At 44.1% G+C, this 72,089-nt stretch overlaps 2 protein-coding genes and 3 long non-coding RNA genes across 5 annotated transcripts; 3 read left to right on the top strand and 2 right to left on the bottom strand.

The window, feature by feature from the left end:
* The first annotated feature begins 20,563 nt into the window (after positions 1–20,563).
* Positions 20,564–26,448, top strand: LOC135522858 (uncharacterized). Its single transcript, XR_010452730.1, has 3 exons — positions 20,564–20,649; positions 25,433–26,239; positions 26,326–26,448. It is a non-coding gene; the product is annotated as an uncharacterized LOC135522858 (long non-coding RNA).
* Positions 26,449–36,101: 9,653 nt separating this feature from the next.
* On the top strand, positions 36,102–39,965 carry LOC135522857 (uncharacterized). Its single transcript, XR_010452729.1, has 2 exons — positions 36,102–37,882; positions 38,474–39,965. It is a non-coding gene; the product is annotated as an uncharacterized LOC135522857 (long non-coding RNA).
* Positions 38,304–44,228, bottom strand: LOC135522856 (uncharacterized). Its single transcript, XR_010452728.1, has 3 exons — positions 44,152–44,228; positions 39,959–40,105; positions 38,304–39,014 (listed from the first exon to the last, which is right to left on the bottom strand). It is a non-coding gene; the product is annotated as an uncharacterized LOC135522856 (long non-coding RNA).
* Positions 43,503–66,543, top strand: oplah (5-oxoprolinase, ATP-hydrolysing). Its single transcript, XM_064949492.1, is given in 28 exon segments — positions 43,503–43,834; positions 45,973–46,144; positions 46,379–46,570; positions 47,724–47,838; positions 49,698–49,821; positions 51,872–52,067; positions 52,261–52,426; positions 53,870–54,008; positions 54,567–54,634; positions 55,181–55,497; positions 55,781–55,893; positions 57,408–57,578; positions 57,955–58,092; positions 58,212–58,350; positions 58,561–58,673; positions 59,111–59,262; positions 62,313–62,473; positions 62,647–62,748; positions 62,865–62,952; positions 62,955–63,038; positions 63,366–63,550; positions 63,682–63,828; positions 64,168–64,302; positions 64,609–64,758; positions 64,873–65,030; positions 65,169–65,329; positions 65,480–65,577; positions 65,763–66,543. Coding segments are annotated over 27 exon segments (3,945 nt in total). The 5' UTR covers positions 43,503–43,834; position 45,973; the 3' UTR covers positions 65,925–66,543.
* Positions 66,544–68,445: 1,902 nt separating this feature from the next.
* LOC135523205 (forkhead box protein H1-like) lies at positions 68,446–71,785 on the bottom strand. The gene is made up of 4 exons (XM_064949923.1): positions 71,357–71,785; positions 70,641–70,745; positions 69,214–69,498; positions 68,446–69,111 (listed from the first exon to the last, which is right to left on the bottom strand). Exons 1-4 carry the CDS (start codon positions 71,783–71,785, stop codon positions 68,446–68,448), a joined length of 1,485 nt encoding a protein of 494 aa, XP_064805995.1.
* Positions 71,786–72,089: the final 304 nt, after the last annotated feature.

Below are 72,089 nucleotides of genomic sequence, written 5' to 3'. Positions count from 1 at the left end.
TAAAACATGTGGAACTCTACGCATGCTGCGCCTTGGTACGACCATCATTATTATGAACGCCGTGTATTTATATTCCGGACTCTGACATGTATTTATATTCCAGACTCTGACATGTATTTACATTCCAGCCTCTGACATGTATTTATATTCCAGACTCTGACATGTATTTATATTCCGGACTCTGACATGTATTTATATTCCGGACTCTGACATGTATTTATATTCCAGACTCTGACATGTATTTACATTCCAGCCTCTGACATGTATTTACATTCCAGACTCTGACATGTATTTATATTCCAGACTCTGACATGTATTTATATTCAAGACTCTGACATGTATTTATATTCCGGACTCTGACATGTATTTATATTCCGGACTCTGACATGTATTTATATTCCAGACTCTGACATGTATTTATATTCCGGACTCTGACATGTATTTATATTCTGGACTCTGACATGTATTTATGTTCTGGACTCTGATTTTTTTATTTTATTCCTGACTCTGATATTGCTTGTTCTGATATGTCTTTATCTCTTGTTATTTCTTTCTTCTTCTGTCTATTGTATTGCTAGATATTGCTGCACTGTTGGAGCTAGAATCATAAGCATTTCACTGCACCTGCGATAACATCTGCAAAGCTGTGAACACGACCAATAAACTTTAATTTGATTTGATCCATGAATAGAAGTATTCTAATATCATCTCTCCAACCAGGAACTAGGTGACAATGTCATTTTTATGTTTCTTGTCAGATTGGTTTCTACTGGTTGAAGAGGTTTACAGTCCTTTGTTGACCCCAAATCACCACAATATCCTGTTGAAGACCCTGTCACATGGGCTGTGTTCATTGGGCACCAAACGTATGTAAACAGAGTGAAACAGGGAGGGACTACCTAGACTTGTCTCTCTTCACTCTTTTCTCTCTTCTTTTGGAGGACCTGAGCCCTAGAACCATGCCTCAGGACAACCTGTCCTGATGACTCCTTGCTGTCCCCATTCCACCTGCTGTCCCCATTCCACCTGCTGTCCCCAGTCCACCCCAGTCCACCTGCTGCTGCTCCAGTTTCAACTGTTCTGCCTGCGGCTATAGAATCCTGACCTGTTCACCGGACATGCTACCTTGTCCCGGGCCCTGTTGTTTTTGACGCTATCTCTCTACCGCACCTGTTTGACTCTAACTCTGAGGTGATTATTATTATTATTATCATTTGACCCTGCTGGTCATCTATGAATGTTTGAACATCTTGGCCATGTACTGTTATAATCTTCACCTGACACAGCCAGAAGAGTTTTTCCTAGCCACTACATCTGCTTTGCTTGCTGTTTGGGGTTCTAGGCTGGGTTTCTGTGTAGCAATTTGTGACATGGGCTGATGTAAAAAGGGCTTTATAAATTCATTCATCTGTTTTCAAATGTTTTCCGTTGCATATCCTAATGACCACAACTCTGGATAAATATGAAACCTGTGTTACCTGTGCTGACACTGTCCTGACATTAAGGGGAAAAACACTGACAAAGATGTTTCCAATTATGAACGGATAATTGCAGGGGTGCAACTTTGGTTTTAGAAGTGGGGGGGGGGGGGGGGGGGCATAATATATTTTTATATTTTTATCCAGTCGGATAAACACTCCAAACAGCCTACCCGACCACTCGGGGGCATCCACATGGTCCTGAAGCACACAGTTTCCTTGTTTCGTATCACATTCCAAAGATAAAACTGAGGGGGGGGACAAAAATGCAATTTCAGAATTTTGGGGGGACATGTCCCCCCCCCCCTTGCCTCCAGTGAGAGTTGCGCCTCGGGATAGTAGGATAAAAGAGTGAGGAGAGGGGAGGAAGAGAGAGAGAGAGGCAATGTAAGCATATGTTTCCCATGCCAATAAAGTCCCTTAAATTGAATTGAGAGAGAGAGAGAGAGTAGGTGGTAACATGAAGCCTCCTTCAACCCTGTCAAAGGATCCACATTGTTTGGAGTGCTCAAGTGCTTTGAGACCTGACCTGTACTGCAGTGTGGCTGTCTGTCCTACTAAAGGCTTTGCCCAGAGGCCATCACACAGTCTGTGATGAAACAACCTTGGGATTTGTCACAACAGTAGCAGTAGAACCGCAGTTAATCATTGACCTGTTGCTAGTCCCAGTGTTGGTGTGTCATTGTGTGAGGTTATTGCTGCATTTGTGTGGTTGGGTGGATCATGAGTCACTAAAATGGTGGGTAAATGAGGCTGGGCTGGGGCATAGAGATAGATAGAAAACTCTAGTGCCCAAAAGGGTAGTGCCATTGAGGACCAGGTGTTGGAACCGGTTCAGGGAACAGAACAGAAAAATAACCTACTTTTTAGAGGAATGGACACAGAAACGCAAACAAAAGTGATATCTAGTGTTCAAGGAACAGTTGTTTTAAAATCTTGAGAACCGGTTAATAACAATCTTTAAAGTTCAGAGCGATGTTTTCAGTCCCAGAAAAAAAATCACATCAAAGCGCCTAGGCAAAGCACTCACTCTGTCACTCAGAATTTTTTCATTCCATTGCCTGCCAGCTTTTTCTAGGCTAGTTAAGGATACTATTAGCAATCATGTTTCACATTGGATTTATTAACTACAAAAAGGTAAGACATGTTTTGAATTCTGGTGCCGCTGCACACACAAGCTTGTTATTAGCTCTGGTCCAAGATGTTGAGCCAAAGTTCAGACATTCAATGTTCCTCCATATTAGCCACTCCTCCGTAGATAACTAGACAATTATATACTATGTAATTCAGTGAAGTAGGAATGATAGGCCTGCTACTAATAACCTAAACACTTCAATCCAAGCCTCCTCCATATCTACCCCTGTCTCTCGCTCTCTCCCCACCTGCAAAATATGAGTCGCAACGCACACCCTACACTTGTCCATCCATCAAGCACGTAAACAGTTAGCTTGCCCGGTGTGGTGATACTGATGGTTTGTTGATGACTATCACCATTTTGAAGTAGTCAACTGGGTGGGACTTCCTATGGCTTAAGGAAGGATCACAAAATTCTATCCAGATTGTCAAGAGGGATCAACCAATGAATTATACTCATGAGCAAACCTTTCATATCTGCAGGTGGCAGTAAATCGCAGAGCTTGGCTTTATACCTGTTCAAACAAAACACGCCAGGGGGCAGTATGCATGTTTACCAACTCAAAGAAGTTGTAGAAAAAGAAAATGGACTACTTCAAAATGTAGATGGCTTCAGTGGAGCTCCACATGCTCTAACGCAGGGTTTCCCAAATAGATTGTGAAAACCTACTCTAACGGATGCCATAATGGGACAGATAGAATGTTGTGTCCTTTAACTGTCTGTATGGGCTGGGGTGAGACAATCCAACATTGTGCAGAGCTGTATGGAGGGTTGCTATGACTTCACACCTGTTATTGAGGATGCTTTCCAGTTGCCACCTTTCAGACAAACACGAGAGCCACACAAAGTTCCTCAGACGCGGACACCAGTGTATTCACATTTCATTTTCAATCAGAACAAGCAAATTCTTTCCAAACGGGTCACCTTATTCAGACTGAGGTGTTTATATGAGGTTATTTTATTCAGAATGAGCTCTTGTGACTTTTATTTTATGTTTTTTTAGTGACTCCTAGCACTGAAACACAGACTCCTTTCTCTGATAATGACCCAAGCCATCTTCTGCTTAGAAAGTCCACACAGTGAGTGAAGCATTTGACAAAGAGAAAAGGAGTCTACAAAGACAATAAAAAGTTGAATACATGGAAACAATAATATTGTATTGCCTATAACAATGTATCCAAATTCACATGTACAATCACCAAAAGCAACAATGTATCAACATCCAGCTAAAATAGCATCACTGTCCAATTCGACCACAGAGCACCTTTATTGATAAATAACACAGTGACATTGATGTAACAGGATACAGTAATGGGTTCACAAATTATGTCAACAATAAAACCAACAAGGGACTTCTCACGTTTGGCATGGAGAATTATCTATGTGTACTGTCTCACACTGAAAAGAGTGGGCCCTCTGGTGGACCAGACTGGAAACTGCTGATGTATGCCTACTCAGTCAAAGGACATGTTTGCCTTTGAAGTGTTTATTTTAAGTAAGAGTTTAATTTTGGAATCATCAGTAGTCAGAAGAACGTTAAGAAACCTAATTTGTTTGTTGAAATATGTAGCAAGGGAATCAGAGAACCTGCAGAGCAAATAAGAAATAACTAATTTACAAGAATGTATACTTGAACAACCTGTATTTAGACTGACATTATTCACTTTCACAAAACATGGGTTTCTAATTAATGCTATTTGAATTATAATGCAGGTCAGTTTTATTCAAATGGTTTCGTTTTGTACGTGGTTTCGTTTTGTACATGGTTTCGTTTTGTACATGGGCCGGTTTCCCAGACACAGATTAAGTGTAGTTTTAGACTAAGAAGAAGCATGTTTAAGAGAGATTCTTCATTCAAAGTAGTTTTAAATCTAATACTAGGCTTAATCTGTGTCCAAAAATTCTATATGTTTATAGAATGACAAATCTAAAGTATTGCAAACACAGCTAATATCTCAGTACATTGTTTGTTATTTCCGTAGCATTCACCACACTATCCTAAAACTATTGACCAAATATGGCCAAATTGATTTAATATTCTCCTCTCATCCCTTATGTAATCTAATTCATATTAAACCTTTGTCTCCCCTATCTTTTATGAAAGTGACATTGAAGCAGGCAATGTGGTAACCATATGGGTTCACCAAAACAACATGCACATCCTGTTGACCCTGGAGAGGAGAGCAGAGGAAGAATAAATGCATAATATCAAATTCACAAGAATGAGTCCAAATATACGCTTCACAATATCAGATGCAATCAATATCAAATAACAATTGCACACAAGTTTACCAGTGGTAAATTGTCCAGATTCTTCAACTTCACTGGTTTTTCATAATCAATTCTGCAAATAAACACACACTGAAATGTAAAGTTTAAGAAACACATCCAAGAGAACCAAAATTGTATATTAGTCATCAATCTATTCAATGTATCATTCATTTTTGTACACCATTGTGCTAGAGTGCACCCTGCTAATGCATCCCGTCTATCTATGCTGTCCATGTTTTCAACAGTATAACTTACATTTTAGCATAAGGCCTATATGCCCTCTGACAAATGTGTATATGGATCAACAAAACATAACCTACACATACAGTCCCTTCAGACAGTATTCACACCTCTTGACTTTTTCCACCTTTTGTTGTGTTACAAGTCCATATTGTGGAAAGAACAGGTCAAATAAGCGAAGGCAAACAACATGAAGGTCAGTCAATGAAGAAAAATTGCAGGAACTTTGAACGTTTCTTCAAGTGCAGTTGCAAAAACTATCAAGAGCAATGATGAAACTGGCTCTCATGAGGACAGTCACAGGAAAGGAAAACCCAAAGTTACCTCTGCTGCAGAAGATAATTCATTAGAGTTAACTGCACCTCAGATTGCAGCCTAAATAAGATGCTTCACTAGGTTCAAGTAACAGACACATCTTAACATCAACTGTTCTGAGGAGACTGTATGAATCAGGCTTTTGTGGTTGAATTGCTGCAAAGAAACCATTACTAAAGGATACCAATAAGAAGAAGAGACTTGCTTGGGTCAAGAAACACAAGCAATTGACATTAGACCGGTGGACATCTGTTCTTTGGTCTGATGTCCAAATTTTTCATTTTTTTTCCCAACCGCCGTGTCTTTATAAGACCGTAGGTGAACGGATAATCTCAGCATGTGTGATTCCCCCCGTGAAGCATGGAGGAGGAGGTGTGAAGGTGTTGGGATGCTTTGCTGGTGATACTGTTGGTGATTTATTTAGAATTCAAGGCACACTTAACCAGCATGGCTACCACAGCATCCCATCTGGTTTTGGATGAGTTGGACCGCAGAGTGAAGGAAAAGCAGCCAACAAGTGCTTAGTATATGTGGGAACCCCTTCAAGACTGTTGGAACAGCATTCCAGATGAAGCTAGTTGAGAGAATGCCAAGCGTGTGCAAAGCTGTCATCAAGGTAAAGGGTGGCTATTTTGAAGAATATAAAATCTAAAATCTATTTTGATTTGTTTAACACTTATTTGCTTACTACATGATTCCATATATGTTATTTCACAGTTGTGATGTCTTCACTATTATTCTACAATGTAGAAAATAGTAAAAATAAAGAAAAACCCTTGAATGAGTAGCTGTGTCCAAACTTTTGACTGGTACTGTATCTGTAATTCCTTTTTGATACGGTCGCAAAGCTAACTAAAAAGCAGCATTCCCCAAGAGAGGATGACTTTCACTTTAGCAGTGATAAATTCATGAACTTCTTTGAGGAAAAAATTATGATTATTAGAAAGCAAATTATAGACTCCTCTTTAAATCTGCGTATTCCTTCAAAGCTCAGTTGTCCTGAGTCTGCACAACTCTGCGTGGACCTAGGATCAAGAGAGACGCTCAAGTGTTTTAGTACTATATCTCTTGACACAATGATGAAAATAATCATGGCCTCTAAACCTTCAAGCTGCTTACTGGACCCTATTCCAACTAAACTACTGAAAGAGCTGCTTCCTGTGCTTGGCCCTCCTATGTTGAACATAATAAACGGCTCTCTATCCACCGGATGTGTACCAAACTCACTAAAAGTGGCAGTAATAAAGCCTCTCTTGAAAAAGCCAAACCTTGACCCAGAAAATATAAAAAACTATCGGCCTATATCGAATCTTCCATTCCTCTCAAAAATCTTAGAAAAGGCTGTTGCTCAGCAACTCACTGCCTTCCTGAAGACAAACAATGTATATGAAATGCTTCAGTCTGGTTTTAGACCCCATCATAGCACTGAGACGGCACTTGTGAAGGTGGTAAATGACATTTTAATGGCATCGGACCGAGGCTCTGCATCTGTCCTCGTGCTCCTAGACCTTAGTGCTGCTTTTGATACCATCAATCACCACATTCTTTTGGAGAGATTGGAAACCCAAATTGGTCTACACGGACAAGTTCTGGCCTGGTTTAGATCTTATCTGTCGGAAAGATATCAGTTTGTCTCTGTGGATGGTTTGTCCTCTGACAAATCAACTGTAAATTTCGGTGTTCCTCAAGGTTCCGTTTTAGGACCGCTGTTGTTTTCACTATATATTTTACCTCTTGGGGATGTTATTCGAAAACATAATGTTAACTTTCACTGCTATGCGGATGATACACAGCTGTACATTTCAATGAAACATGGTGAAGCCCCAAAATTGCCCTCGCTAGAAGCATGTGTTTCAGACATAAGGAAGTGGATGGCAGCAAACTTTCTACTTTTAAACTCGGATAAAACAGAGATGCTTGTTCTAGGTCCCAAGAAACAAAGAGATCTTCTGTTGAATCTGACAATTAATCTTAATGGTTGTACAGTCATCTCAAATAAAACTGTGAAGGACCTCAGCGTTACTCTGGACCCTGATCTCTCTTTTGAAGAACATATCAAGACCATTTCAAGGACAGCTTTTTTCCATCTACGTAACATTGCAAAAATCAGAAACTTTCTGTCCAAAAATGATGCAGAAAAATTAATCCATGCTTTTGTCACTTCTAGGTTAGACTACTGCAATGCTCTACTTTCCGGCTACCCGGATAAAGCACTAAATAAACTTCAGTTAGTGCTAAATACGGCTGCTAGAATCCTGACTAGAACCAAAAAATTTGATCATATTACTCCAGTGCTAGCCTCCCTACACTGGCTTCCTGTCAAAGCAAGGGCTGATTTCAAGGTTTTACTGCTAACCTACAAAGCATTGCATGGGCTTGCTCCTACCTATCTATCTCTCTGATTTGGTCCTGCCGTACATACCTACACGTACGCTACGGTCACAAGACGCAGGCCTCCTAATTGTTCCTAGAATTTCTAAGCAAACAGCTGGAGGCAGGGCTTTCTCCTATAGAGCTACATTTTTATGGAACGGTCTGCCTACCCATGTCAGAGACGCAAACTCGGTCTCAACCTTTAAGTCTTTACTGAAGACTCATCTCTTCAGTGGGTCATATGATTGAGTGTAGTCTGGCCCAGGAGTGGGAAGGTGAACGGAAAGGCTCTGGAGCAACGAACCACCCTTGCTGTCTCTGCCTGGCCGGTTCCCCTCTTTCCACTGGGATTCTCTGCCTCTAACCCTATTACAGGGGCTGAGTCACTGGCTTGCTGGGGCTCTCTCATGCCGTCCCTGGAGGGGGTGCGTCACCTGAGTGGGTTGATTCACTGATGTGGTCATCCTGTCTGGGTTGGCGCCCCCCCTTGGGTTGTGCCGTGGCGGAGATCTTTGCGGGCTATACTCAGCTTTGTCTCAGGATGGTAAGTTGGTGGTTGAAGATATCCCTCCAGTGGTGTGGGGGCTGTGCTTTGGCAAAGTGGGTGGGGTTATATCCTTCCTGTTTGGCCCTGTCCGGGGGTGTCCTCGGGTGGGGCCACAGTGTCTCCTGACCCCTCCTGTCTCAGCCTCCAGTATTTATGCTGCAGTAGTTTATGTGTCGGGGGGCTGGGGTCAGTTTGTTATATCTGGAGTACTTCTCCTGTCCAATTCGGTGTCCTGTGTGAATCTAAGTGTGCGTTCTCTAATTCTCTCCTTCTCTCTCTCGGAGGACCTGAGCCCTAGGACCATGCCCCAGGACTACCTGACATGATGACTCCTTGCTGTCCCCAGTCCACCTGGCCGTGCTGCTGCTCCAGTTTCAACTGACCTGAGCCCTAGGACCATGCCCCAGGACTACTTGACATGATGACTCCTTGCTGTCCCCAGTCCACCTGGCCGTGCTGCTGCTCCAGTTTCAACTGTTCTGCCTTATTATTATTCGACCATGCTGGTCATTTATGAACATTTGAACATCTTGGCCATGTTCTGTTATAATCTCTACCCGGCACAGCCAGAAGAGGACTGGCCACCCCACATAGCCTGGTTCCTCTCTAGGTTTCTTCCTAGGTTTTGGCTTTTCTAGGGAGTTTTTCCTAGCCACCGTGCTTCTACACCTGCATTGCTTGCTGTTTGGGGTTTTAGGCTGGGTTTCTGTACAGCACTTTGAGATATCAGCTGATGTACGAAGGGCTATATAAATAAATTTGATTTGATTTGATTTGTAAGGTCCCTCAGTCGAGCAATTAATTTAAAACACAGATTCAACCACAAAGACCAGAGATGCTTTCCAATGCCTCGCAAAGAAGGGCACCTATTGGTAGATGGATAAAAAGCAGATATTGAATATCCTGTTGAGCATGGTAAAGTTATTAATTACACTTTGGAGGGAGTATAAATATACCCAGCCACTACAAAAATACAGGCGTCCTTCCTAACTCAGTTGGTGGAGAGGAAGGAAACCGCTCAAGGATTTCACCATGAGGCCAATCAATGGTGACTTTTAAACAATAACAGAGTTTAATGGCTGTGATAGTAGAAAGCTGAGGATGGATCAACAATATCGTAGTAGACGGCCTACAGGGAGGAGGTGAGGACCCTCGGAGTGTGGTGTCAGGAAAATAACCTCTCACCCAACGTCAACAAAACAAAGGAGTTAATCGTGGACTTCAGAAAACAGCAGAGGGAGCACCGCCCTATCCATATCAACGGGACAGTAGTGGAGAGGGTAATAAGTTTTAAGTTCCTCGGTGTACACATCACGGACAAATTGAATTGGTCCACCCACACAGACCGCGTGGTGAAGAAGGCGCTGTAGCGCTTGTCACCAAAAGCACTCACAAACTTCTACAGATGCACAATTAAGAGCATCCTGTCGGGCTGTATCACCGCCTGGTACGGCAACTGCTCTGCCCATAACCGTAAGGCTCTCCAGAGGGTAGTGCGGCCTGCACAACGCATCACCGGGGGCAAACTACCTGCCCTCCAGGACACCTACACCACCTGATGTCACAGGAAGGCCATAAAGGTCATCAAGGACAACAACCACTCGAGCCACTGCTTGTTCACCCCGCTATCATCCAGAAGGCGAGGTCAGTACAGGTGCATCAAAGCAGGGACCGAGAGACTGAAAAACAGCTTCTATCTCAAGGCCATCTGACTGTTCAACAGCCATCACTAACATTGAGTGGCTGCTGACAATACTCAACTCCAGCCACTTTAACAATGGAAAAATTAATGGAAAAATGTATCTCTAGCCACTTTAAACAATGCCACTTAATATAATGTTTACATACACTACATTACTCATCTCATATGTATATACTGTACTCGATACCATCTACTGCATCTTGCCTATGCAGGTCTGTACCATTACTCATTCATATATTTGTTATGTACATATTCTGTTCCCCTTTACACTTGTGTGTATAAGGTAGTTGTTGTGAAATTGTTAGGTTAGATTACTCATTGGTTATTACTGCATTGTCGGAACTAGAAGCACAAGCATTTCGCTACACTCGCATTAACATCTGCTAACCATGTGTATGTGACAAATACAATTTGATTTGATTTGATACTAACCTAAATGACAGAGTGAAAAGAAGGAAGCCTGTACAGAATACAAATATTCCAAAACATGCGTCCTGTTTGCAACAAAGCACTAAAGCAATACTGCAACAAATGTGGCAAAGCAATTAATGCTTTGTCCTAATTAGAAAGTGTCATGTTTGGGGCAAATCCAACAACACAAGAAAATCTGGAATAAGTCAAGGGGTATGAATACTTTCTGAAGGCACTGTCCTGAAGGCACTGTCCTGAAGGCACTGTCCTCTACTCTGTAATACGGTGTGCATTTAATGCAAGAGAAAGACTTAAGATGTTATTATTAGGGTGAGTTTTTCTTGACATGGGGCTTAATTCAATCAAACACGCTTTTCTGTATTTACACCATAGTTTTTTCCCCCATTGTCAAATAAACTCACAGACTGGGCTATATAAAAACCTACAACTACAGTACTACCAGACAGTGAAGTTTGTAAACAAAGTGAGCATAGCTATGGTAGTTACTGGGTATGATTAAGTTCCAGCTCTGATCTGCTATTAGTACCACACATACCTTCTTTCTTCCAGGAGCAGAAGGAGAAGCGGGGGAATCGGGCAGGCACAGGGGCTCGTCATGGTATGATGGAGCCACCACTCCTGTGAGCACATTAGTAGACAGGTATATCTCCTCAATAGACTGCCCTGTGGGAGAGGGATACACAGAGAGGGCAAACACTCACTTCCTGCTGGGGAAAAATTGTGTGACTCAACTTAGTTTTAATTTAGGATCATTGTAGCTTTCACATAGCATCAATGTAGCAGGTGGGGTGAATTTGCCAAAAGTAAATAATTGACCTTGATTTCTGCCTTAAATCAACAATAGGATTTCAAGGCTTATTGGCTTATTCAGAGTGTTCATGCTGACAATGCAGTTACATACCATTTACCAACCTAAATTGAATGATGATGATCTGGTGTCTTTTCCCAATGGGTGGATGCAGTTGAATTGATTTATTTCCTACAGTATTCTTCAGGGCAATATGTTTGAAAACATACACTCATACTTGGGCGGTAAGCGCTGTTTGGTGATGATGTGGAGTGTTTCAACCTCATCTTTTACAGTGAGAGAGGAAATGATGATGTCAGTTCTATTCATTCAATCTCTACATTTCATATTGATGTGTACCATTAAGTCAGGGTCAATGTTATGGTCGGCGTAAGGGAGCTATAACACCAGTGGCTTTGTTAGGAAGGGAAGTGCAAACAATCAACAAGGGGAAGGCCAAAGAAATATTGAACTCACGAAGCAGAAGTGACACTCTCAAATTGCCCTTGTAGGATGGTGGCATGGGAAGGCATGTGTTAACAATGATGCCAATGTCCTGTAAAGGGTCTGGAAAAAAAACCCAGAAACATTAAAGCAACTTAAGACATTTTTAAAAACGTTCTTATGAGAAGAAGAAGAAATGAATGAAACCAGAAAATGAAACTGACGTGACTATCACAGTACAGCAATTTGGTAAAAAATACAGTGCCTTCAGAAAGTATTCCCACCCCTTGACTTAATGTTTTTTTTAAATGTGTTTCAAAGTGGGATTAAAACATTTTAATCATTTTTTGTCAACAATCTATACAAAATACTCTAACTTCAAAGTGGAAGAAAAGTTCTAACATTTGTAAGGCACTGCCTCTAGGTGCTAGAGGCGTCACTACAGAACCTGGTTCGACCCTGGTTCGATTCCAGGCTGTATCACAACATAAGGTGGTGCACAATTGGCCCAGCATTGTTAGGGTTTGGCAGGGGTAGGCCGTCATTGTAAATGAGAATTTGTTCTTAACTGACTTGCCTAGTTAGATAAAAGTTTATTTTTAAATGTTGTCAAAACTGTGACTTTTCCACTGTCTTCTTGGTAAGCAACTAAATTTGGTCTTGTGTTTTAGGTTATTGTCTTGCTGAAAGATGAATTAATCTTCCAGCGTCTGGTGGAAAGCAGACTGAATCAGGTATTCCTCTAGGACTTTGCCTGTGCTTAGCTCCATTCCAATTCTTTTTTGTCCTGAAAAAAAACACCAGTCCTTAATTATTACAACCATGCCCATAACATGAAGCAGCCTATGCTTGAAAATAATGAGAGTAGTTCTAAGTACTGTGTTGTATTGGATTTTCCCCAAACATAACACTTTGTATTCAGGAAAAAACAAAGTGTTTTTGCAGTATTACTTTAGTACCTTGTTGCAAACATGATGCATGTTTTGGAATATTTTTATTCTGTAAAGACTTCCTTCTTTTCACTCTGTCAATTAGTTTAGTATTGTGGAGTAACTACAATGTTGTTGATCCATCCTCAGTTTTCTCCCATCACATCCATTGAACTGTGCAACCATACAGAGTGAGTCTCTGCAACTTATTATGTGACTTGTTAAGCACATTTTCACTCCTGAACATATTTAGGCTTGTCATAACAAAGGGGTTGAATAATTATTGACTCAAGACATTTCAGCTTTTCATTTTTAATTAATTTGTTTTAAAAAAGAAGAATAATAATCTAAAAACATCATTCCACTTTAACATTATGGGGTATTGTGTGTAGGCCACAAAAGAAAATCCCTTACCATTTGAAATGCAGGATGTAACACAACAAAATGTGGAAAAAGTCAAGGGGTGTGAATACTTTCTGAAGGCATTGTAGACCCACTGTGGTAGTGCTATAGCTCTACTCAGCGTCAAGGAATCCAAACGTGTGCAGTTCAATAATACCTTCTTGGTAGGCGGTAGTCGCTAACATTAACTCACGTTTTGCCTCATCACTGTAACGTTTGCTTCCTTGCCACTGGGCACAAACTGGTTGACTCAGTGTTGTTTCCAACGTGGAGTAGATGTTGAATTGACATCTGTGCCCAGTGTTTTTGTTCTGTCGTATTAGTGAGTAGTGAGTTGCTTTGCAAATGAAAAGGAATATTTTCTTTAAAACTCAGCACAGCTGTGATAGAATATCTGCAGTTTGTCCATGTTGCAAATAATGTGGACAGGTCATTGGACCTCCTGAACTAACCCCCACTGGGGTCAGTAGGCCAGCAGGATAGCTAGAACCAAGAGCAGAGCTTGGTGAGACATAGTCCCTTCAATACACTCTTTGGATCTTGTCAGGACTTAAGACCAGGCTCTCACTGGGTGACTGATCTTTGCTCTCCGCACAGCAAAAGGAAGTAACCAGCATGACAGACTTCCCCAATTTCAGTGTGTGTGTGTGTGTGTGTGTGGGTGTGTGTGTATTTGTGTGTGTGTGTGTGTGTGTGTGTGTGTGTGTGAGAAAGATAATGAGTGTGAGACACAGACACACAGACAGAGACAGAGAGAGAGAGAGAGAGAAAGAAAGAGAAAGAAAGAGAAAGAGAGAGAGACACTCTCTTCAACATATATGCTGTATCGACAAATTGCTGAGGGCACTAGAACAGTCTGCAGCACCCGGCCTCACCCTACTAGAATCTGAAGTCAAATGTCTACTGTTTGCTGATGATCAGGTGTTTCTGTCCCCAACCAAGGGGGGCCTACAGCAGCACCTAGATCTTCTGCAAAGATTCTGTCAGACCTGGGCCCTGACAGTAAATCTCAGTAAGATAAAAATAATGGTGTTCAAAAAAAGGTCCAGTTCCCAGGACCACGAATACAAATGCATCTAGACACTGTTGCCTTAAAGCACACAAAAAACGGTTCATACCTCGGCCTAAACATCAGCGCCACAGGTAACTTCCACAAAGCTGTGAATGATCTGAGAGACAAGGCAAGAAGGGCCTTCTATGCAATCAATAGGAACGAAAAATTCAACATACCAATTAGGATCTGGCTAAAAATACTTAAATCAGTTACAGAACACATTGCCCTTTATGGTTGTGAGGTCTGAGGTCCGCTCACCAACCAAGAATTCACAAAATGGGACAAACACCAAATGGAGACTCTGCATGCAGAATTCTGCAAAAATACCCTCTGTGTACAACGTAAAACACAAAATAAAGCATTCAGATTAGAATTAGGCCGATACCCGCTAATTATCAAAATCCATAAAAGAGACGTTAAATTCTACAACCACCTAAAAGGAAAAAATTCCCAAACCTTCCATAACAAAGCCATCACCTATAGATAAATAAACCTAGAGAAGAGCCTCCCAAGCAAGCTGGTCCTGGGGCTCTGTTCACAAACACAAACAGACCTCACAGAGCCCCAGGACAGCAACACAATTAGACCCAACCAAATCATTAGAAAGCAAAAAGATAATTACTTGACACATTGGAAAGAATTTACAAAGACAACTGAGCAAACTAGAATGCTATTTGGCCCTAAACAGAGAGTACACAGTGGCAGAATACCTGACCACTGTGACTAACCCAAACTTAAGGAAAGCTTTGACTATGTACAGACTCAGTGAGCATAGCCTTGCTATTGAGAAAGGCCGCCCGAAGGCAGACCTGACTCTCAAGAGGAGACAGGCTATGTGCTCACTGCCCACAAAATGAGGTGGAACCTGAGCTGCACTTCCTAACCTCGAAGCCAAATGTATGACTGTATTAGAGACACATTTTTCCCTCAGATTACACAGACCCACAAAGAATTTGAAAACAAATCCAATTTTGTTAAACTATACATATCTATTGGGTGAAATACCACAGTGTGCAATCACAGCAGCAAGATTTGTGAACTGTTGCTACAAGAAAAGGGCAACCAGTGAAGAACAAACACTATTGTAAATACAACCTATATTTATGTTTATTTATTTTCCCTTTTGTACTTTAACTATTTGCACATCATTACAACACTGTATTTAGACATAATATGACATTTGAAATGTCTTTATTATTTTGGAACTTTTGTAAGTGTAATGTTTACTGTTAATTTTGTATTGTTTAATTCACTAAGTGTTTATTAACTATTTCACTTGCTTTGACAATGTAAACATATGTTTCCCATGCCAGAAAAGCCCTCAGATTGAAATGAAATTGAGAGAGAGAGAGAGAGAGAGAGAGAGTGACTAATTTAACTTCTCTGCTCTCCGATATAAATGGTTCTCTATTGGCATAGACAACTACCGTTATGAGCTTGTACAGAATACACATAATATAAATACTCCTTTGACTGATCTGATTGATTATTTAGCATCTTATAGCATATAGCATGAAAAATGTCTCACCTAACATGTAATGAGATGATTGTGGACTTCAGGAAACAGCAGAGGGAACACCCCCCTATCCACATCGATGGAACAGTAGTGGAGAGAGTAGCAAGTTTTAAGTTCCTCGGCATACACATCACAGACAAACTGAATTGGTCCACTCACACAGACAGCATCGTGAAGAAGGCGCAGCAGCGTCTCTTCAACCTCAGGAGGCTGAAGAAATTTGGCTTGTCACCAAAAGCACTCACAAACTTCTACAGATGCACAATCGAGAGCATCCTGGCGGGCTGTATCACCGCCTGGTACGGCAACTGCTCCGCCCTCAACCGTAAGGCTCTCCAGAGGGTAGTGAGGTCTGCACAACGCATCACCGGGGGCAAACTACCTGCCCTCCAGGACACCTACACCACCCGATGTTACAGGAAGGCCATAAAGATCATCAAGGACATCAACCACCCGAGCCACTGCCTGTTCACCCCGCTATCATCCAGAAGGCGAGGTCAGTACAGGTGCATCAAAGCTGGGACCGAGAGACTGAAAAACAGCTTCTATCAAGGCCATCAGACTGTTAAACAGCCACCACTAACATTGAGTGGCTGCTGCCAACACACTGACACTGACTCAACTCCAGCCACTTTAATAATGGGAATTGATGGGAAATTATGTAAATATATCTCTAGCCACTTTAAACAATGCTACCTTATATAATGTTACTTACCCTACATTATTCATCTCATATGCATACGTATATACTGTACTCTATATCATCGACTGCATCCTTATGTAATACATGTATCACTAGCGACTTTAACTATGCCACTTTGTTTACATACTCATCTCATATGTATATACTGTACTCGATACCATCTACTGTATCTTGCCTATGCTGCTCTGTACCATCACTCATTCATATATCCTTATGTACATATTCTTTATCCCCTTACACTGTGTATAAGACAGTAGTTTAGGAATTGTTAGTTAGATTACTTGTTGGTTATTACTGCATTGTCGGAACTGGAAGCACAAGCATTTCGCTACACTCGCATTAACATCTGCTAACCATGTGTATGTGACAAATAAAATTTGATTTTCTAATTATTGAACATATACTATACTGCATTTGCACACTCTCTGCTAAAGTCTTTCATTTGCACGCTCTCTGCTAGTCTTTCTAAAAGTTGGTCAACAATATAACATTGACTCTAAAACAATTTGCAGTTGCAAGTTTAACAAATATTTCTTAAGTTTAGAATGGGAGTACACCACATATAAATTCCTTAACCTGATTTTGAGAAATGGAGGAAATTGAAAATGTTTTCGAACAGCAGTCAAGATGCACAAATGTCTTGTTGTGTAGTACATGATTACAATTTAGTTGGGCGCAATGATTGGCAGCACGAGAGACGGCGAGAGACAGCCAAACCAAAGATTTGTATAACTAACCCAAGATAGACCAGAGCCTGTCGTTTCCAATGGAAGCAAATTAATCATGGTGTGCAAAACAAGCAAGGATGTGGGCAGAGCCAGTGAGCTAGTGAGATCCTATTGGCGCGTCCTAGCATTTTTTTTGTTGCATTTTTCCGTTAGGGAACGCCTACTCAATGTGCGTGTGTGATAACTCAATTCGCCCTTGCACTCCTTCGAAACAACGCTTTTTTAAAAACACGTTTGGCAAAGTCTACACAACACAGTCAACTATGTGTTTTACAGATTCTAGTTTTGGAAACAGAAAACTGTATGGAGATCAAATGTTTAATCGATGAGTAAATTTGCAGAATGTCAGCCAAAATCCATCTCGCTCCATCTTCTCCCACTTTTGGCCACTGCAATTCCTCTCATCACCATATTTGGTAGTGAGCGAAAACAACAACCGGATGCTTCACATTTAAACATCCGGTGAAATATCTGACTCATTGTTCTATCTGTGGCCAAGCGATACCGCAAGCGAGCGCACTTGGTTCCGGCCCGTTCTTCGCTTCTTGTTGTTGTGAGCTTGGTAAATTAAGACTACGATGAAACTGATATTTTTTTTTTGGAATACTAACAACAATCGCTGCTGGCAATACTGGGGTGGTGGTAAACACACCGGGAACAGTCTCCAAACTCTTGACGTCTCCAAACACCGCATGAGGCTTTCGGTGGAATACCGCTGAACTCAGACGGGTGGACTACTCACACCCCTCCGCCGGACCTGTCCTCATCTATCCCCAGCTATGGAACCTCGCAAACTGGCTGCCATACAGTATTGATTTCGGTACGGGTGTCAGTTTGCCATTCTGGTATTCGGTCGCTGTGTCTTCCTGAGGCAGGTGATGAGTCAGTCCGTCTCCAGCTCTGTATGGACACCTGGAAGACCGAGGAATTCCGTCTCATGCTACGGGACACTAGCGGAACAACGGGTCGGGGTGTGATAAGACAGCACGATGTTTACATTATTACCAGGCAGGCAGGCAGGCATGGATGTTCAGAAGTTTTGCCATGACACTATTACATTACCCATGGGCTCATTTAGCTCCTTTTGCACCACAGTATCTCTACTTGCACATCCATCTTTTGCACATCTACCATGCCAGTGTTTAATTGCCATATTGTAATTACTTCGCCACCATGGCCTGTTTATTGCCTAAACTCCCTTATTTGACCTTATTTGCACTCACTGTATATATATTTTTTTCCTACTGTATTATTGACTGTATATTTTGTTCATTCCATGTGTAACTCTGTGTTGTTGTATGTGTCGAACTGCTATGCTTTATCTTGGCCAGGTCGCAGTTGCAAATGAGAACTTGTTCTCAACTAGCTTACCTGGTTAAATAAAGGTGAAATAAAAAAAAAAAAAAATGCTTAATTTTGACAGGCATTCATTGAACTGTCAGTTATTTGAAACAGATCATTAATAGTAAAACAAATAGTTAAACTACGTTCTTGTCATCAAACATTCCCGCTAGGTTTATATAGGCTGTACATTACTGCTATGCTGTCCAATCTCTTCCAAAAACAGCTCCAACATGACATCAGTACAAGAACTACAGTCATTATACTACCAGGGAACAAAAACTGGTAGGTGGCCAATTTCAGTGTGATAAAATGAGCTTCACTTTTATTCTCTCATGTCTTCCAGTCCGTTGCAGAGTTTGACCTGAGGTGCTACACTATGAGGTGAAGTCGGCAAAATGCCACGAGGTGAGTTTGGCCATGCCCCCTCATGACCACATCAGCTTCAACTTCCACTGCCAGCAGGAGGCTCAGGAGTGGGCCACCGTGGTGATGTCATCACTCAGAGAGGCACATAGGGGTCAGTTACCACCTACAATGGCAAGAAAAAGTATGTGAACCCTTTGGAATTACCTGGATTTCTGCATAAATTGGTCGTCAAATTTGATCTGATCTTCATCTAAGTCATGACAATAGACAAACCGTGTGCTTAAACTAATAACACACACATTCTTGTATTTTTCTTGTCTATATTGAATACCTCATTTAAACATTCAGAGTGTAGGTTGGAAAAAGTATGTAAAGCCCTAAGATAATGGCTTCTCCAAAAACTAATTGGAGTCAGCTAACCTGGAGTCCAATCAATTAGATGAGATTGGAGATGTTGGTTAGAGCGGCCTTGCCCTATAAATAACACACAAAATGTGAGTTTACTATTCACAAGAAGCATTGCCTGATGTGATCCATGCCTCGAACAAAAGAGATCTCAGAAGACCTAAGATTAAGAATTGTTGACTTGCATAAAGCTGGCAAACTTTACAAAAGTATTTCTAAAAGCCTTGATGTTCATCAGTTCACGGTAAGACAAATTGTCTATAAATTGAGAAAGTTCAGCACTGTTGCTACTCTCCCTAGGAGTGGCCATCCTGCAAAGATGACTGCAAGAGCACAGCGCAGAATTCTCAATGAGGTTAAGAAGAATCCTAGAGTGTCAGCTAAAGACTTACAGAAATCTCTGGAACATGCTAACATCTCTGACGAGTCTACGATATATAAAACATTAAACAAGAATTGTGTTCAAGGGAGGACACCACGGAAGAAGCCACTGCTGTCCAAAAAAAACATTGCTGCACGTCTGAAGTTTGCAAAAGAGCCCCCGGATTTTCCACAGCTTTACCTGCAAAATATTCTGTGGACAGATGAAATTACAGTTGCGTTTTTTGGAAAGAACACACAACACTATGTGTGGAGAAAAAAAGGCACAGCACACCAACATCAATACCTCATCCCAACTGTAAAGTATGGTGGAGGGAGCATCACGGTTTGAGGCTGCTTTGCTGCCTCAGGGACTGGACAGCTAGCCAACATCGACAGAGAAATGAACTCCCAAGTTTGTCAACATTTTGCAGGAGAATGTTAGGCTATCTGTCCCCCAATTGAAGCTCAACAGAAGTTGGGTGATGCAACAGGACAATGGCCCAAAATACAGAAGTAAATCAACAACCGAATGGCTTCAACAGAAGAAAATACGCCTTCTGGAGTGTCCTAGTCCTGACCTCAACCCGATTTGATATGCTGTGGCATGACCTCGAGAGCAGTTCACACCGTTTCGTAAAGAGGAATGGTCCAAAATTCCTCCTGACCATTGATTGTGTAGGTCTGATCCGCAAACCTTGTTTGGTTGAGGTTATTGCTGCCAAAGGAGGGTCAACCATTTATTTAATTCTAGGGTTCACATACTTTTCCCACCCGCACTGTGAATATTTACAGTGTGTTCAAAAAAGACATGAAAATGTATAATTGTTTGTGTGTTATTAGTTTAAGCAGACTGTTTGTCTATTATGACCTAGATGAGGATCAGATCAAATTTTATGACCAATTTATGCAGAAATCCAGTTATTTCCAAAGGGTTCACATACAGTGGCAAAAAAAAGTATCTCTATTCTCTCTGACCTGTTTGTCCAGTTAATTCTATTCCGAGCCTTCCTGTGCTCTAATAACCCGAGTCCTCTCCTCGTCTCCTGACCCCTCAGTGGCAGCCAGCCCTCCCACCGATGACAGACAGCTGCCTCTGGAGGCCTTACCACGCACAGGTAGCCCTACACAATATGGTTGCATTATGGGCAATTCCACATGAACGGAATTAAGCTGAGAATCAGATATTTCACTTTAAAATGTATGCCAAATGAAAAGCCATGATTGCAAAGTTAAACTATACAACTTTATATGATGGAACAAAAAGCACTGCCCGTCATTCTGTTACCAAACTTTGCATCTGTACTGTTCTTCAAGTAAGGGAATTCACCCCCGTAGTGGACAAAAATGAATGGCAAATTATTGGCATAGGACAAACCATGTACACATTGGCCAATACCACCCAAAGCGGCGTTGATTCATGCAAAGTTTACTTCAATTGCCATATGGCTATTGCCAGTTGTAACACTTCAAAAATCCAACAGGTGGCGATTGCGCTCCACCATGGTTTTTCATATTGATATTGGACTCCAAGTCAACATCCAAAAGCCAAATTTTGAAAAAATGAATTTTTTCAAAAAAACTTATCACCCCTTAAAAAAGTGCTTTCTGGACCGTTTTTCGAAATTCTTTCGCTTTTTTTTGACAATTACACATGTATAAGAACTGTATGAAAATACTTTTGTCCAATTTCATTATTTTAATTTTTTAAAATTTTTTACTTACATTATTGCATATGTTTTGTCCATCTGCAATATGATTTCATAGGAAGTCAGAAGTCAAAAGTCAAAAATTATTAAATTTCATAAAAAACTTCACACACCCCTAAAAAAGTGCTTTCTGGACCGTTTTTCGAAATGTTTTCGAATTTTGTGTCAGTTACACACGTATAAGAACTGTATCAACATACTTTAGTCATATTTTATTATCATAATTTTTTTTTTTTTTTTTTACTTGCGCATTATTGCATGTGTTTTGTCCATCTGCAATATGATTTCATAGGAAGTCAAAAGTCAAAAATTATTAAATTTCATAAAAAACTTCACACACCCCTAAAAAAGTGCTTTCTGGACCGTTTTTCGAAAAAATTTCGAATTTTGTGTCAGTTACACACGTATAAGAACTGTATATACATACTTTAGTCATATTTTATTATCATAATGTTTTTTTTTTTTGCTTGTGCATAAGGCATATGTTTTGTGGGGGCCAAATGTCAAAAAATTTGACATTCTCAAAAATCCTTCAGAAATGCAAAATTGACTGGCCTGATGAACTCGGGATGGCCGGGCAGTGATTGTTGTTCCTTTCAATCACTCGTGGTGTTGATTTCATCATGTCCATTTGTTTATGTTTTCTCACTTTTGCAAAGTCACTGTGCATTTGCCATATGGTTAACTGGGCATTCACCATCACCAATTTGTCATGCTATAAAAATCATGCAGGAATGCCAAATTGACTGGCCCGATGAACTCGGGATGGCTTGGCAGTGATTCTGGTACCTCTCCATCGCTCGTTAGGGTTGATTCCAGAATGTCCATTTGGTGATTTTTCTCACTCTTTCAAAGTCACTGTGCATTTGCCATATGGTTAACTGGGCATTCACCATCACCAATTTGTCATGCCATAAAAATCATGCAGGAATGCCAAATTGACTGGCCCGATGAACTCGGGATGGTTGGGCAGTGATTCTGGTACCTCTCCATCGCTCGTTTGGGTTGATTTCAGAATGTCGCTTTTGGTGATGGTACCTCACTGTTAAAACATATTGCAAATGTTTTCTCACTTTTGCAAAGTCACTGAAAATTTGTGCAGGAATGACAAATTGACTGGCCCGATGAACTCGGGATGGCTTGGCAGTGATTCTGGTACCTCTCCATCGCTCATTAGGGTTGATTTCAGAATGTCCATTTGGTAATGTTTTCTCACTCTTTCAAAGTCACTGTGCATTTGCCATATGGTTAACTGGGCATTCACCATCACCAATTTGTCATGCCATAAAAATCATGCAGGAATGCCAAATTGACTGGCCCGATGCCATAGGGATGGCTGGGCAGTGATACTGGTACCTCTCCATCGCTCGTTTGGGTTGATTTCAGAATGTCGCTTTTGGTGATGGTACCTCACCGCTAAACATATTGCTAATGGACAAGAGTCACCTGCAAGTCACCGTCCATCAGTCAATTTGATATCATTCTGACACCAAACTGATACAAACTGACACCAAACCCACTTTTCCCAACTCATTTAGGAGCCAAGTATAACATACTTCAGAGCTGGCCCAAAATTCACAAGGCCTTCGGTACAAAACATTAAAAAACCATAAAACACATAGTTACTTTCTAGCTGCGGGGCCAGTTTGGACATTATGTGTAGTCCTATGTGAGGCGACCCCGAATCCCGAGTTTCGGCTCGATAGGTCATTGTCCGAGTAAAAGCCTAATTGGTGCTGAAAATCCACTTTTTTCCATGCCTTGCTACGGGGTCCTTGAATGAGCTATCGGACCGAGATGTTGGGTTCTGTCTCTATGGGCCGAGACGGTCACAATGCACCTAGTCTTGTGTCTCTGGGACATTTCTAAATGTCGCCATTTTCGTAATGGTCAAAATGAATTGAAGTCATTGCAAATGTTCGACGCTGTTTCTCGGTCCGAGAACCTCCTAGAGCGCCGTAACTCACCACGCACTATCTACCTGAGGTCTAGAACAGGATTCTAAAGTTTCGGAACTCTAGGTCTGACGGTTCTTTTTTAGCTCGAACAAAGCTAACTATTGGAGGCACTGTCAGTCTCTACACACCCCAATACGTCCCTCCATCCAAGTTGTGTATCTGTGTGATTTATTTTTCCTTTGAATTTTTATGGGAAAAATGACTGATTTACAGTTCATGGGGGTTGTCTAATCACACATATGAAGTTTTGGACAGATCTGATTTTTTTAACCCTTCCAAACAGCCCCTGAGACACCAATTATGGCACTTCCGGTTGGCACAGGAAGCTATAAATACACACATGTCTTGACTGACATAGAAACCTAGGGAATCCTGAGTTTTAAGTCTTTAAGTTGAGAATTGACTGATCTACACAGGGTTGAATAATGCAGAGGCCTTTTCACCTTTCGATGTGATGTACATCCAAATACCTTTTGGGTCAATTTAACCACTTCCGGTTGCTCCAGGAAGCTTAGAATCGACACAGGTAGACCTCATAGTGGTCTGATGGAATGTCATAGAAGACAGGTTCATACAGCATTCATAACCCATAAAGACCCCAGGTTGTATTTAGGGGAGCAGGCAATGTATTCCTATGGGGAGAGAAGTCAATGCACACTGTTTTTATGTAAACACCTTCTTTTAACTGTGAAAGGTTAATGCCACACAGTCAAGGTTAGGCTTGCACAGATCGGGAGGACCTTAGGAACAGTCCTGTGTTTGAATTGTCCTTCTAAACCTAACGGTTCCGCCGCTGTCACCCAAAATCAAATGACATTGTGGTGCAGGCTTCATTGTGGGCCTATTTTTCTCATGGTCGCTGCGCTCAGACCGAGTGAGCTACGGTCAAGCGGGGCACCTCGTTGGACTCGGCCCTGCCTTGGGATTATGTTTATGCCATTGCCTGCTCTCTGTGTCTTTAAACACCACGCTTTGTCACTCCATCCTTGCTGTGTGTGTGTGTGAGAGCTTTTCTTTGACATCTGTTGGGAAAAATGACTGATTTACAGTTCATGGGGGTTGTCTAATCACACATATGAAGTTTTGGACAGATCTGATTTTTTTTAACCCTTCCAAACAGCCCCTGAGACACCAATTATGGCACTTCCGGTTGGCACAGGAAGCTATAAATAAACTCATATCCTCATTGGGGTATGCCTTTACAGAATCCTGAGTTTTAAGTCTTTACATTAAGAACTGAGTTATTTACGGAGGGTTTAGTGAGTGTGTGTTATTTCAGAAAATCATAGAAAATCACAGAAATGTCGCAGAGCTCCGCAGCACATTTTAAAAATATTCGTATGAACACCCTGCAACTGGATCTGTAACCGTTGAAAAAAAAAAACACCTATATCTGAACATCACGATCTGGTCATCGTACGATTTCTCTTAAATGACGATAGATAAATGGCCGATTTTTTTTTTTATTGACACCGGAGGCTCCTTGACTTTGACGTGAAGTGAAAAAATCTTTTCTCTATTTTCATTTTGGACCTTTAATCCCAGAAATATGGCCATAACTCAAAAACCGTTGAGGCCTAGACGCCATCTTGTTCGGGGCCATCTTCCCATAATGCCAAACCTACACTCACCAAGTTTCGGCTTCGAAATATTTTCAGTTTTCGAGATATGGCACGTCGTGATTCGGGATGTTTTGTCCAATAGCAATATGATTGCTTATGCCCTCTTGTGGGATATTCCGGCATAGCGCAAAAAATGGGCCAAAATTTGTTTATTTTATTAAACGAAAACCGAATGTCCGACAAAGTTCATTTGATGACTTCCCGGTAGGTCTGGCCCTGCCGCTCGCCCGACGCCGTCCCCGAATTTTTAAAATGTTTTCGGACGTCTAGTAAGGGACCGTACAGTTCCAATAGGGACTTTCTCACTAACCATACGGTGATTGTCAAAATGTTCCCTTAGGGTATGTAAATGCGTCTTTGTAACATTTTCTGTGGAAATTGTTAAAAGTAGTCCTTGTGCATATTGTATAGTTTGTTTGACTTTTCAATCATTGGTTTTTGTTTGGCATACATTTTAAAGTGACATCGGAGTGTAGGCATCATTTTGAATTGTCCTTGTGCTTCATGTGAATACTTAATAGCGGTTGTGTGTACATAGGCCTAGTTTCTACCCTTTTCAATGGCTCACTGTCCCTGCCTCTTGGTTTCTTCCTTGTCTCCACTGGTCTGTAGAGGAGATGTGTGCTGACCTGACCAGGGTCATCGAGGCTGGTGACATCCAGGCGGCCTCCATCTAGGCTGCTGCCCTAGCTCATCAGCAGGCAGGGCTGAAGATCCAGCCCTCTGAGAGGAGCTACAGAGACACAGAGCTTATGGAGAGGGTTAAGAGCTCTAGAGCTCCTGGGTAGAAGAGAAAGTTATTGAAGAATTCAGAATATAACTTTGTAGGACAGGAAATGCATATTTTAGGAGTTGATGACGATTGTATATTTTTGTGAAAGTTTGGCTGTAGTGGTTGAGGATTCTTCATCATCCTGTTGTGTCACGGTGAAAGTGTTCCCCCACACAACCATTGACCTGCTGCTTGAGTATTGCAGTCTGAACAGCTGAAACAATGTATATAAAAAAGTTTAAATTTAAATTGAGTTCTCTATAAAATTTATTTAGCTATAAAATAGTTTTAACATGAAAACCTTTCTGTCAACGTTTATTTGTCTTTCTGTCTGTCCCTCTGTCTCCTAGGTATTCCTGGAGTATGGCTTCCATCCGCGGGTGCAGTGCTGGGTCATCGGCCAGTGTCTGTGTGCCGAGCAGCGCTCTCTGGCATCATATTGGGTGCGCAGGGATGGAGACACGGCCTTCCTGTACCTCCTCTCCGCCTGCCAGGCCTGCCTCACATGGCAGCTGCTCCAGCAGGACCAGGAGAGTACCCTCCTCACCCGCGCTACCCCACCTCACGGGCCCCCAGCAATTTCCCCACATCCCAGGACTGGAGGGGTTACAGTACCCTGCCACTAAGACTGAGCCACAGCAGCAAGGGTGAGACTGCTAAACACGCACACACCATTGACATAAGGACCCATTGTTGGCACCCTCCTGACCAAGCGTTGTTCCTGTCCCTGTAGGTTCAAATGGAACAGGGCCAAATGGAGCAGGGGCAGAGAGGCTGAACATCAGTGAAATCAAAGACCTCATCAACCTGGAGATGCCACAACTCAATGATGCACTTAGTCCCAAGAAATCAGGCCCGCAGGTACACACAAGCTCTGTACAATACCCCTTGGTAATAATTGAATAACTATTTGACTCGGCTTAATGGATTTTACCCTCAGCATAACTGATACATACCTAGATGCTGTAAGTTGACATACAGTAGATATCCATCTACACACCTGCAAAGACGCTCTTGCTGTGTCTCAGTGTTGGGCCTGCCCCTTTTGTACGTACATAAACAAGCCAATGTGGCCTGGCTGTGAGATCTGCAGTACAGACCGTCCAGAGTTCTACTGTTTCTGGAAGCCACAAACCAGACCCTCTGGAGTCCACCGCATACAGCAGGAAGAAGAAACTGTCCAACAGTACCAGCAGGTAGGATGGTTTTAAGCTCAGACAGATCCACACCCACATACTCCCTCACTCATACATGTAAACACATTCAAATAGTGCTGATGCAAGCTGTCAGACCGTGCCGACAGGACAGGTAGGACTCTCTGATGTAGACACACACATGCACACTCTTGCACGTACACAGTTGAAAGTGAATGACTGTAGTTTAAAGGTTTGTTAAGGGAAAGGCTTAGTAGGATAATGTAAGGGTTGAGATGACATGGGAAGGTAGGATGGGCTCTCAAAGGCTGACTCTTCTTTTCTGTCTCTGTATTTTTAAAGGATAAAGGGAGAAGAGAGCTGGGGGGGCGCGGGTGCTCAAAATGAGTCCCTACTGGAAAACTTGGACCAGGACTACTGACTCGCACGCTCCACGTATCATCACAGAAAGAGACCTGCACGCTCCACGTATCATCACAGAAAGAGACTCGCACGCTCCACGTATCATCACAGAAAGAGACTCGCACGCTCCACGCATCATCACAGAAAGAGACTCGCACGCTCCACGCATCATCACAGAAAGAGACTCGCACGCTCCACGCATCATCACAGAAAGAGACCTGCACGCTCCACGCATCATCACAGAAAGAGACTCGCACGCTCCACGTATCATCACAGAAAGAGACTCGCACGCTCCACGTATCATCACAGAAAGAGACTCGCACGCTCCACGTATCATCACAGAAAGAGACTCGCACGCTCCACGTATCATCACAGAAAGAGACTCGCACGCTCCACGTATCATCACAGAAAGAGACTCGCACGCTCCACGTATCATCACAGAAAGAGACTTGCACGCTCCACGTATCATCACAGAAAGAGACTTGCACGCTCCACGTATCATCACAGAAAGAGACCTGCACGCTCCACGTATCATCACAGAAAGAGACTCGCACGCTCCACGCATCATCACAGAAAGAGACTCGCACGCTCCACGCATCATCACAGAAAGAGACTCGCACGCTCCACGCATCATCACAGAAAGAGACCTGCACGCTCCACGCATCATCACAGAAAGAGACCTGCACGCTCCACGCATCATCACAGAAAGAGACTCGCACGCTCCACGCATCATCACAGAAAGAGACTCGCACGCTCCACGCATCATCACAGAAAGAGACGCTCCACGTATCATCACAGAAAGAGACTCCACGCTCCACGTCATCACAGAAAGAGACTCGCACGCTCCACGTATCATCACAGAAAGAGACTCGCACGCTCCACGTATCATCACAGAAAGAGACCTGCACGCTCCACGTATCATCACAGAAAGAGACTCGCACGCTCCACGCATCATCACAGAAAGAGACTCGCACGCTCCACGCATCATCACAGAAAGAGACTCGCACGCTCCACGCATCATCACAGAAAGAGACTCGCACGCTCCACGCATCATCACAGAAAGAGACTCGCACGCTCCACGTATCATCACAGAAAGAGACTTGCACGCTCCACGTATCATCACAGAAAGAGACTCGCACGCTCCACGCATCATCACAGAAAGAGACTCGCACGCTCCACGTATCATCACAGAAAGAGACTCGCACGCTCCACGTATCATCACAGAAAGAGACTCGCACGCTCCACGTATCATCACAGAAAGAGACTCGCACGCTCCACGTATCATCACAGAAAGAGACCTGCACGCTCCACGTATCATCACAGAAAGAGACTCGCACGCATCATCACACGCATCATCACAGAAAGAGACTCGCACGCTCCACGTATCATCACAGAAAGAGACTCGCACGCTCCACGCATCATCACAGAAAGAGACTCGCACGCTCCACGCATCATCACAGAAAGAGACTTGCACGCTCCACGCATCATCACAGAAAGAGACTTGCACGCTCCACGTATCATCACAGAAAGAGACTCTGCACGCTCCACGTATCATCACAGAAAGAGACTCGCACGCTCCACGTATCATCACAGAAAGAGACTCGCACGCTCCACGTATCATCACAGAAAGAGACTCGCACGCTCCACGTATCATCACAGAAAGAGACTCGCACACTCCACGTATCATCACAGAAAGAGACTCGCACGCTCCACGTATCATCACAGAAAGAGACTCGCACGCTCCACGTATCATCACAGAAAGAGACTCGCACGCTCCACGCATCATCACAGAAAGAGACTCGCACGCTCCACGTATTATCACAGAAAGAGACTCGCACGCTCCACGCATCATCACAGAAAGAGACCTGCACGCTCCACGTATCATCACAGAAAGAGACTTGCACGCTCCACGCATCATCACAGAAAGAGACTTGCACGCTCCACGTATCATCACAGAAAGAGACTTGCACGCTCCACGTATCATCACAGAAAGAGACCTGCACGCTCCACGTATCATCACAGAAAGAGACTCGCACGCTCCACGTATCATCACAGAAAGAGACTCGCACGCTCCACGTATCATCACAGAAAGAGACTCGCACGCTCCACGTATCATCACAGAAAGAGACTCGCACGCTCCACGTATCATCACAGAAAGAGACTCGCACGCTCCACGTATCATCACAGAAAGAGACCTGCACGCTCCACGTATCATCACAGAAAGAGACCCGCACGCTCCACGTATCATCACAGAAAGAGACTCGCACGCTCCACGTATCATCACAGAAAGAGACTCGCACGCTCCACGTATCATCACAGAAAGAGACTCGCACGCTCCACGTATCATCACAGAAAGAGACTCGCACGCTCCACGCATCATCACAGAAAGAGACTCGCACGCTCCACGCATCATCACAGAAAGAGACTCGCACGCTCCACGCATCATCACAGAAAGAGACCTGCACGCTCCACGCAGCATCACAGAAAGAGACCTGCACGCTCCACGCATCATCACAGAAAGAGACTCGCACGCTCCACGCATCATCACAGAAAGAGACTCGCACGCTCCACGCATCATCACAGAAAGAGACCTGCACGCTCCATGCATCATCACAGAAAGAGACTTGCACGCTCCACGTATCATCACAGAAAGAGACTCGCACGCTCCACGCATCATCACAGAAAGAGACTCGCACGCTCCACGCATCATCACAGAAAGAGACTCGCACGCTCCACGTATCATCACAGAAAGAGACTCGCACGCTCCACGTATCATCACAGAAAGAGACTCGCACGCTCCACGCATCATCACAGAAAGAGACTCGCACGCTCCACGCATCATCACAGAAAGAGACTCGCACGCTCCACGCATCATCACAGAAAGAGACTCGCACGCTCCACGTATCATCACAGAAAGAGACTCGCACGCTCCACGCATCATCACAGAAAGAGACTCGCACGCTCCACGTATCATCACAGAAAGAGACTCGCACGCTCCACCACAGAAAGAGACTCGCATCATCATCACAAAGAGACTCCACGCATCATCACAGAAAGAGACTCGCACGCTCCACGCATCATCACAGAAAGAGACTCGCACGCTCCACGCATCATCACAGAAAGAGACTCGCACGCTCCACGTATCATCACAGAAAGAGACTTGCACGCTCCACGTATCATCACAGAAAGAGACTCGCACGCTCCACGCATCATCACAGAAAGAGACTCGCACGCTCCACAGAAAGAGACTCACATCATCACAGAAAGAGACTCGCACGCTCCACGTATCATCACAGAAAGAGACTCGCACGCTCCACGCATCATCACAGAAAGAGACTCGCACGCTCCACGTATCATCACAGAAAGAGACTCGCACGCTCCACGTATCATCACAGAAAGAGACCTGCACGCTCCACGCATCATCACAGAAAGAGACTCACACGCTCCACGTATCATCACAGAAAGAGACTCGCACGTTCCACGTATCATCACAGAGACTGAAACACACTTTCTATTTTTCAGCTCAAATCAATCAAATCAAATTTTATTTGTCACATACACATGGTTAGCAGATGTTAATGCGAGTGTAGCGAAATGCTTGTGCTTCCAGTTCCGACAATGCAGTAATAACCAACAAGTAATCTAACTAACAATTCCCAAACTAATATCTTATACACAGTGTAAGGGGATAAAGAATATGTACATAAAGATATATGAATGAGTGATGGTGCAGAGCAGCATAGGCAAGATACAGAGTAGATGGTATCGAGTACAGTATATACATATGAGATGAGTATGTAAACAAAGTGGCATAGTTAAAGTCGCTAGTGATACATGTATTACATAAGGATGCAGTAGATGATATAGAGTACAGTATATACGTATACATATGAGATGAATAATGTAGGGTATGTAAACATTATATTAGGTAGCATTGTTTAAAGTGGCTAGTGATATATTTTACATCCTTTCCCATCAATTCCCATTATTGAAGTTGCTGGAGTTGAGTCAGTGTGTTGGCAGCAGCCACTCAATGTTAGTGGTTGCTGTTTAACAGTCTGATGGCCTTGAGATAGAAGCTGTTTTTCAGTCTCTCGGTCCCAGCTTTGATGCACCTGTACTGACCTCGCCTTCTGGATGATAGCGGGGTGAACAGGCAGTGGCTCGGGTGGGTGTTGTCCTTAATGATCTTTATGGGCTTCCTGTAACATTGGGTGGTGTAGGTGTCCTGGAGGGCAGGTAGTTTGCCCCCGGTGATACGTTGTGCAGACCTCACTACCCTCTGGAGAGCCTTACGGTTGTGGGTGGAGCAGTTGCCGTACCAGGCGGTGATACAGCACGCCAGGATGCTCTCGATTGTGCATCTGTAGAAGTTTGTGAGTGTTTTTGGTGACAAACCGAATTACTTCAGCCTCCTGAGGTTGAAGAGGCGCTGCTGCGTCTTCTTCACGATGCTGTCTGTGTGAGTGGACCATTTAGTTTGTCTGTGATGTGTATGCCAAAGAACTTAACTTACTACCCTCTCCACTACTGTTCCATCTGTTGATAGGGGTGTTCCCTCTGCTGTTTCCTGAAGTCCACAATCAACTCCTTAGTTTTGTTGACGTTGAGTGTGAGGTTATTGTCCTGACACCACACTCCGAGGGCCCTCACCTCCTCCCTGTAGGCCGCCTCGTCGTTGTTGGTAATCAAGCCTACCACTGTTGTGTCGTCCGCAAACTTGATGATTGAGTTGGAGGCGTGCGTTGCCACGCAGTCGTGGGTGAACAGGGAGTACAGGAGAGGGCTCAGAACGCACCCTTGTGGGGCCCCAGTGTTGAGGATCAGCGGGGTGGAGATGTTGTTGCCTACCCTCACCACCTGGGGGCGGCCCGTCAGGAAGTCCAGTACCCAGTTGCACAGGGCGGGTCGAGACCCAGGGTCTCGAGCTTGATGACGAGCTTGGAGGGTACTATGGTGTTAAATGCCGAGCTGTAGTCGATGAACAGCATTCTCACATAGGTATTCCTCTTGTCCAGATGGGTTAGGGCAGTGTGCAGTGTGGTTGAGATTGCGTCGTCTATGGACCTATTTGGGCGGTAAGCAAATTGGAGTGGGTCAAGGGTGTCAGGTAGGGTGGAGGTGATGTGGTCCTTGACTAGTCTATCAAAGCACTTCATGATGACGGAAGTGAGTGCCACGGGGCGGTAGTCGTTTAGCTCAGTTACCTTAGCTTTCTTGGGAACAGGAACAATGGTGGCCCTCTTGAAGCATGTGGGAACATCAGACTGGTATAGGGATTGATTGAATATGTCCGTAAACACACCCGCCAGCTGGTCTGCGCATGCTCTGAGGGCGCGGCTGGGGATGCCGTCTGGGCCTGCAGCCTTGCGAGGGTTAACACGTTTAAATGATTTACTCACCTCGGCTGCAGTGAAGGAGAGACCGCATGTTTCCGTTGCAGGCCGTGTCAGTGGCAAAAAAGTTATTTAGTCTGCCTGGGAGCAAGACATCCTGGTCCGTGACTGAGCTGGATTTCATCTTGTAGTCCGTGATTGACTGTAGACCCTGCCACATACCTCTTGTGTCTGAGCCGTTGAATTGAGATTCTACTTTGTCTCTATTACTGACGCTTAGCTTGTTTGATAGCCTTACGGAGGGAATGGCTGCACTGTTTGTATTCGGTCATGTTACCAGTCACCTTGCTCTGATTAAAAGCAGTGGTTCGCGCTTTCAGTTTCACGCGAATGCTGCCATCAATCCACGGTTTCTGGTTAGGGAATGTTTTAATCGTTGCTATGGGAACGACATCTTCAACGCACGTTCTAATGAACTCGCACACCGAATCAGCGTATTCGTCAATGTTGTTGCCTGACGCAATACGAAACTTGTCCCAGTCCACGTGATGGAAGCAGTCTTGGAGTGTGGAATCAGCTTGGTCGGACCAGCGTTGGACAGACCTCAGCGTGGGAGCTTCTTGTTTTAATTTCTGTCTGTAGGCAGGGATCAGCAAAATGGAGTCGTGGTCAGCTTTTCCGAAAGGTAAGCGGGGCAGGGCCTTATATGCGTCGCGGAAGTTAGAATAACAGTGATCCAAGGTTTTGCCAGCCCTGGTGGCGCAATCGATATGCTGATACATTTTAGGGAGTCTTGTTTTCAGATTAGCCTTGTTAAAATCCCCAGCAACAATGAATGCAGCCTCAGGATGTATGGATTCCAGTTTGCAAAGAGTCAAATAAAGTTTGTTCAGAGCCATCGATGTGTCTGCTTGGGGGGGAATATATACGGCTGTGACTATAATCGAAGAGAATTCTCTTGGTAGATAATGCGGTCTACATTTGATTGTGAGGAATTCTAAATCAGGTGAACAGAAGGATTTGAGTTCCTGTATGTTTCTGTGATCACACCACGTCTCGTTAGCCATAAGGCATATGCCCCCACCACTCTTCTTACCAGAAAGGTGTTTGTTTCTGTCGGCGCGATGTGTGGAGAAACCTGCTGGCTGCACCACATCTGAGAGTGTCTCTCCAGTGAGCCATGTTTCCGTGAAGCAAAGAACGTTACAGTCTCTGATGTCCCTCTGGAATGCTACCTTTGCTCGGATTTCATCAACCTTGTTGTCAAGAGACTGGACATTGGTGAGAAGAATGCTAGGAAGTGGGGAACGATGAGCCCGTCTCCGTAGTCTGACCAGAAGACCGCCTCGTTTCCCTCTTTTACGAAGTCGTTTTTTGGGTCGCCGGCGGGGATCCATTCCGTTGTCCTGGTTGAAAGGCAGAACACAGGATGCGCTTCGCGAAAGTCATATTCTTGGTCGTACTGATGGTGAGTTGACGCTGATCTTATATTCAGTAGTTCTTTTCAACTGTATGTAATGAAACCTAAGATGACCTGGGGTACTAATGTAAGAAATAAAACGTAAAAAAAAAACTGCATAGTTTCCTAGGAACGCGAAGCGAGGCGGCCATCTCTGTCGGCGCCGTACCCTTCTCTTCAACCCATGCAGTCTCTCAAGCTACTGAGCAATAGTCATTTGTCTTACGACACAACCTCAGTGACTACATTACATAGGACAGAATTGTGGCTACCTACCCTCTGACCTTGTTTGAAACAAATACTGTCTGTCAAAGCAAATGAAAGCATTTTATGTTAATCTTTTTATATAGGACATTGTTGAAGGTGCTATTTTTGCATGTTTATAATAAATATTGTAACTACTGCAAGTCCATGTAGGCCATTTTTGCAGTGTGTCAACCACTTGAAACCTGTTTCAGAGAGGGAAAACAACTCTGCTGTGTTGCCCACTCTGTTCCTGTTTGTTTCAGTCTGGGTCATGAAGTTCAAAACACATTGAAAACAAACAGCAATTAAAGTTAACTCTCAATGCACAATTTCATTAATAATGAATGCATTTTGACTGAAAGTAGAACAAAAAAAACATCTTATTGAATTTAAAACGTGTATTTAACTAATTAAGCAAGTAAAATGCTGTTTTGAATAAAATGAATGCCTGTGTGTTAATTGTGTTTTTGTGGATCCTCACCTCCCCAGGCTACAGAAGCAGAGTGGAGAGAGAACTTTGCCCTGCTGATGATCCTAGATGGGAAGGACCCGGTGCCCAACCCAGAGGCTGTGGACTGTATGATCTGTTATCTGGACTTACAGTCTGGGGAAGGAGTCCTGCTCAGAGAGCCTCTCCACTGTTTCTGAGGGTAACACACAACATAGTGACCCTACCCCTAGTGACTCTATTGAAGTGAGCATAGTAACCCCCTAGTGACCCAACCCCTAGTGACCCAACCCCTAGTGACTCTACCCCTAGTGACTCTACCCCTAGTGACTCGACCCCTAGTGACTCGACCCCTAGTGACTCTACCCCTAGTGACGCTAACTCTAGTGACTCTACCTCTAGTGAACCTAGTGACTCTACCTCTAGTGAACCTAGTGACTCTACCTCTAGTGAACCTAGTGACTCTACCTCTAGTGAACCTAGTGACTCTACCTCTAGTGAACCTAGTGACTCTACCTCTAGTGAACCTAGTGACTCTACCTCTAGTGAACCTAGTGACTCTACCTCTAGTGAACCTGGTGACCCTACCCCTAGTGAACCTGGTGACCTTACCCCTAGTGAACCTACCCCTAGTGACCCTACCCCTAGTGAACCGAGTGACCCTACTCCTAGTGACCCTACCCCCAGTGACCCTAACCCTAGTGACTCTACTGAATATACCCCTATTGACCCTACCCCCGAGTGATCCACTACATGTCAATTGCACACTCCCTAAAAACTTGAGACATCTGTGGCATTGTGACACAACTGCTTATTTTAGTGGCCTTTTATTGTCCCCAGCACAAGGTGCACCTGTGTAATAATCAGTACCAGGATGACCTGACAGCCCATTCTGTTTAATCAGCTTCTTGCTATGCCACACCTGTCAGGTGGATTATTTTGGCAAAGGAGAAATGCTCACTGACAGGGATTCAAACAAATTTGTGTACAACATTTAGCGAGAAATAATATTTTTGTACATATGGAACATTTCTGAGATCTTTTATTTCAGCTCATGGGAACAACACTTCACATGTTGCCTTTATATTTTTGTTCAGTATACTTAAACATACTAGCTACTTAAGCTGGTACATTGGGTATTATAGACATTCTGTATAACACACTGGCTAATGCAGACCAGAACACTCCGGACGGTGTGTCTACGAGGACACAGTCAACGTGTTCCACTGCCCCATCTGCAACAAGCACAACTGCCTGCTCTGCAAGGTACACACATCACATTTACATTCACCAATGATTGCAAACAAAATGGATTTGAAAAGACCACCTCCTCTACTTTCCCCTCTCTCTCAGGCAATCCATGAAGAGATGGACTGTAAACAGTACCAGGATGACCTAACAGCCATGCTGAGAATGACTCAGCAGCCTGCAGAACCAGAGATCTGCTCAAGGTGACACACAGACACTTTTACATGTACTTTATACCTGTAGATTGATTTCAACAAGCATTGAAGACAAGTGGAAGGAATGTTAGGGTTTTCAGGTAGTTAGACATTGCTCATATCATATTCACAGAAAATAACCCTCTCTCTCAGACCCTGGTCCTCTCCGGGGAGGCCTTGCACTGCCCTCAATGCATTATCATTGTGCAGAAAAATGAGGGCTGTGATTGGCTGCGTTGCACTGTCTGTCACACCGAGATCTGCTCGGTCACCAGAGGGTGGCCCTGGGGGTGCTACCGGAAATGTCTGTGTTTCTGTTCCCCCTAAGGGTCCGGGTGACACCAGCAAGGGTTGCAACATCAACAACCAAAAGTGTCAGAACTGTCACTGAGAAAGACAATAAAGGATGTGTGTTGTGAGAGTCAGATGGGTAGCAAGTTAGAATGGTAGGAACCAGAAGCCAAAGTTGACCATGCAGGACAAATGTGTATGTCACTCAAAGGATTGATGATCTCACTGCATGTTCAGCTCTGCACATTTCCTGTTTGTTTTTGATCTCCCTATAAAGTCATGCAATACTTTTCAGGGACATATTAAACTAAGTGCCATTCACCTTTTCAGCACTCAAAGCTAAAGTCTAATGCCAATGACACAGCATTCTGTGGTTGAAACAGAGCGTACTGTGTTCTGACCGGAAATAATGCAATGTTTCTGCTTAGAAACATAATAAAAATAATCTGTTTCAAACTACATTGCGCTGTGTCAATTAATAGCCATTTTGGAAGTACATGAGTGTTCATGTGAAATTAATACTTTGGCATGTTCTGTTTTTTGTCCTGAATGAATAATGCAAGGCTCTGTCACATAGACCGGATGTGAATACTAAAGGTTCTGTTTATTACTCACTGGCTCCTATTACAAACTCATTATGAAGGCCGAGAAAACACTGTCTGTTTTCATGGAAGAATCTGTGGAATTGCTCAGGAACTGCTGGTGTGACATTGTGCCTTAACAGTGTGTCAAAGCTACTAAACGAGGCCTCACAACTGGTCCCTGGTACCAGTTGAAAAAATGAATGGAAGTGTATATATATGGAGACTTGTTTTTTAATGCCAAAAATATGGGGTAAAATCAATAAATTATTGATCTCCTTATCTCTCAGCTATAGGAGAAACACAAGAACAATGTAGTGAATGTTATTAAATGCGTTTGTATGGGCTAATAGCAGTATAGTTCAAGGGGTCTTCAAATGAAAAATCAAATAGCTAAAGGATCCTTGGTAAAACAATTCCATATCAGTAGCTAGTAAAAAAAAATGGGATTACATAATAAAAATAGTTTGATTGCATACTTTTTTTACATAATTTATTTTATAAGTAGTGTACATATTATTTATTCGATGACACCTAAAAATCTATTGTGAGAGACTATAATATATTTGACCTCAAATGCATAGTTTTGGCGCGAAATGCAATAATAAAAATTCAAGATAGCAGAGAGTCGGCTCTTTCGACAATATGAACCAACGTTGAGGAAGGGGAATTTTTATCGCGCTGTTGGGCTGGGAGCAGCCCCGCCGAAAGCGCAGGTCTGTATGGGTCCAGTGATGGTTGAAGTCCCGAAAGCATGCAGGGGAGTTCCACCGTTTCGTTTAAAAGCTTCGACTATTTTGAGAGGAATTTCGAGTTGAGTTCGTCTGAACCGAAGCGAGTTGGATCACCTGCTCCAGATAGTTGGAGCCAGGATCGCCCAGATGGGTACCAACTACCGGGAGTTAGTTGAACGCGTGGCGATTTGTCTCCGGTAAGCTAAATTCTAGTGAATGTTTAAAGCCTTTGATACCGTAATTGATTGATATTAGATATATTTTATGTGCAACCAAGCTCGCCAAAGGGCTCTGTAGTTAAAAGCCCCTATGTGACATGTATTTTTACAGAATGTTTATTGGGACTAGCTCTTTTCCCAAAGTTGGTTTAAAATCCTTTTTAATGATGCAATGTTACCAAATGAAAATAATGTCCGGGTGCCTTCTGCCCTGATGAAGGTAGGCTATTCTTCTCCAGGACCCATTGTTGTTCAAGACAGTAAGTCATTCATCAGAACCCTTTGGGGAAAAGGTTATACCTGGAACCAAAAAGGGTACTACCTGGAACCAAAAACGGTTCTTCAAAGGGTTCTCTCATGGGGACAGCTGGAGCAGCCTTTTAGGTACTAGATAGAAAAAACGGTGGTAAGAGTTAGGCTGGGATACAGTTTATTGATAGTCGTAGATTGAATTGTACTGTTTCAAGGCATTGTGAGTATTACAATATAATTAGTAGAGCATAATAAACTAATGTAGTAGAATATGTGGGTTGAATTTCAAGTTACACACTATTTTAAATTATATTTCAGATTACTGGTGACAGGAGACTCCTACAGGACCATTGGATTCAGCTTCGGAGTTGGACGGTCCACGGTGGCATGCATTGCCCCCCCTGTGGCACAAGCCATTTGGGACTGTGGTTGGTGAATACATGCCTGTCCCCAAGGAGGAAGACTGGAGGGCCATCGCTGACTAGTTCCTGGAGAGGTGGAGTTTCCCCAACTGTCTTGGCTCCATTGCTGGGAAATGTAGTAATCCAGGCTCCACTGTACTCGGATTCGCAAGTCTACAACTACAAGGGTACATATTCAGTTGTACTCTTGGCTGTTGTAGATGCCTTCTACTGTTTCCGTGTGGTCGATGTTGGTGCTTACGGCAAGGGAAGTGATGGCGGGACCCCCCGGGACTCTGCCTTCGGCCAGGCACTTCAGGATGGCATCCTGGAGATTCTACCACCTGCATCACTCCCTGGGGTTGAAGACCTGGGACCTGTTCCCCACGTCTTTGTCGATGACGAGGCCTTCCTTCCCTTTGAGACCCAACCTCATGAGGCCTTACATCTTCACTGCTCTGACAAAATGCAGGTGGAGAAAAAAAAACAATTAGGAAGAGAATGTGTTTTTACTTTCATCTTGTCTTAGATCTGTAAAGGTGTCGGGAAGAAATAAGCAGATTAAGTCTAAATTAGATATTAATAAACAAATGAAACAACTGACTATAAAAACACAATATAAGTATTCAAGTACAGGAAAGAACGTGACAGGTATGTGTGTGGTAAAAATGTAGAAAAAAATAAACTATTGAAAGAGTTGTGTATGTGCGTGTAAAAATGGCACAACTGCAGACAGATACAGGCACTACTCATAAAGCCTAGATGTAGTAGGGGAACTTCAGACATGGCCATAAAGAGAGAGAGGGCAGGGCACTGGAGATCTGAGGGACAGAGAGGAGTGGAGGAGAGTGAATGTGTAGCCACAATACAGGTAAACACACATTTCACCTTTAGTCTTGTAAAAGAACAACAAGAGCATCTGAATTCTCCGGTGTGTCAGCTTCAATTCAGTCAATTTTCACGCAATCTATGTACAACTAATAATGAATGCTATCCTAAGTATTGAGAACCTACTAACAAGGACATAGTAAGCGGAATAAAATTGGAAAATCTCAATAGAGGACAGTTGGAAAATCTCAGTTGCATTTCCTTGATTCCTTGCATCCTCTGTCACGTTCTGACCTTAGTTCCTTTATGTCTTTGTGTTAGTTTGGTCAGGGTGTGAGTTGGGGTGGGTAGTCTGTTCTTTTTTCTATGTTGTATTTCTGTGTTTGGCCTGGTATGAGGCAGCTGTCGATCGTTGTCTCTGATTGAGAAACATACTTGGGTAGCCTGTTTTCCCCATTTTGGTTGTGGGTGATTGTTTTCTGTGTATTCCTTACAGAACTTTTTCGTTCTCGCTCGTTATTATTGTTGTCATTCCAGTGATCAGTTTATTTTGTGTATTAAAATGAACACTTACATTGCTGCACCTTGGTCCTCTTCTCCTTCCACCAAGAGAAGTGTTACATCCTCTCTCACCTCCTGCTCAAAACCGATTGGAGGACAACCAGACAAGTCTCCTCTTCCTGCCCTTCCTTTGAGCTGATCGGCTAAATGGACTCCATCTCTGGAAGGGAAGAGAAAAACAACACATACAAGCATCACATAATATAACACCATGAAAGGTGAGATTTATGTTAACTAAATACTGCTTGTCTAATGTAGTTAGTGACATAAATATTGGAACAGTGTGGTAAAGTTGGTCATTCTTGCTGTTTACTCATGGAATTTGTATTTCAGGTCAAAAGATGAATATGACTGGCAAATATTTAGACAGCAAACTGTTTTAGGATATTTTCTAACCCAGAAACAACAGCTATACATTTGCCTCATATTTATCCTTTGATCTGAAATACCAATTAGCCTACATAAAAATGACCTACTTCACTGTCGCAATACTTATAACACTACTTGTGTTGTGGAGGGAAAAAAAGTACCATTGAACTCGGCATCGAAAGCCGCTGATGAATTTGAACCTTTTCTTTGCTGAGACAGTCTCTTCATGGTTGGCACCAGACTCATGGCAAAGAGGGTCTCTTCATCCTCCTTCCTGTGAGTATCAGGTTGGGCTGCACCCCCCTCGACGGCCTCGTTTGTCTCGACGGCCACATCCTGTTCAACAAGGTCCTCAGTGACTTCCGTGAGGGTCATAATAATCTCAGGTGTTCATAGATCCAGAGATGCTTCCTCCATTTCATCATCTTCCATGGCTCCACCGGTGGTGGTCATACTTGTGGATGGTGTAGATGTTGTGGAGGGTCTCGCTGCACCGGTAGAGGCGTGGGTCTCACTTGTAAATGACGTCGAGGGTCTTGATGCACCGGTGATGCCCACACTTGTGTATGTCGTAAAGGGCCTTGGCTGTAACATTGCCACCCGTTGCCCTCGGCACAATAAATGGATCCAGAAAAGAAAGAATGTGGCAGAAGCGCCAAAGCTGCTGGCCGGGAACCTGCTGACCCAGACCTCTTCTCTTTATCTGCCCTTCTCTCTCTGATACCTGTCCCTGAGTCCTCTCCACTTCCCCCTACAGTCTTCTTCTACATAGACATGAACATGATAAGCCAAACCATTACCGTAACTATAGTTTTTAGAAAGCTATCATGGACATGCAGACAGGTTTGACAGAAATGGTAGCAGAATCCAGATGATGCTGCATATTCTTTTGCGCAAGGACGTTGTCGGTGTGTTCGAAGCTTCACACCGCGGCTCTGTATTTTAGTAATCTACACAGGAAGGCTGTCGGATTCTAGTGCAGTTGTAAGTATAATGCTTCGAAAACACCGAGTGTCATTGCGCAAGATAGTATGCATCATCATCTGGATATGTATGCAACAAAAGTTCAACATTCACCTTCTGCTACCATTTCTGTCAATCCGTCCACGCATACAGTTTGACGCATACATAACACAAGGTATGCACCACACCGAACGCAATGTAAATCTGGTGTACCAAAATGCAATGACGCTGTCGGTGTGGTCGGAGCTGCTAGTTTGGTGCTCTGCAGCCAGAGTTTTCAGATTTCTAGCCTAATGACCTCTCAAAACTGTCCACAAAGGTCTGAAATCTAGCCCAATATCTTTTGGGGCAGAAAGAGAGGAGTTGCCACATGTATCCAATAAACCCTTTTCTCATAACCTTATCGAGTGAATAAAGAAGGAATATCGACATAATTTGTAATGACGTAGGCTAAGACGTTAAATGTGGTTTTCCATCAAAATAATAATTATTTAGAGTTTAAGAATATGTCCCAAGAGAAAATATAAAAACTCACCTGATCATTTTCCATCAATGGATGTCGATTTAACTTGTTTGACTGCTATTATGCAATAAGACCCAAGGAGGTGTGGTACGCAACATACCACGACTAAGGGCTGTTCTTAGGACACAATCCTTAGCTGTAGTATATTGTAAGAACAGTCCTTAGCCGTGGTATATTGGCCATATACAACAAATCCCAGAGGTGCCTTATTGCTTAATTATAAACTGGGTGGTTTGAGCCCTAAATTCTGATTGGCTGAAAGCTGTGGTATATCAGAAGTATGACACAATGTTTATTTTTACGGCTGTAATCATGTTAGTAACCAGTTTATAATAGCAATAAAGCACCTTGGGGTTTGTGATTTATGGCCTATATACCATGGCTGAGGTTTGTATCATTCTCCACATTTAATGTCAGTTTCATTGTGGACTTTTTCCCCATAAGAGAAGCATGCAAGGGAGTTCCGTAACTTCCATTTCAAATTAGAATTTGCGCAGAGCTCGAGAGCCAAGAACTAAGCATGCATAAAACCCTTTGCTTCATACATTTTCCCACAAAAGTCGACATTGGAATGCAGTTTACTTTAAACTTCCTCTGAGCGAATGTATCTAACGCGATCTAGTGCCCTAAAGTAATTTTACAGTGCTTTGTCGCCGCTATATCAGTTCTAGCGCGTTAATGTTTTACGGGGGAAAAGTTTGTCATTATCTAGACACCTATTTCTATATAAATGGCCTACATACAACTGGTAAAACAGTTGTCACGAGATGCGAGCGTGCTGCTCTGACTCAGTTGCCTGCTGTAGCCCCTAAAATCTATGTGCAGCGCTCTCTCAACACACACACACGCTCCTCCGGGCCTCCACCCCACTCACTCAGTCACAGCCTGCTCACTACCGGATAGTCAGCAACAGCACGTCACAGTGAAGTCGTTTTTGTTGTTGTTGAGAAATGCCATGGCGGCCACGGGGAAATTTAGAAGTAGCCCAAAAACCGACAACCAATACATTTTCACCCACAACATAATTTTCAAAGGTGCCCAATTTCTGAGGAAGCCATGGGGAAAATAACAGACATGGCTACCCTGCCTGCAGCTTGTGAACACACGGAGATGGCTACCCTGCCTGCAGCTTGTGAACACACGGAGATGGCTACCCTGCCTGCAGCTTGTGAACACACGGAGATGGCTACCCTGCCTGCAGCTTGTGAACACACGGAGATGGCTACCCTGCCTGCAGCTTGTGAACACACGGAGATGGCTACCCTGCCTGCAGCTTGTGAACACACGGAGATGGCTACCCTGCCCGGCACAGTGCAGCATTTGGTGGATGCCAGGTGCAGAGAGCGGCTAGAAAGGTTCAGAGATATAAAATTAGCCATATGCATAGGGTGTAAGACAGATTGGTGGAAGTACAGTGTGGAAAGATGGAGCTTCCACAGCTGCTCCTCAACTAAGTGAACCTAATGTCGGGGCTGTTGTTTTTGCTGGTCCTGGCATGGTTCCGAGGCCTGTTCAGAAATCTTGCGCCCATGAACGTGCGGTGTCAAAGAACACTTTGATAATGACTCGGGTCGTGGGAAGCAGAAATAACATGTTGAAGGTTATTGTGGAGACTGAGGGTAACATATGTTACAGTAGAAATGGTTGTTGACATGCTGAATAATCTGAAGGGTGGAATCTTTCAGCATGAAATATATCAAGTTTAATGGGGTAGGGGGTTAATTGTATTTTAATGGTAGTACAGAATTGGGCAGATCATAATTGATCGTATATTCCAGCACAGTAGGTGGCGTCATGCACGTAGCCAAAACGTTTGTTTGCGGACAACCATGTCGAAGAAGTACAGCCCGAAGGCAAAGGGGTGGAGTGTAGTCTTTAGTAAATTAGAAACCATACTTTGGTAACCAGAGCAGAGATCTCCAGCATTGAGACAAGAGTGAGAGTGAGGAAGGAGAACGGCAAAGGACGATAGACGACTGGCAAGGATTGGCGACACATCGGATCATCAGTGATAAACCCAGAGCAAGAAGACTCGTAAGTAGCCCTAAAGATCGGAAAATTGCCCTCTCAACTTTTGAAAACTGACTGAGAAAAATTTATTAAAGCCATGCCAACCTACCACTACACCGGCAGTACAAAGTGGTCGCTCGTGGATCAGTGACTTATGAACGACCTACATAAATGGGGCAATCCGTCATTTATGACCAAAGCAATTAGGATAATAATATAGTAATTGCTGCATTGATTTAGTCGAATGTATTGCTCATGACAGTTTTCTGTATGAATAGAATCGTGCACAATATTGCCGATAAAGACTGCATGCCTGCGACACAAACTGCATCCGTCCTCACCAGACTGCTCTCCAGTTAGCGCTTCCTCGACACAAACTGCATCCGTCCTCACCAGACTGCTCTCCAGTTAGCGCTTCCTCGGCGTAGTCTAGTAAACACATAATATACATAATGGGCTATAATATTGTAATATGTGCAAAACCACTATTAAGTGTACTTATTTCTTCAAATCTTCTGGTAGCATATGGTATATATTTGCTGTGGCACATGCAGTAGTGGAACCACTGAAGACATCAAAACCCTGAAATAACACACATGGAATCATGTAGTAACCAAAAAAGTGTTAAACAAATCAAAATATATTTTAGGATCTTCAAAGTAGCCACCCTTTGTCTTGATAACAGCTTTGCACACTCTTGGCATTCTCTCAACCAGCTTCACTTGGAATGCTTTTCCAACTGTCTTGAAGGAGTAACCACATGCTGAGCACTTGTCGGCTGCTTTTCCTTCACTCTGTGGTCCCACTCATCCCAAACCATCTCAATTGGGTTGAGGCCAGGTCATCTGATGCAGCTCTCTATCACTCTCCTTCTTGGTCAAATAGCCCATACACAGCCTGGAGGAGTGTTTTGGGTCATTGTCCTGTCGAAAACAAAGCGCAAACCAGATGGGATGCCGTATCACTACAGAATGCTGTGGTAGCCATTCTGGTTAAGTGTGCCATAAATTCTAAATAGTTCACAGACAGTGTCACCAACAAAGCTCCATCACACCTCCTCTTCCATGCTTCACAGTGGGAACCTCTATCACTGGGAACCACACATGCAGAAATCATCCGTTCACCTACTCTGCGTCTCACAAAGACACGGCGGTTGGAACCAAAAATCAAACATTTGGACTCATCAGACCAAAGGATAGACTTCAACTGGTCTAATGTCCATTGCTCATACTTCTTGGCCCAAGCACGTCTCTTCTTATTATTAGTGACCATTAGTAGTGGTTTCTTTGCAGCAATTCAGCCATGAAGGTCTGATTCACACAGTCTCCTCTGAACAGTTGATGTTGGGATGTGTCTTATTTGAACTCTGTGAAGCATTTATTTGGGCTCAATCTGAGGTGCAGTTAACTCTAATGAACTTATCCTCTGCAGTAGAGGTAACTCTGTGTCTTCCTTCCCTTCCTTTCAGTCCTCATGAGAGCCAGTTTCATCATAGCCCTTGATGATTTTTGCGACTGCACTTGATAAAACTTTCAAAGTTCTTGAAATGTTCCGCATTGACTGACCTTCATGTCTTAAAGTAATGATGAACTGTCGTTTCTCTTTACTTATTTGAGCTGTCCTTGCCGTAATATGGACTTGGTCTTTTACCAAATAGGGCTATCTACTTTAATCCACCCTTACCTTGTCACAACACAACTGATTGGCTCAAACGCATTAAGAAGGAAATAAATTCCACAAATTAACTTTTTAACAAGACACACCTGTTAATTGAAATTAATTCCAGGTGACTACCTCATGAAGCTGGTTGAGAGAATGCCAAGAGTGTGAAAAGCTGTCATCAAGGCAAAAGGTGGCTACTTTGAAGAATCTAATATATAAAATAGATTTTGATTTAACATATAAAATAGATTTTGATTTAACACTTTTTAAACTACATGATTCCACATGTGTTATCACATAGTTATGTCTTCACAATTATTAAACAATGTAGAAAATAGTAAAACAAATAAAATAAATTGAATGTGTAGGTGTGTCCAAACTTATCACTGGTACTGTAAATATCTCTATCTCTCCAGAAACCAGATGACCTCATCTTGAGTGAGTAGTTTTGTCCAGGATTTCAGGAGCAGCAGTTCTCTGTCCATCCTTCATTTCCTCAGGATGACAGAGACTGAAGGGAAGTTTGACTTTGCTATCGACCGTGGTGGTACTTTCACCGACGTCTTTGCCCGATTACCTGACGGCCGGGAGAGGGTCCTGAAACTGCTGTCCCACGACCCCCAGAACTACAAAGACGCTCCAACTGAGGGGATCCGCAGAGTTCTGGAGGAGGTGAGACGGAACTCTGGAGAGACAGGGAGAGGAATTAAAGGACTAAGGAATAGACAGATGAGAGAGAGGTAGTTCATGGAGAAATTAAGAGAGCCGGAAGAGTAGTTTTAGTTAAAGCTTGTGACAAGCTGAGATCAGACATGACGTCAGCAGACAAGAGGTAAACCAGTGCTTAATGTGTGATCCTCTCTACCCCCCCCCCCCCCACCTCACTACATCCTGCTATGTTCACAGGAGACTGGGCAGGCGTTTCCCAGGGAACAGCCTGTGGAGACATCCCTGATTGGCTGGATCAGGATGGGCACCACAGTGGCGACCAATGCCCTACTGGAGAGGCAGGGAGAGCGGACTGCCCTCCTGGTCACGAAGGGGTTCAAGGATCTGTTGCATATTGGCACCCAGGCCCGGCCAAAGCTCTTCGATTTGGTTAGTGCTTTTCTATGGAATGGAGACTGGGTTGATGCTACAGCACAATAGAGTTTTCGCTTTGAGGGCCTTTTGTTTGGGGTGGTAAGGTGGGGGCCATGTCCTGCCTTGTCGGAGACTGACACTAATATATTGATGAATGAATGAATGCTCACTTGAACAATTCCATACCGGCCGTGCTAATGGGACGGTTAACTGAGAGCTGATTATACTATACGCAAGTGGCAGTCGGCACTTTTCCACTATGTTGCTTGGTAATGGAATAATGTACTCTTATCATTGAAGCGTTTCAAATGATTCAGTAATGTTTAGGTAGACTCTTTCACAACAAGTTTATACTACGCCTAGTAAGCTTAGTAAGTGATTCTTTAAATTAGGATCTAATACTGCTTCAGATAAAGTCCCCAATTTATTGCATCAAGGGTTTTGAGAGGCAGAGCTCACAATTGTCTCTAGGTCTGTGTGAGACCTGTTGGAACTACAGCTGCACCCTCCCATCTCTTGCTGGGCTCACAGTACAGACATTATCTACATTTTGTTACCAGGGACAGGTGGGCCTGTCAGGGAGCGCTAAGGGGTTGGGAGGGACGCAACAGGGACTGAATTAATACACCTTGTGCTTACTGGAAGATGTGTGGCAGCATAGAATGAAAAACACACATAGATACATGTGCATAAACAAACACTCAGTGCAGACACGGAGCATGCAGCTGTCTCAGAAACACTGTTCCATGGGCAGTTAATGGGAGGATAGGTACACGAATGGGGGTTGGTCTTGGAGTTTGTCCCCAGACCTGTGTTCTTCTGTTGGTCCGAGTGAACTTTGACTGTCGTAAAGGTCACTGTGGTGACATACTGACCTAGCATATATCCAATGATATTGCAACAGCTTTGTGCTGTCCGCTGCACCTTTGGGACCAGACCCTGCCCTCTGATCATTTTTAGTTGGAGGTCCTAAGGTTTATATGTAAGTGATGACTAATACCATTTCCCAACTTTTCATTTTCAAGGACAGCCAGCTCTTACCCAATATCAACTTCCATCATGGATAGTCAATACTGAGTTGTTTTATTAAAATTATAAAGTTGGGAGTCTTGTAGATTATTTGCAAATTAGAGTAACTTAACGCTCTTTGGGTGTGTGTGTGAGACAGGAGGTGGCTGTTCCAGACGTGCTATATGAAGAGGTCATTGAGGTTGATGAGAGGGTTGTCCTTAGACAAGATGGCTGCCAGCTACCCAGGAAAGAACCCAAGCGTATTGTCACAGGTAACAGCACTACACAGGAGTAACTCAATAACATGCAGGCCTTCAGCTACACAGACTCCACGACACAGTGCATTCAGAAAGTATTCAGGTCCCCTGACTTTTTCCACATTTTGTTACATTACAGCCTGAAATAATATTTCCCCCTCAATCTACACACAATACCCCATAATGACAAAGTGAAAACAGGTTGGAATATGAGGTTGGAATAATACTTTGAAGATTTAGTGTAAGAGCTGTTTGAAAAGACCGCCTGAAATGTTTGCCTGTTTGGGTGGGATGGAATTGTGGGCTGCCTGGTAAATCAAATCAAATCAAATTTTATTTGTCACATACACATGGTTAGCAGATGTTAATGCGAGTGTAGCGAAATGCTTGTGCTTCTAGTTCCGACAATGCAGTAATAACCAACAAGTAATCTAACTAACAATTCCTAATCTACTGTCTTATACACAGTGTAAGGGGATAAAGAATATGTACATAAGGATATATGAATGAGTGATGGTACAGAGCAGCATTGGCAAGATACAGTAGATGGTATCGAGTACAGTATATACATGTGAGATGAGTATGTAAACAAAGTGGCATAGTTAAAGTGGCTAGTGATACAAGTATTACATAAGGATGCAGTCGATGATATAGAGTACAGTATATACGTATGCATATGAGATGAATAATGTAGGGTAAGTAACATTATATAAGGTAGCATTGTTTAAAGTGGCTAGTGATATATTTACATCATTTCCCATCAATTCCCATTATTAAAGTGGCTGGAGTTGAGTCAGTGTCAGTGTGTAGGCAGCAGCCACTCAATGTTAGTGGTGGCTGTTTAACAGTCTGATGGCCTTGAGATAGAAGCTGTTTTTCAGTCTCTCGGTCCCAGCTTTGATGCACCTGTACTGACCTCGCCTTCTGGATGATAGCGGGGTGAACAGGCAGTGGCTCGGGTGGTAGATGTCCTTGATGATCTTTATGGCCTTCCTGTAACATCGGGTGGTGTAGGTGTCCTGGAGGGCAGGTAGTTTGCCCCCGATGATGCGTTGTGCAGACCTCACTACCCTCTGGAGAGCCTTACGGTTGAGGGCGGAGCAGTTGCCGTACCAGGCGGTGATACAGCCCACCAGGATGCTTTCGATTGTGCATCTGTAGAAGTTTGTGAGTGCTTTTGGTGACAAGCCGAATTTCTTCAGCCTCCTGAGGTTGAAGAGGCGCTGCTGCGCCTTCTTCACGATGCTGTCTGTGTGGGTGGACCAATTCAGTTTGTCTGTGATGTGTATGCCGAGGAACTTAAAACTTGCTACATCACCTCTCTGCTGACATCACCTCTGCCAATAACAGCAAATTTTCTGTTTTTCCCTCCCCACTCAAACCACTCCCAGATAGTCTTAGTAAAATTCTTTCTTGAGAAATTGTTCTACGCTAAGAAGCTATTTTGGTTTATTTTTGACTATTTTCATTTAAAACAGTCACAGAAAGGTTCTTAATTATTACCTAGAAATGATTTGATATTGAGATAAAAAACAGCTGCATTGGGTCTTTTACCATTTTAGTCTATTACAATACCCATTTTACAATAAACAAATTATTACACAAATTTAAACACAGAGAGTGCAGTATTCTTGACCATATCCTGCAAGATATGGAAGTTATATGGGTATGTTTCCTGCTCCTACTGAGGCACAGGCAATGACTGACAAGGGGATCTTTTTCAACATATACAATTTTCAGATGCAAATTTCCCACAGGACTATTACCTCCTATGTCAAGTTTATGACAGGTTTGAGTGGTAACTGCTTGGGTTAATAATTTGCATCCACACATACACCTGTCCCTTACCTCTGCCCTGTGTCTCTGTCCTCCAGGCAGTACAGGGGACTCCCTGGAGGTGTGGCGTGAGCTGGACATGCAGCGTGTGGAGGACGATCTGAGAGGAGTGCTGTCCCGAGGGATCCACAGCCTGGCTGTTCTGCTGCTACACTCCTATACGTCAGTATACTTGCCAACCCAGACAGCAAGAGTTTCTTCCAGTTTACTATCTTTAAAGATTGTCGTTGTGTGTGTCTAGTGCCTGGTGTCAGATTACCTGTTTTTCTTGGTGTTAGATCACTGTGGTAGATGTGGAAGTTCAGTCAGTCTGAGAAGGGTAGAGGAAGACTGGCCCTCTTCTCCTTCACTGCGCTTTTTCTCCTGCCATCTCGAAAGTTGAGTTTCTCTCTGTTGTTATATGCATTCTGGGAGTTCTCATTTATTGATTTACAGGGTTCTTTCTACTCCCTTTCAAACTGTAAAGTAATTTAAAGTCGCTGGATGTAAGTACATTGTAAAGGCACCTTCAGAACTGTCTGGCTTAATGCCAGGTCTGATAACCACAGAACACACAACCTTTCAACAGGAGGGAGAGCACTGAAAGGCTTTTCAAGAAAACACTGTACGAGTTAATGAGTCAACTTTGCAGTTTGCCTCACAGTACTAAACTCAGCAAAAACAGAAACGTCCTCTCACTGTCAACTGCGTTTATTTTCAGCAAACTTAACATGTGTAAATATTTGTATGAACATAACAAGATTCAACAACTGAGACAGAAACTGAACAACTTCCACAGACATGTGAATAACAGAAATGGAATAATGTGTCCCTGAACAAAGGGGGAGTCAAAATCAAAAGTAACAGTCAGTATCTGGTGTGGCCACCAGCTGCATTACGTACTGCAGTGCATCTCCTCATGGACTGCACCAGATTTGCCAGTTCTTGCTGTGAGATATTACCTCACTCTTCCAACAAGGCACCTGCAAGTTCCTGGACATTTCTGGGGGGAATGGCCCTAGCCCTCACCCTCCAATCCAACAGGTCCCACCCAGACATGCTCAATGGGATTGAGATCCGGGTTCTTCGCTGGCCATGGCAGAACACTGAAATTCCTGTCTTGCAGGATATCACGCACAGAACGAGCAGTATGGCTGGTAGCATTGTCATGCTTGAGGGTCATGTCAGGATGAGCCTGCAGGAAGGGTACCACATGAGGGAGGAGGATGTCTTCCCTGTTACGCACAGCGTTGAGATTGCCTGCAATGACAACAAGCTCAGTCCGATGATGCTGTGACACACCGCCCCAGACCATGACGGACCCTCCACCTCCAAATCTATCCCGCTCCAGAGTACAGGCCTCGGTGTAACGCTCGTTCCTTCGACGATAAACGCAAATCCGACTATCACCCCTGGTGAGACAAAACTGCGACTCATCAGTGAAGAGCACTTTTTGCCAGTCCTGTCTGGTCCAGCAACAGTGGGTTTGTGCCCATAGGTGACGTTGTTGCCAGTGGTGTCTGGTGAGGACCTGCCATACAACATACCTACAAGCCCTCAGTCCAGCCTCTCTCATCCTATTGTGGACAGTCTGAGCACTGATGGAGGGATTGTGCGTTCCTGGTGTAACTTGGGCAGTTGTTGTTGCTTTTCTGTACCTGTCCCACAGGTGTGATGTTCGGATATACCGATCCTGTGCAGGTGTTTTTACACGTGGTCTGCCACTGCGAGGATGATCAGCTGTCCGTCCTGTCTCCCTGTAGCGCTGTCTTAGGCGTCTCACAGTACAGACATTGCAATTTATTGCCCTGGCCACATCTGCAGTCCTCATGTCTCCTTGCAGCATACCTAAGGCACATTCACTCAGATGAGCAGGGACCCTGGGATTCTTTCTTTTGGTGTTTTTCAGAGTTAGTAGAAAGGGCTCTTTAGTGTCCTAAGTTTTCATAACTGTGACCTTAATTGCCTACCGTCTGTAAGCTGTTAGTGTCTTAATGACCGTTCCACAGGTGCGTGTTCATTAATTGTTTATGGTTCATTGAACAAGCATGGGAAACACTGTTTAAACCCTTTACAGTGAAGATCTGTGAAGTTATTTGAATTTTTTTCGAATTATCTTTGAAAGACAGGGTCTTGAATAAGGGATGTTTCTTTTTTTGCTGAGTTCATATGTTGGACAGGAACATAATGGAATGAATCTGATGTGAGAAGTCTCTCTCACTCTGTATGTCAGGTGGTCTGCCCATGAGAAGGCTGTTGGGTCATTGGCGCGCAGGCTGGGTTTCACCCAAGTGTCCCTGTCCAGTGAGGTCATGCCCATGGTGAGGGCAGTGCCACGCGGGTACACCGTATGCGCCGATGCCTACCTCACACCTAAAATCCGCCAGTACTTGAAAGGCTTCACCTCTGGCTTCAGAGGTGGACTGGAGGTTAGTCAGTGTTTTTGTAAATACATGTGTTTTGTTTTGTTAACATAATGTTGTGTAGCTGTATTTACTGAGCACTCATAGGTGTGCAGAGAGATCATACTCTTGTGTAGCTTTACATTCTGTATAGCTACACACCTTGAAAGACTGCCTCTCTCAACCTCCTGTACTCCCTCCGCCTCTCTCTCAACTGTAGGGTGTGAGTGTTCTCTTCATGCAGTCTGATGGCGGTCTCACTCCCATGGAGCAGTTCTGTGGGTCCCGGGCTGTGCTGTCTGGGCCCGCGGGGGGGGTGGTGGGCTACGCCATCACCTCCTACAGCCAGACGGAGAACAAGCCCGTCATTGGGTTTGACATGGGGGGTGAGAAGGAGCACAGGATATAGTGGGGGGGGCACAATGGAAAAGAAGGAAATGGCTAAAGGGGGGGAGGGGCCATATGCAGCCTATATAGCATGAGGACAGGGGAAGAGGGTAAAGGCGTCAGCATGCTTCTGTTCAGTTGGCGGCTAGCTGAAGTTGTCTAGATGAACTGAACGAGTGTACTCGCATAATCCCTTAATTAAAAGACCTTTGCATGAAAAATGAGAAAAAAGCACAAATACTACTGTTTGTCCATTTTGAGACTCCTTAGCCAGTATACACTTCCTAGCAAAGAGTCAGAATTATTCGAAGATGACTCACGAAATCGGTGATAAATTTTGACCTTTTTGCCGAGGATCTTAGTCGCGCATTTTTACATCTAAAATGTTTGTTGCAGTATTTCAATGAAAACATTTGCATGAAAATGAGTTGAATGACAACAAAGACTTTATTGAAGAATCCCTACTGTTGACCAATCATCAACAGATAGACTTTGACTACCTATCACGAGAATTTAGCTATCTCAATGGTTGAACTCAACTATCACTCAAGCTTTGTAAGGGTCTGGTTAATGAAGAATTAGACAAAGTCCCAGTCAGCAATAGATCAGTCCTTTATTCAGAGAGCGCTCTGTCTTCAAAATGAGAACAGAATATTTTTGGAGCACACACACACACAAATGAACTCACATCAGTAGAATCTCCACCTCTCTTTAGGTGGGCTGTATTTTTCCAAAGTTCTTCTTCTGCAACATGTTTCATGATCTTCTGCAAGCCTAGCCATTTCTAACAGTTTTTCACCTCCCTAGGGTGGGGAGGCCTCTTTCCAGTTATTAGTTTCACCGTTATCACAAGTCGACAGTTCAGTTGTCCTTGAATATCTCAACTATACCCTGCCCATATTGAGGAAAAATTAACACAATGACCTAGTCTTAAAGTCTAGTCGCACACATTATTGGATTATGACTCTAACACATTTCATACAATTATATGGTTTCAGGGTGGAATACTTTAGTCATTATCTTAAACATACAAATTCTTTTATCACTACCGACTTTGGCTTGCCTCCTGGGAAAAAAATTGTGCCTTAACAGCTGAAAAAACCCTTACCGAAGTCCAAAACGAACGAAAACATCACAAAATGTTGTCATAATATATGCACAAACTGTTTCGGGGGGGAAGCATGCGGACGCCTTAATAAAGGGTTGCTGACTTTGAGAGAGCGAGGTGTGAACTAAAGGGTTTAAAAGGAAACGATCATAGCAGGAATGGTACTGATGGATGTTAGACAAAGGCTTCTTTGAAGCCCTTGATGACTAAATCTCACATTATTCACTAATACTGGGCTAAGGAAGTCCTAGCGTTCCATTATTTAGGGAAATTTGGGCTCTTTTACACGTCATGCCCCTAACAGCAACTCTGGGCCACTCTGTGCCCCCTTTAGGCACGTCTACAGATGTGAGTCGCTACGCGGGTCACTATGAGCACGTGTTTGAGGCCACCACGGCCGGCGTCACCCTGCAGGCCCCACAGCTCGACATCAACACCGTAGCAGCAGGCGGTGGCTCCCGCCTCTTCTTCAGGTCAGTCAGGACAACAGGTTCACACATAGTATGAATATGGACTTTCAGCATGGGGTGGCAGGGTAACCTAGTGGTTAGAGCGTTGGACAAGTAACCGGAACGTTGCAAGTTCAAACCCCCGAGCTGACAAGGTACAAATCTGTCATTTTGCCCCTGAACAGGCAGTTAACTGACTGTTCCTAGGCCGTCATTGAAAATAAGATTTTTGTTCTTAACTGACTTGCCTGGTTAAAAAATATATATATATAAAAAATACTTTCAGCATACTGTATGTTTACATAGACTTCACTGTACACAGTCTGTTGCTTGGAGGTCTGGGAAGTATATTATCTATTTTCTCGTGTTTGTGATTTATGCTCAGACTGTTCTGCCATAGCTAAACCATAAACCCACAGTTACTACCTAGGAACCCATTAGACAAACATTGGATGGCAATGTATAACTTCCACAAGGAATGACTGTGTATGTGGTGGAAGTCAATCTAGTCCAGTCAGTCTACAGGGAGGGAAATGTGACATTATAGTCATGACCCATCAAATCTCCCCTCTTTGTTCCAAGGTCAGGGATGTTTGTTGTGGGTCCAGAGTCAGCTGGTGCCCATCCAGGACCAGCCTGCTACAGAAAGGGTAGGAATACTGCCCCCGTCCCTCTCTCTGTCCCTCTCTCTGTCTCACACACATGCTCCTCTTCTTTCCTCTCCTTTTCTCTGTTGAATAGAGCTGTTTCCCTTTTTCTCCCTGGTACAGGTTTCTATCCTTAATCCTTTCCACTCAATTAAATTAAAATGTACAGACATTTTAACATCTGTACGGCCGAAGCTCTTTCCTCCCTGGTCCCTTTTCCCTACCCCATCTGTAGAAACATGGTGCGCCTGAGGGGGAAGGCTTTAAAAAGTTGGAATAACTCCCAAATTCCAACAGAAATGTGAGATTATGTAACAGCTCTGGATACAGCTCAAGTGAAGTACTGTAGTAACCTACAAAACCATTTAGTTTTCTCCTGCTACTGTTGGTATGGTATGACTCCTGATGTGGAAGTGTGCTATTTATAGCATTGCCTATATTCTGAACACTTATGGTTTGGTAGTACTACAGAGAAGACATCAATCTGTGAGTTGTAGTGTGGTCAAAGGCCTGGTGTAATGTCCAGGTATTCCTATATGATCTTCATAGGTGGTCCTCTGACTGTGACGGATGCCAACTTGGCTCTGGGCCGCCTGCTCCCCTCCTACTTCCCCAGGATCTTTGGTCCTGGAGAGGACGAGCCTCTGTCCAGCGAGGAAACCATGGAGCACTTCCAACAGCTCACCTGCGAGATTAACCACTTCCTCTACACCAACCAATCCCAGAGCAGCGCCAACGGAAGCGCCCATTCAAACAACAGCAGGGTCATGAGCGGCAAATCAGAGATGAGCATGGAGGAGGTTGCTATGGGTTTTATCAGAGTGGCCAACGAGGCCATGTGTCGTCCCATCAGAGCACTGACACAGGTATTGATGGGAGGGATTATATTGATGTTTTTTTTGTGTAGTATGGTGTTTCACTAGAGACATTAGTTGAAATACTTGAATTAGTCCCATTTTCACATTCAAAATAAGCAGCGGAGTTTGTTGTTAGACTACAGCAGCGGAGTTTGTTGTTAGACTACAGTAGTGCTCTGATGTTGCTGATAATTCCACCATTCCATGTTCAACAGAAGTTTCTGCTGCCTTTTCCAAAGACTCTCTCGCTCTCTCTCCCCCTATCGCTTGCTCTCTCTGTCTTTCTGTGTAGGCTAAGGGACATGACACCTCTCAGCATGTGTTGGCATGTTTCGGTGGAGCAGGTGGGCAACATGCGTGTGCCATCGCACAAGCTTTAGGTATGAAGACCGTCTTCATTCACAAGTGAGTCCTGTTTCCTGTCTACACATGTCTGAGTAGGGAGTCCTGTTTCCTGTCTACACGTGTCTGAGTAAGGAGTCCTGTTTCCTGTCTACACGTGTCTGAGTAGGGAGTCCTGTTTCCTGTCTACACGTGTCTGAGTAGGGAGTCCTGTTTCCTGTCTACACGTGTCTGAGTAGGGAGTCCTGTTTCCTGTCTACACATGTCTGAGTAGGGAGTCCTGTTTCCTGTCTACACATGTCTGAGTAGGGAGTCCTGTTTCCTGTCTACACATGTCTGAGTAGGGAGTCCTGTTTCCTGTCTACACGTGTCTGAGTAGGGAGTCCTGTTTCCTGTCTACACGTGTCTGAGTAGGGAGTCCTGTTTCCTGTCTACACGTGTCTGAGTAGGGAGTCCTGTTTCCTGTCTACACGTGTCTGAGTAGGGAGTCCTGTTTCCTGTCTACACATGTCTGAGTAGGGAGTCCTGTTTCCTGTCTACACGTGTCTGAGTAGGGAGTCCTGTCTACACATGTCTGAGTAGGGAGTCTGTTTCCTGTCTACACAGGTGGTTGTGTATTCCAAGGAGGGACAGGTGGAGAAGGAGAAAGTGAGGGTGAGCTAGAGAGGCTGGCATGAAAATGCTAGGCTTGTGTTTGGCCAGGGAAACCGGGTGCCTAGGAGGTTGTTGGTTCCGTTCGCGATGTCATTTGACAGTTTGATTCGTTACTGTACATTTTACATTTACATTTTAGTAATTTAGCAGACGTTCTTATCCAGAGAGATTTAGGGCATTCAGCTAGGTGGGACAACCTCAGTCATAATAAGTACATCTTCCACAATAAAGTAGCTAACAGTCAGTGCTAGTAAGGGGAAAAGTCAAGTGCGAGTGAATCTTATTCAATTATTCACAGCTGTAATGTCTGCCGAAGGTGCTTTCACCTAGTGTCAGCACAGGGCTGTGAAGACCTACACAATCAAAACATCTTTGTTTCTTTGTTTGTTGTCTATAACTTTCTTTCACTTTGTAAATGTGTAGTAGGTTGTGTATATCTCTCGAGAAGAGAAAAAATGTAATTGAATCCCTTTTTAGATAAGGCAGCAAAATGTGAAGACTGCAAGGAGTGTGTAGACTTTCACTAGACGCTGTGTATTATAGTGTATAAGTCAGCGTTAGGTGCATTTCCCTTGTCTCACCCTTAGATGAAATGAGGGCTGAGAGATTAGTGCTTTTTAAAGTCAGTTCGAAGAAAAAACATCACTTTTCGACTTCGGTTTCAATAAAATATTAAAATATATTGTGAATGATTTGATTTCTCCCTAGAGAAGCGGCATGTTGGGCTCACAAGACCCCAAACTAAATTGAAATCAAGTAATTGAAACTACGTCGGTCAGTTGTTTAATAACAAGAAATTGGTTAATCGCTCAGCACACGATTAAATAAAACTCAATCAATGTTCCTCCTTCTCTTTAGGAGTTACACTAAGTTTATTGAAACATAAAATAGTACATCTCTCCATCCGTCTCTCTCCCTCCCAGGTACAGTGGTGTGTTGTCGGCCTACGGCCTGGCGCTGGCTGATGTGGTGGAGGAGGTCCAAGAGCCGTGCTCTCTGCAGTACAACCCACGCTCCTTCTCTGAGCTGGACCACAGGGTGGAGCAGCTGACCCAGCGTTGTACAGAGACCCTGAGAGACCGCGGCTTCAGCAGGTCAGACACACACACACACACACACACTCTTTTCAATCATCTGGGTTCTATAATTAAGAAATATGGCCCGAAGAGGTGTAGTATATGGCCAATATACCACGGTTAAGGGCTGTTCTTATGCACGATGCTATGCAGAGTGCCTTGATACAGACTTTAGCCGTGGTATATTGGCCATATACCACAACTCCCTGAGATGCCTTATTGCTATTATAAACTGGTTACCAACATAATTAAAACAGTGAAAAGTCATTTTGGGTCATAACGGTTGTATACAGTCTGATATACCACAGCTTTAAGCCAATCAGCATTCATGGCTCAAACCACCGGTTATAATTAAGAAGGAACCAATGCTTTCTTGTCTCTCTTTCTCTCTCAGCTCTCAGATAACCACTGAGGTTTTCCTCCACCTGCGTTACGAGAAAACAGACTGTGCTCTTATGGTGACAGCCACAGGTTACCCCAGCAACTCTCAGTCTTGTAAGTCAGGGGACTTCCGTAGTGCCTTCAGTAAGCGGTGAGCACATGAACCTTTCCCCTCACTCCTTAATGTTCCTTCATGATAACAACCAATGATCTTACATCTACAACCATCTCACGGAGCCCTCATGTTCCCTCTCTACCTCTCCTTCCCAGCTACCTGCAGGAGTTTGGCTTCACCATCCCAGACCGGCCAATCATGGTGGATGACATCAGAGTCAGGGGCTCTGGGAAGTCCGGAATCAAATCTGTGACCAACACCAAGATGGGATCTGGAATTCTCAAAGCCACTACGGTAAAGAGATTAGTATTTTGAGGGTCACAAATCATCACAAGCACGGTTTCCTTACTGTACATCTCAAAGTAATGTAACTTTTTTCACCTGTGTTTACGGGGCTGTGAATACAGTCTCCTTTTATGTGAGTAACAAGTAGTATTACAGTATATTTAATGTATGGCTCCATCCTGGGATCCTCACAAATATATCCTCATTTCCATCCCTAAGATAACCAAGTGTTACTTTGAGGATGGTTACCTGGATACAAGTGTTTACCTGTGGGAGGAGTTGCCATGTGACCACAATATCCCCGGTCCAGCCATCATCATAGACAAGAACAGGTGTGTATTTGTCATGCTGTATCACTTAAGTGTCAGGAATGGAGAAGGGACAAGGCTACCTTGGAGTATGTACAAATGATGACATTGCAAATACTAAATTCAGATTAGTTTTCAAGCCTAAAATAGCCACTGAATTACACCCGATGGGTTAGATTATGCTGACATTCTATAGCCCGGTGGTTCTCAATCCTGGTCCTGGGGACATAAAGGGGTGACCATTTTTGTTTTTGCCCTGGGCACGACACACCCTGATTCAAATCATCAACTCTTCCTCAGGCTTTGATGATTTGAATCAGGGATGTAGTGCTAGGGCAAAAACATATTTTGTTTGCCCCTTTGGGTCCCCAGGACCAGGATTGAGAACCACTGCTGTAGACCAGAGTAATGTCTTCTGTAAGTACTGTTTTAGACTCTGTCATTGGGTTGTTTCCTCCCAGCACCATCCTGGTGGAGCCCAGCTGTGTGGCCCATCTGACAGAGGGGGGTGATGTGTGCATCGCCGTGGGCTCCGACCCCCACTGCCTCCTGGGAACTGAACTCAACACTGTGCAGCTGTCCATCTTCTCCCATCGCTTCATGAGCATCGCAGGTACGTTAGTACCCAGGGAGGAGGGGACCGAGGGAAGGGATGGGAAAGATGGGGAGGATAGTGTGAAAATGGATAGAGGATAGCTGAGAGGGAAATGGATGGGAGTCGAGGATGTAGAAGAATGAGGGTTAGGGAGTGTCAAACTTGTCATGGAGAAAATCATTGCCATTTACAGTTGAAGTTTATACACCTTAGCCAAATACATTTTATCACAATTCCTGACATTTAATCCAAATTCCCTGTCTTAGGTCAGTTTATTACCACTTTATTTTAAGAATGTGAAATGTCAGAATAATAGTAGAGAGTGATTTATTTCAGCTTTTATTTCTTTCATCACATTCTCAGTGGGTCAGAAGTTTACATACACTCAATTAGTATTTGGTAGCATTGCCTTTAAATTGTTTAACTTGGGTCAAATGTTTCGGGGAGCCTTCCACAAGCTTCCCACAATAAGTTGGGTGAATTTTGGCCCATTCCTTCTGACAGAGCTGGTGTAACTGAGTCAGGTTTGTAGGCCTCCTTGCTTGCACACGCGTTTTCAGTTCTGCCCACAAATGTTCTATAGGATTGAGCTCAGGGCTTTGTGATGGCCACTCCAATACCTTGACTTTGTTGTCCTTAAGCCATTTTGCCACAACTTTGGAAGTATGCTTGGGGTCATTGTCCATTTGGTAGACCCATTTGCGACCAAACTTTAACTGATGTCTTGAGATGTTGCTTCAATATATCCACATAATTTTCCATCCTCATGATGCCATCTATTTTGAAGTGCACCAGTCCCTCTAGCAGCAAAGCACCCCCATGATGCTGCCACCCCCATGCTTCATGGTTGGGATGGTGTTCTTCGGCTTGCAAGCCTCCCCTTTTTTCCTCCAAACATAACAATGGTCATTATGGCCAAACAGTTCTATTTTTGTTTCATCAGACCAGAGGACATTTCTCCAAAAAGTCTTTGTCCTCATGTGCAGTTGCAAACCGTAGTCTGCCTTTTTTATGGCGTTTTTGAGCAGAGGCCGCTCAGCAAGGAAGAAGCCGTTCAGATTATGTCAATATAGGACTCGTTTTACTGTGGATATAGATACTTTTGTACCTGTTTCCTCCAGCATCTTCACAAGGTCCTTTGCTGTTATTCTGGGATTGATTTGCACTTTTCGCACCAAAGTCTCTAGGAGACAGAACGCGTCTCCTTCCTGAGCGGTATGACGGCTGCGTGGTCCCATGGCGTTTATACTTGCGTACTATTGTTTGTACAGTCGTGGCCAAAGGTTTTGAGAGTGACACAAATATTACTTTCCACAAAGTTTGCTGCCTCAGTGTCTTTAGATATTTTTATCAGATGTTACTATGGAATACTAAAGTGTAATTATAAGTATTTCATAAGTGCCAAAGGCTTTTATTGACAATTACATGAAGTTGAAGCAAAGAGTCAATATCTGCAGTTTTGACCCTTCTTTTTCAAGACCTCTGCAATCCTCCCTGGCAGGCTGTCAATTAACTTCTGGGCCACATCCTGACTGATGGCAGCACATTCTTGCATAATCAATGCTTGAGGTTTGTCAGAATTTGTGAGTTTTGTTTGTCTACCCGCCTCTTGAGGATTGACCACAAGTTCTCAATGGGATTAAGGTCTGGAGAGTTTCCTGGCATGGAACCCTAAATATCGATGTTTTGTTCCCCGAGCCACTTAGTTATCACTTTTGCCTTATGGCAAGGTGCTCCATCATGCTGGAAAAGGCATTGTTCGTCACCAAACTGTTCCTGGATGGTTGGGAGAAGTTGCTCTCGGGGAATGTGTTGGTACCATTCTTTATTCATGGCTGTGTTCTAAGGCAACATTGTGACTGAGCCCACTCCCTTGGCTGAGAAGCAACCCCACACATGAATGGTGTCAGGATGTTTTACTGTTGGCATGACACAGGACTGATGGCAGCGTTCACCTTGTCTTCTCCAGACAAGCTTTTTTCCGGATGCCCCAAACAATCAGAAAGGGAATTCATCAGAGAAAATGACTTTACCCCAGTCCTCAGCAGTCCAATCCCTGTACCTTTTGCAGTCTGTCCCTGATGTTTCTCTTGGAGAGAAGTGACTTCTTTGCTGCCCTTCTTGATACCAGGCCATCATCCAAAAGTCTTTGCTTCACTGTGCGTGCAGATGCACTCACACATGCCTGCTGCCATTCCTGAGCAAGCTCTGTACTGGTGGTGCCCCGATCCCTCAGCTGAATCAACATTAGGAGACGGTCCTAGCGCTTGCTGTACTTTCTTGGGCACCCTGAAGCCTTCTTCACAACAATTGAACCGCTCTCCTTGAAGTTCTTGATGATCTGATAAATGGTTGATTTAGGTGCAGTCTTACTGGCAGCAATATCCTTGTCTGTGAAGCCCTTTTTGTGCAAAGCAATGATGACGACACGTGTTTCCTTGCAGGTAAGCATGGTTGACAGATGAAGAACAATTATTCCAAGCACCACCCTCCTTTTGAAGCTTCCAGTCTGTTATTCAAACTCAATCAGCATGACAGAGTGATCTCCAGCCTTGTCCTCGACAACACTCACACCTGTGTTAGCAAGAGAATCACTGACATGATGTCAGCTGGTCTTTTTGTGGCAGGGCTGAAATGCAGTGGAAATATTTTTGGGGGATTCAGTTCATTTGCATGGCAAAGAGGGACTTTGCAATTAATTGCAATTCATCTGATCATTCTGGAGTATATGCAAATATCATACAAACTGAGGCAACAGACTTTGTGAAAAGTAATATTTGTGTCATTCTCAAAACTCTTGGCCACGACTGTACAGATAAACGTGGTACCTTCAGGCGTTTGGAAATTGCTCCCAAGGATGAACCAGAATTGTGGTGGTCTACAAAATTTGTTTTTGAGGTCTTGGCTGATTTCTTTTGATTTCCCCATGATATCAAGCAAAGAGTCACTGAGTTTGAAGGTAGGCCTTGAAATACATATACAGGTACACCTAACTGAAAACAAGCAAACCACCACTAAGTTTTCCCTGAAATCTCCATTAAATGCCCCATGGTCTCATGTATCTACAGAACAGATGGGCAGAGTGCTCCAGAGAACCTCCATCTCCACCAACATCAAGGAGCGTCTGGACTTTTCCTGCGCTGTGTTTGGTCCTGACGGAGGCCTGGTGTCCAACGCACCACACATCCCTGTTCACCTGGGAGCCATGCAGGAGACCGTCCAGTACCAGGTCTGGACGATCACTGCAAGCATGACAATTCACTGCTTTAACAATCTATTCTAAGTCTGCAAAACATATGAAGCAAGTATTTGGGGAATTGGAATTCTCACACTCAGCCAGGAAGAGTATATTGTCATGTCTCTCTGTCCCGCTTTCCTTATTTCTATCCTTGTCATCTACAGATCAAATCCATAGGGAGCATCATTAAAGAGGGTGATGTGATTCTGAGTAACCATCCATGTGCAGGAGGCAGTCACCTCCCTGACCTCACTGTCATCACACCGGTGAGTTTCACTGATAATAGTCCCTAGAAACATGAGGTGGAGTCGGGGGCCTGGAGCCCGGGGTAGGGGGCCTGGAGCCCCTTATCACTATATATCGCGCTCTCTGTCCCTCTCAGGTGTTCAGGAGTGGTGTGAGTGGGCCAGTGTTCTTTGTGGCCAGTAGGGGGCACCATGCAGACATCGGGGGGATTACCCCGGGCTCCATGCCCCCCACTCCACCTCCCTGCAGCAGGAGGGTGCTGTCTTCACCTCCTTCAAACTGGTCACTGCTGGAGTCTTCCAGGAGGAGGGTGAGGAAATTCTACGGAGAGGAACCCTTATGAAAGGGAGAGACAATATGTTGTAATATCTGCTTGGCACTGGCAGTCATTGAGATAGAGTGTGTTGTTATCAGTAGGCTGTATAATGTGTTGTAGCCAGGAGATGTTGGTAGCAGTGGATTTCAGTGTAAAGCTATAGTCACAATAGGATATGTTGAGATTCACTAAACACACCATGAGACTTGTCTGACTGGCTTAAATCCTAGGAATTCAAAACACTCCAGGATCTGTTTTGAAATAACGTTTCCATGGCATTGTACTGATCTCTCTCTTTATTTCTTTCTCCTCCTTTGTCAGCTGTAACTGAAGCCCTCATGGCTCCGGCTCAGTACCCAGACTGCTCTGGGACTCGCAATCTCCATGACAACCTGTCAGACCTGCGAGCTCAAGTGGCAGCCAATCAGCGAGGGAGCACGCTGGTGGGGGAGTTGATTGACAGCTATGGGCTGGCTGTGGTACAGGCCTACATGGGATACATCCAGGTGAGGAGGACGTCACTGTGAGATGCTTCTTTCAGTTGGGCTGTATTGTATTAGCTTTATTTGGATTCTAAGGTCATATCACATTATAAATGGAGTGGTAAGCATTCGAGTGTGTGTGTGTGTGATTCCAGACCAATGCAGAGCTGGCGGTGAGAGACATGTTGAAAGAGTTTGCCCGTTGCCGGCAGAAACAGACGGGCTCCTTGGAGGTGGAGGCAGAGGACTTCATGGACGATGGAACACCAATCAGATTGCGGGTCCAGATTAATGAGAACGAGGTGGGTGGAGATCTGATACTACCCATCGAGCATGGCTGGGGCGCCAGATCTGTTTGTACTGGAGCAACTCCTCTTGCTCTTTCGTGTTTGTCAGGCCTACGAATACGAGAGAAGTGTTGGTTGAAATAGACAGATCTGGCAACCAGTGTGCTACCCACCATCAAAGACTGGGCAACAACTACTGTAAATGTTAATCAACATTACTGCTCCTTTCTCGTTCCCTCTATCCCTCCCTCTCGTTCTCTCTCTTTTTCTCTTTATCCCTCGTTCTCTATCCCTTGATCCCTCTCTCTCTCTCTCGTTCTCTCTATCACTGTATCTCGCTATCATCCCTCCCAGGGCAGTGCAGTGTTTGACTTCACAGGGACGGGGACAGAGGTGTGGGGGAACTGCAACGCCCCTCGTGCCATCACCTTCTCTGCCCTCATCTACTGCTTGCGCTGCATGGTGGGCCAAGACATCCCCCTCAACCAGGTCAGACACCCTTCACATTCTCAATCTACCACAGAACAAAGTCAGTAATGGGAAACATATGCTAGGACCTCTGGTGGGGGATCATGGATACTGCAACGTTGAAGTTTGGGCTCAGTATACTAACAGCTCTAGGTTTCTTTTGTATGGAAGAGTTGTCCTTTTGGTGATTATGATCACTTCTAATGACATGTCTGCACTGAATGCAGAATGTGGCAACATAATAATAATATTAATAATAATATTATTATGATATGTGAAACAGTCTCTCTATATGGATAATGGATTAATTAAACCACTGTCTCTCAGGGCTGTCTCACTCCAATCAAGGTCATCATTCCCAGCGGCTCCATTCTCCAGCCTTCCCAGAATGCCGCTGTGGTGGGGGGGAATGTGTTGACGTCACAGCGGGTGGTTGATGTCATCTTCCGTGCCTTCGAGGTCTGCGCTGCCTCACAGGTAGGAGAGAGCTGCTACTGGAGAGTCCTGCTACAGTTCCAGATGGAGCAATAGTCTTGATGTTTGAGTGTTACCAGCCCTCCCTCTCTCGTTTCTTCTCTCTCACTCACTCAGGGCTGCATGAACAATGTGACTTTCGGGAGCGAGGGGAGCGGTTACTATGAGACGGTTGCTGGGGGAGCAGGTGCTGGTCCAGGCTGGACTGGGCGGAGTGGTGTCCACAGTCACATGACTAACACACGCATCACCGACCCAGAGATTCTGGAGAAGAGGTGGGTGGAGGATATATAATAGAGGCTTTAACCTTCTACAGTGAGAAAGGCAATGCCTTAACATTCAGTTCCATTGTAGTTGTCTTTAACCTAGTTGGCTAGCAATCATTTCTTCTGTCCTGTTGATCTGATTCTCAGGTACCCTGTGGTTCTGGAGCACTTCTCCCTGCGGCCCGGCTCGGGGGGTGCAGGGGAGTACCGTGGGGGCGACGGGGTGATCCGGAAGCTCCTGTTCAGGAATAAGGTGGTCCTGTCAGTTCTGACAGAGAGGCGCTCCACCCGACCCTATGGTCTCCATGGTAATCTCTCACCTATGACCTCTCCAATGACCTTTAGTCGTATGATGTCTGTGTAGTTTTGATTGAGTAGCTGTCTGTTTTGTACCACCATGTCTTCGTCATAACATCTTCTATGGTTTGTTGGTCATTGTATTCTGTTCTCTCTCTTAGGGGGTGACTGTGGGGCATCAGGCCTGAACCAGCTCCACAGAGCAGATGGCAGGGTTCTCAACCTGGGGGCCAAGACCACTGTGAGCCTGGAACCTGGGGTAAGACTAGACAACTGTCATGGCTGTCGGAGTTTGTCTGTGTGGCACATCTGTATGGGCCTATTGGTGTGGTGTACTGCCCACTATGCGCCTGTTAGTGTTCTTGCATTGTACTCGTCTTGTCTTTTGTTCTGAGTATGTGTGTTGATTACCAAACTGTCCATCTGTGTGTTTCTGTGTTGCAGGATATGTTTTGCCTGTACACACCTGGTGGAGGTGGATATGGTGAGGAGGACAAGCAAACAGCTGGGGATGGAAGACTCCTTAAAAAGCGCAGGCGCTTCAATGACAACTTCTCTGAGCGGGGCAGTGTGTTTGAGTATCGCATGGCACAGGAGGGTGTATGAGGACAGGCGACAGGCCAGGGCTGGAGGGGAAAGAGACCTAGAAAAACAGTTACACTAAGATGAGATGTGCTGAGAAACTCCGCCAAAGATGGAGACAACGATGAAGGCTGGAGAGCGCATTTAAAATGCTAATGCATTCATGTCCAGTTTTTAGGCCTTGAACAATGCCTTTTTTCATGTCTGTAGTCAACAACCCATACTACAGTGTTTAAAAGGATGCTCGTGGTATGTCCTTTACAGTACTTTTGAGTTTGCACAGAGACACACATGGAAATTGTTTCATCGGTAGGGGAGTTAATGAAACAAGTTTAATCCTCTGAAGACAGTAAACCTTTAGGCCTAGATTCATTCAGGTCAAGGGTTTACCTGACCTGTGTCAACAGTATCGTTTGTTGTATTTTCCTTTAAGCTTAGGCAGTGTGTTAAAGCTATCTGTAGACATCTAGTCTACTGCCTCTCACCACAACTGATTAGAAACAGGATGTAAAAGCAACACTAGATTAGTTGTATGGCTTCAAGGGTGTTAACTAGACTTGAAACACTACTCTTCAAATCTGTTGATGTAACGAAGACTAGCCGACCTTTGGATCAGATGGATACAGTAAATCGCTGCATTGGATTTGTTCTGTGTGGAACTTTGATTTTCATTCCATTATTATACAGCTAGTTTGGAGATGGATCATGCAGTTGTGATACCAATTGAATACATTTGAAAGCTTGCCATTTATTTATTGAAAAATGACACCATTTAAAACATTCAGGAGGTTTTACAGTAGCAGTTTGAGCACAGCCCTGACAACAGGGAGCATCTCAATTGCATTCTCTCCTTCTCAAAACTCATTGCTCATCCAATGCGTTGAGGCAGCAAGGAGTATGCAATTGAGTCTCCCAGAGAACCAAGGAAAGTAGTTATCAAAATACACACACACACACACACACACACACAAAGCCAAAATGACTGACCCCTCTAGTTTGCTGTTCTTGCACTGCCACCCTGTGTTCAGAGCACCACATGACAAATGTTACACAAAATAACCTGTGTCATGACGGGTCCGTGAGCTATGGGAATGAGTACAATGATTGAGCTCACAGGCCTCAGTTACAACACTAACCCCTGCATGGTGCCTAGGTTTACAGTATCCCCTCAAACTAAAGCCCAGACTCCAATATGAATTACAGGGTGTTTTGGGAGATAAGGAGACACAGCAGGAGGGTTTGGGTGTGGTGGGGCTGAGAGGTCCTGGGGGGGGGGGGGGGTTCCAGGGGAAGGGGTACAGGCTCTGGGCAAGCATGCATGGAGACTAGATTGAGAGATAGTGAGCATCGCTGTTCCAGCCGCAGGAGGTTGGAGTGTGACCATGGATCAAAGACAAAAATCACAATTCCTGTGGTAAAAATGATGGTCACACCCAAAGAGCAAGTCTGCCTCTCCTTGTCACCACTGAGCGCTCACCCACACTGTATTGACTGATACAGTGGCTGGTAGCTACAGCCCTGACTAACATAGGGCATCAGGAACGACTACTCAAGCACCAGTTTTGTATACTGTTTACCTTTTTAATAGCTCTTTTAAAAATGGGTGAAATAGATAAAATTGTAGACATGACTCCAGTCTAGAAGTTATCCTTCACAGTATACAAATAAGCCCTTTAGAGCTGGCTGGGGGATTGAAGCTCAACTTTTGTCAACTGCAAATAGAGACGGTAAGATCCAATTGTCTTGTAACACTGGCACAGCTCTAAAGGACAAAGAATACAAGGTGTTTGACAAGGAACGCTGAACCCATTAACGCTAACAACTTTACTCAAGTCAGGAACAAACACTTAATTTAGGTTGCACCATCTGAACAAACTTCACTGGAGTAAAAAAAAAAGGGGGGGGGGGGTGATCCTCTGGTCTCTAAACCAATGAGATGAGATGACCAACACACCACACACACAAATACAAACAGCGCACTCTTCACTTTGAGGTTTAGAAAACCTCACTTTGTTTTCCTACTTGAGGCTCTCGGCGCTGGATGAGCAATGAACAGCACCCTGCCTCTTCCTACATTGACACTCAAGACTGGGAAAAAAAGTCATACCCTGTAAAAGACAAGTAAACTTTTCAATAATGCCCTTTCCATAACCTGGCTTGATGTGCAGTTTTACAATTAAATCTTAAATACAACCATAAAGACAGGAGGGGGAAAAAAATGACATTTTCCACTGAAAAACATTGAATAGTTGGAGGTAGGCAACAAAGAGAATTCTTAAAAGAAAATTAAGATATACAATAGTGAAAACAAATCCCTGTATTAAGACGGAGGTAAACAGTGGTTGTATGGTCGAGTTAGATATTAGCAGCACATTTGAATGTACAATTGTCTTCTGTAAACATTTAATACTATGACCTGTCAATTAGAAGTGACCAATTGATAGGGTGGACACATTTCTAGCCATGGGTTAAGCTTGTACGAATAGGTCAGTAGTATCCTTGCATTGCACTTACAATATATTTGGTGCTGGTTTGACAGTCATAGTCAATAATGGGGATGACGCCTGAGAGGGGGCCCACTCTGTAGGGTATACTGACCAGCAGGCTGGTGAGACGACTGATTGGGTGGACCCAGAACATCAAACACACTCTTATTGGGCGGTACTGACTGGAGCATAGCGTCCAAGTCCATAATGAGGGGAGGGCGACCGCTGGGTAAGAGGGGCCAGTAGGCATGACCTACAAAATGGCTGGATGAGACAGGAGACCCCCCATAGCCATACAGAGGCATCCCTAGTGGAATCAAAGGGCCCCCATTAAAACGCATGCTGGGCGGGGCCACAGCATTGGGCGGTGTGTACTTGGCATACGAGGTGGGCAGCTCCCAGGGAGGGGCAGAGACTATGCGGGCAGACTTGTGTGGAGGGAGTCTGCAGTCCTCTAACCCATCTGATCCCGCCTCTCCCTCAGGCACCCGCTTCCTTCCCTGCGACACGCCCCTCCAGTCCTCATCGGAGGAGGAGGAGGCGGGGCTGGCGGAGCTGGCTGAGGCGCTGTGGGCAGTGGAGGAGTAGCGAGGGTGTGGACGAGTGTGGAGCTCCACCCCCCAGCAGTCCCTGCCAGGCTCTCCTGCAGCGCTGGCCGGCCTCAGGCTGTGAAGGAGGGAGTCAATGGCAAAGGACGAGTCCAGCTTGGGCCGGTACAGCTCCTCCTGGAGGGAGGAGTGTTGTCTGGTGGGAAAGGGGAGTAGAGCAGTGACAGGTGGGCCTGGGGGTAGAGCAGTGACAGGTGGGCCTGGGGGTAGAGCAGTGACAGGTGGGCCTGGGGGTAGAGCAGTGACAGGTGGGCCTGGGGGTAGATCAGTGACAGGTGGGCCTGGGGGTAGAGCAGTGACTGGTGGCGATGGGGCCGGGGGCTCTGCATCTGGCTTATGTTGGTGCCCATGCAGGATGTAAGGGGCGAGGTCCTGGGTGAAGATGGTCTCATCCTGGCGCGAGACGGCAGTGTTCTGTCTCTTGAGGAGCTCCAGGGGCACAAGGCTCTCCTCCACAGCCCAGAAGTTGCCCTTTCCCTGGGGCTTACCAGGGTCCTTCAATACCTACAGGGACCGGGAGTGACAGACAGCAGTGAGATCAAGAGTATAGTACAACCTGAAAACCAGTCAGACAGGATTGCCCCAGTTTCACAAAACTCAGAATAGCTAGAATGATTTACTTGATCTAAAGTTTCATGAAGCACTGCAGTGACCCTTGGTAGGCTACAAATAAAATGTATTCTGTATTTATTTGGACAGTGAAGCTCAAACTTAATTTCTCCCAATCCTCCAGCATTTGTGATCAAACGTTTTATATACAGTATGAGGCAACAGAGCGTCACCCTTTATTTTTGAGGGTGTTTTAAAATATTTTTACTGTTTAGAAATAAAAAGCACTTTTTGAATTGAGTCCCCCCCCATTTGAAGGGGTCATAAATATTTGGACAAATAGTCAAAAGTGTAATATTTGGTCCCATATTCCAAGCACGCAATGACTACATCAAGCTTGTTGGCTGCATGTGAAGTTCGTTTTGGTTGTGTTTTTTGGAATATGTTTTGCCCAATAGAAATTAATAGTAAAAAAATGTATTGTGTGCACAAAGATCATGCCCCCAAAACATGCTAACCTCTCACCATTGCCAATAACAGGGGATGCTAGCATTTTTTTTTTGGGGGGGGGGGGTGTATGATATTTGCCTCCAACTTTCTCATTCATCATTACTTATGATTAATTCATGATAATCTGTAATCATGGTAGCATCCATCAAGAAGTGTTCAAAAACATTCCTATTTACAATAAAAGTGACTACAACACATTATTTTACCATTCATTAATTACACATTTCTAGAGAGTCACAAGCTTGATGTAGTCATTGCATGCTAGGAATTTGGGACCAAATACTGACCTTTTGACTACTTTAATACATGGCACCTTCCAATGGGGGGGGGGGGCTAGATACTTAATGCTTTCATTTCTAAGCAGAAAAATAGGTATGAGAAAAACCCTCGAGAAAAGGTGATAAAACATTTGATCTCAAATAAGAAATGCTGGAGTATAGAGCTGAATTAAAGGAGTTTGCTTCATTGTCTAAAGAAATACAGATGGGAGAGTATACTTGCTTGTCGGTTGTTTGGATTTTAGAATCAAAAGTGCCTTTTTGAGCCCACTGATTGACAAACCAATAAAGACCCCTAATAAGACACACCTTAACAAAGCAGTCATAGGAAGAGAGGTTGTGTCTCACTGAGTCCCGCCAGCCCTTGTAGTTCCCTTCAAAAAAAGGGAAAAGTGTACTAATCTCCTTTAGAATCTGGGGAGAGAGAAGGGAGTCCATTTACTTCAATTGGTGTCTGCATTAAAACAGACACATTATCAGACTATATTAAGATATATACGATTTAACACACCACATGATTGTAGGCATACATTTAACTATTTACATTAATCATTCACTGTCATCATGCAGCATTTTCATAGGCCTAGAATAAATAACCTAAGATACACTGTAGGACTGCACAATCCTTGACTATACTTCTTATCAACTCAACCCACTCCAGCTGATACATCAGTGTCTGGTTTCACTGTATGCTGCTATCCTTAACAAAACAAACCGAGAAAAGCATGGCAGTGTTACTACTCTGTTAAGCGTCAAAGGATTGTCCTGTTGGTTTACTGCAATAGAACTGCATATCCCGACCAACAGTTTTAAAAAACGTATCATAAGAGAACATCCCCGATTAGACATGGTTTTAAAATAATTAAAACCCATGTAACCTTTATTTTCGGAAAAAATAACCATGATTTAATAGACAAAACTGACACATAACCATGCATAATTTGGCCAAAATTGACACAACCGTTCGTATTTTGGCCAAAATGTACCATTCTAAATTCGCATGTCCACACACGAACTCACTTTACCTCAGACAAAGTAAGCTTCTTCTCTGGAGAGTTTTGGATGACCATGGTAATCATTGCGAGGTAGGAGTAGGGTGGTTTGGGGTAGCGCTGATAGTTTTTTTTCTTTCCACTTTTTGCATTTTTCTTTCCACTTTTCGCATTTTTCTCCTCGTCCCAAGATTGCTCCTGGTCAGGCGGCGTCGCTTTATCCATGGGCACTGAGGCCAGGCTGAATTGATCAGGGGCAGGCTTCTCGAGCCGTGGAGACTGTTGGACTGGCGCCTGGATTGGGAAGTAGGGCCAGTGTTGGGCTGAAGAGCTCCGCGCTGTGTTGCTCAGAGGATGGATCTGGAAGTCAAGTTGATGATCTTGGTGGCCTACCAGGCTAGGCGAGCGTAGGTAGAGAGCGGGTGGTGCCAGCATGCTCTGACCCCCCCAGTGCTTTGTCATGCTGATCAACCTGGGGGCAGATCGGGCTGCACGGTCGGACAGGAGAGGGAGGGAGTCGGCCCTTAACCCCTGGCAGACTGCTGGCTCCAGGCCGCTGGCTGGCTGCCTATTTGAAGAGCAAACAATTAACAGTTTCATGTAAATCCCGCTGTGTAATCGATGAGAGAATAGAGCGCTATCTGCGGGCAGAATGACTGATCGCCCCGGGCGGCTAGGGAGGGTCTGTGTGTAAGAAAGAGACAGTAAACCTGTAAATAACCCCTCGACAAACATGCCACTTTACCACACAGCGTTCATTTTGGTA

This window comes from Oncorhynchus masou, chromosome 30 (assembly GCF_036934945.1).
Source record: "Oncorhynchus masou masou isolate Uvic2021 chromosome 30, UVic_Omas_1.1, whole genome shotgun sequence".
In the NCBI taxonomy this organism is placed as follows: Eukaryota; Metazoa; Chordata; class Actinopteri; order Salmoniformes; family Salmonidae; genus Oncorhynchus; species Oncorhynchus masou.
Note: the sequence above shows the minus strand (reverse complement) of the source record. Positions and strands in the feature narration are given on the sequence as shown.

Bases quoted from the DNA above. Each gene is read 5' to 3' on its own strand.
- LOC135523205 (XM_064949923.1), bottom strand. From the start codon at position 71,785: ATGACAAAGCACTGGGGGGGTCAGAGCATGCTGGCACCACCCGCTCTC. The intron at 70,746-71,356 runs GTAAAGTGAGTT...CTCTCTCCCCAG, and splicing joins AGAAGCTTACTTTGTCTGAG to ATTCTAAAGGAGATTAGTAC. The intron at 69,499-70,640 runs GTGTGTCTTATT...CGGTCCCTGTAG, and splicing joins CCTATGACTGCTTTGTTAAG to GTATTGAAGGACCCTGGTAA.